Raw genomic sequence first — 64,862 nt, 5'->3', positions numbered from 1 at the left:
TAGATACGTTATAGTAATTTAACATTCTAGAGAGTTTATGTTTTTAAGGTAGTATAGATAGATAAAGAGAAAATTGACAAATAACCCCCTAACCTATTAGTCAATTCTCAACTACACACTAATACTTCACGGGAGTCATATTACCCCCTGAACCTTTTATTTTTGATATTTTATAACCCTTAAACGCTGATCTTTTGTCATTAACCAGATATATACACATGTTTGTATACACGCGTGGAACACTCCAATCACTTTTATTTTTCTTCATATTTCAGATCTAATGCCTAAACTCCTCCATCTTTATGATGGATTTCTTGACAAAAAAAAAAATCCAATGAACCCACTTCCTTTACTTTTCTCTTTAAGTTAGGATGAAATTTCTAATTTCACACTAACCAATAATATGTATGATTCAATTGTGTATCAATCTTTCTTCTACAACTCCAATGGTGTACATCCAGAAATTATTTTTCTTACTACTTCACTTTTTACCATTTCAAGAATTAATTTTGAAACATTCATTTTTGCTTAGCTTATTCTATTAGCAGAAGAAGACATAGTTATGGTGACCCAAGTGAGTAAAAATTGACAATTTTTTTAATCTTGAGGGGCAAATCTAGTGATGGAGAGGAGAAACGTATGTTCATGATTCTTCTTCTTAGAGGGAGGAGGAAAATAATGTGTGTACGTTTTCTGTGATTTTATATTTATGAGGCGAAGAGGGAAATAACTTATATTATGGACATCGACTAGGAGAAGAAATTTCAAACCTTATCGATGAATCTCGGTACTTTTTATAATTTTGATAGGGGAGAAAAATTTCGAACACTAAATTTGAAATCGGAGAGCATTAGAGAGGATTACGAACCTCCACAACATCAGACTTTCAAATGGAAGATACCATTGGAAGCTTTGAAATGGAAGATGATAAAACTCAAGCTTTGAAAATGGAGGAAAAGAGGACGAAGAAAGAAGATTTTTTTCAAGAAAATGGCCAAAAAATGCAAGCTACAACTAGCAGCTTTAATTTTAGGCTGGTTTCATCTTACATGTGGATTTAAAACGCAAATTATATGTTGTAGATAAGTTCTTACGCGCCTAAGGAAAGTGTATTCACCTTTTTGGACATGTCAGCTGATGTGAGGCCAAAAATACATATTTTTAATCGTTATTTGCCTCACATTTATTATTTATATCTGTCCTTTTTTGCATTAATTTTATGGATTTAGCTAAATAATGTATTTTATTTGTAGGAGTAAATTGGAGTAAAGTTAAAGAAGTTTGGAGCTAAAACGAATTAAAGATGAAAAATTATATAAGAAAATCAAACAGACAGCTTAAAGGATTAAATTGAATATAATAATATATAAAATTATATGCTGCAAAGTGCACATTCAACCGGAAACTTGAATGGAGAATATTACTGCTGCCACGTGGCAGCCAAGGAAGCCCCGCTAATTGTTGAGGCGGTTCAGCGTGAAATAGGAATTCAATTCCATTTGCGTTTGGATTTCCTTAATTTGTCTTGGATTCAATTATTTTAATTAGGATTTTCTGCATCTATAAATAGTCCATAGAAATAATTATTGGGGGGATCAATATAGAGTAAGGAGGAGGCACTTTTGAAGAGAAAGTCGTCAATACTTTTTAGGGTTCTTTTCTTCTTCTTCTTTTTCTTCTTCTTATTTTCTTAGAGATTAGTAGCTAAAGCCCTTGTTTTGGGGCTGTAGCTACGGATTCAATGTTGATTATTTAAGGTTTTCGAATTAATTCTTGGTTGTCATTATAAGTTACTTCTATATTCTTGTTTTAGTATTTTGTGTTTGATCACCATGAGATAAATATATTGTCTAATCTTAAAATCGAACGAGGAGGGATTAGATAGACCAGAGGATATAGAGAGCTCGGTCCACCCATTAGATTGAGGTGATTAGTGTTCAGGAGTGACGCCCAGACGAACACCTTTCTTGGTTATGAAATAGGATGAAATATAAATGCTCGCTAGTTAGTTTATCTATCCCCGCTCAACGATGTAGTTAGATGGCTAATTGGGGTAGGCGGCGAGAGGCGAACCACCCGGACCATACTATCAACCCTATAAACCAGTAACTTGACAACTGAAATTAATTCTAAGCCAAAAATATGATACATGAAATCCTATACATGCTGCAGCCTTGGGATTTTCCAACTATTGTAAGTAATTTTATTATTTTGTTCTTGCATTCTTCTTTTTTGGCTCTTTTGAATAAATAATTAGACTGGTATAATTTAGTAAATAGTTAATTAACAAGTCCCTTGGGAACGATAACTCGTTTCTTAAAGAATCTATATTACTTGCGCGACCACGTACACTTGCGTGTGCAATTGGAAGCAACATCAGCATTTAAGGGCTACTAAATATCAAAAATAAAAGGTTCAGGGGAGTAATATGACCCCCGTGAAGTATTGGTGTGTAGTTGGGAGTTGGCTAATAGGTTAGGGGGTCATTTGGCCATTTAAAGTCAATAAGGTTATCATGCTAATAGCACAAAAGTAATAAGGCCAACACCGCTGACAAAAGTTTGTCTATTTGTCTATCAAAACATGCAAGTATGAGTGCAACACTTCCAGATTCAGAGTGTTAGTACAAAATATTGTATAAGGTGAATTATAAGTGATCGAGTATAAGCTATTGAGTGACATAAATTTGTAGATTTATTTTCATGTCTTGTTTAAACATGATGTTTCGTTGATATGACATAATTTTGTGGATTGAGTCTAATATGACGAACACACATGGTGATAAATCATGCTGAAATGTTAGAAATATGTGGTTAATTTAACCAACTAGAAATGTTTAAATGTGAAATCATGTAACTAGAGTTGTCAAAATGGGTTTATCCCATGGGGCCAGCCCAACCCTACATGTTATTGGGGTAGGGTTGAGATAGGATTTTTCAAGCCTATTTAAAACTAGGGCTTATAAGCCCGACTCATATAAGCCCTTAACCCTTAAGGCTTGATTGGGGCCGGACCGGAGTAGGCCCATGGTCCAGAACTATTTATTTAAGGGTAACTTACAATAATCTCACTAGTCTAAGAGCTAATTACTTAAATGCACGCTATGTTGTAATTTACGAATCTTACCAGATTTTGGAATGTCTAGATACATGTATTCGGGATACATGGACTCAAAATAAGGTTAATTTGTTCTAGATACACTCTATCTATGTGGATTCACATGTATATAGGATACTTAGACAAATCTCGAACCCTCGCCTCCCTCCCATATGTTCGTCACTCTCATATTTCGCTCACGTATCTGAGATGCATCACAACATATACATGTATCTCGCGTATCTAGTATCCTAGATATATGTTAACCACACTAGTTTTTTTTCTAGTATTATTGAAACAACACAATTGTTTGCAATATTTGATTTGAAAATCTTACCATTTTCTTGATGTTATAGAATTTTAAGTTTGAAAAGAAAAAACAAAAGGCTAGCCCGCCCTAACCCCCGACCTTTCTAGGGTTAAGTTGGATTGACCATTTTTAGGCCATTTCAAATGAAGGGCCGACCCACCCTAGGCCATCAAATTACTTGGCCCGTGAGGCTTGGGTCGGGTGGGGCTGAGCCGACCCTTTTTGACAACTCTACATGTAGTTAGTTAAACGTGTGCAAGTAGGGGTGTTCACGGGTTGGTTTGGATCGATTATTGGTAAAAATCAAAACCAAACAAACTTAATCAGTTTTCAAATTATCAAAACCAAACCAAACCAAATATAATATACATTTATCGGTTTGGTGATTATCGGTTTCGGTTTGGTTTGGTTCGATTATTCGGTTATTAACCATACACAAAAATAAAAGAAACAATTCATTTAAAATGTGAAAAAAGTGACAACAATCCATTCCAAATGAAAAATAGTTAGAATGACTTAAATTACTAAACTTTCTATCACTAAATTTACTATCAATAAAGCTTTAAAATTCATTATATTGGCCTAGAAGGAAGAGACAATAACATTTTCAGTCCCACAAAGAATTGACATAGACACTCATATACATGAAATCAATAAGATAAATGTTTCATCTTGGACATTTTTTCTTTCAATAAGTAAATTATAAAGAAATTTTAATGAAAATATGTATAAGATCTTTAAAATTGTTTATAAAAATAATACATTAAGTATGTATATTAACAAAATATATGTATATAATTCATCGGTTCGGTTATTTCTTCGGTTTTTTTCCCGAATAAAATCATAACCAAATCAAATACTATCAGTTTTCAAATATCTAAAACCAAACCAAACCAAACCCAAATAAAATCGATTTTATTTTATCGGTTTGATTTAATTTTTCGGTTTGGATCGATTTTTATCCAAACCGTGAACACCCCTATGTGCAAGTAAAGATGTCAATATATGCATTAAGCCAAAGTTGATGGACCTCTTCTTAATTTCAATGACTTATAAGGTTGGCCTTGCAATAACCAACGATTGATACTCTACCTGTTACGCTACGTTTGTTTCACTGTTGTACAAGTGTTCGGTCAAGTCTCATAAACCATTAGAAGGGAGATGAAAACGGCGTTATATATGAAAAAAGTGAGGACGTTTTGAGCTTTTGCGCTTTCGTCTAGAATGGAACTCACAGATTCTGGAGAAAACTGACTGATTCATTAGCGTTATTAGAGGATGTTGGCAGGCTTTTTGTTAGATTAGTGACTAATAATTTAGGAATTTTTGGAATAATGGGTTCAGAGGGAGGAGGAGGACGATCGGAGAATGTGCAACAGAGTTCGCGGTTCGTTGCGACATGGATTGTAGGAGGGGCGGTGTTAGGGTTGTCTGTGCTTGGGTTGAGATTTGCTTTGCCGAAGAAGAAGAAGAGACCTATAAGGGTGTATATGGATGGTTGTTTTGATATGATGCATTATGGTCATTGTAATGCTCTTCGACAAGCTAGGGCTCTTGGTGACCAATTGGTTGTTGGAGTTGTTAGCGATGCGGAAATTATAGCGAATAAAGGCCCTCCTGTCACTCCTCTTCATGAGAGGTTTTTTGCGCTCTTCTTTGTTCTGACATTTCGGATTTGTACTTTTAAAAAAAAATTCAAATCGGTTTGGCTTTGTATCCACTTGAAATATCTTATCTTTATGTGCACTCAGTAGTGTGCTTTAGTTTTGTTGTTGCTTCGGTTAAGTGTTACTCTCTGTTTTAGCTTGTTTGATTGATTGGTTCTAGTAGGGGGGATCTTTCTTCCAAAACATTAAAGCATTTACTTTTCCTTGGAAATCTTCTCTACAGTCGGGAACTGGCGAAGATTGTTTTTTTGGGTTACAGAAACAAGGTCTATAGAGTGTATTTTGGGTGAGGATGGTTTTTTTGGGTTACTGAAAGAAGGTTTTATAGAGTGTTCAACTGTATAGAGTGTATTTTGGGTGAGGATGGTTTTTTTGGGTTACTGAAAGAAGGTTTTATAGAGTGTTGAACTGCCTAAAGAGGAGACCTCAGATCAGGGTGAAGTTTGGCTTGTTAGGATATCACGATTTGATTATCATGGCAAGGGTTTGGTTAAAAGAACGGAATTCCTCGGCTCAGAACACCACCATTTGCACCCGAACTTTACTAATCAACTGATGGCTTCATTTCATCATTTTGCTTGTTGTCTGATACCATTGCCCTTGAAAGAATCAAAGGAATTTAACAAATAAAATCATGGCAACTACCATTAGAGCTCTTTTGCTGTACTTGACTGTGATGATTATTATTGTTTTGTCTGTTGCTTGGGATAGATTTTTGATCAAAAGAATTGACTCAGTATCTTGCTTGTTGATTTGTCCTAGGATGATTATGGTTGGTGCTGTGAAGTGGGTGGATGAAGTCATCTCTGATGCCCCCTATGCCATTACTGAAGAATTTATGAGGAAACTATTTGATGAGTATAACATAGACTATATTATTCATGGGGATGACCCTTGTCTTCTTCCTGATGGAACTGATGCTTATGCCCTTGCTAAGAAGGTTGGTCGCTATAAGCAAATCAAGCGCACAGAAGGAGTTTCAAGCACTGATATTGTTGGTATGTATTGTTCTCTTGATTCTTTGGCAATGTAAACCTCCTCTTTCAAAACGAAGTTGGGCATTGGTTTGTGTTGGAATGGCTAGTTCTTTCTTTTCTTGGAGCTGCTGGGCAGCATCTTATCAGTGCCTTGCCTTGCTATTTATGCAAGTTAGATTACTGATGTGAAGATGTTTTGGCATTTGTTAATATTCAAAAGCTAAAATTTTCAATAATTAAATTGCTAGAGCGTATAGGTGCTAATACTGTTTGTGTAAATAGTATTTGTTTTATAAATTTGCCATGTAGGTCGAATGCTTCTTTGTGTGAGGGAGAGGACCACTGTTGACTCCCCCAGTCATGCCTCCTTGCAGAGACAATTTAGCCATGGTCACAGCCAAAAATCTGACGACGGTGGTGCTGGGAGCGATACACGCGTATCTCATTTTCTTCCTACGTCTCGTAGAATTGTACAATTTTCGAATTCGAAGGTCAGCCTCTTTCATATAATCTTTTTCTGTGGTAAATTCATTCCTCACAAAGCATGAAGCAAAACTTTTAAGGTTTTCTTGTTGCCTGATAAATTCGTCATAAAGTGATTGTTTTCATTAGTGTGTCGCCTCTTTTAAGTTTCCTTCCAAAAAAAAAGAAAAAAGGAGGAGTTTTGAGTTAACTATTTAGGAAAAGCAGGAGATTCTCAGATTCTGAAGACTAAACTGGCCCAAATTTTAGAACTCATCTTGTCTCGTGGTGATTTGGGACAAGGAGCAGATCACTAGAAAATTAAGCAGTGAGAGAATAATCATATTTTTCTGATTTTCTTATGTTAAATTTCTAAAAGACGTGCAAAACTGGGAGGCTTTGAAGTATTTTATATGTGGCTGCTGAATAGGTTAAGGGAAGAAAAACAAAAGGGGGAATCCATGGGGTTCTGACGTGATAAACATCTGAGAGTAGTACAACTTAGGGTTTTAGTTCTCCCCCCCCCCCCCCCCCCAAAAAAAAAAGAAGAAGAAGAAAAAGAATCAAGAAAAATGGATAATAAAGTTGGAATTATCTCTGGGAAATCAGGGTTCAATTTTTCCAGGGATATAGGATCCTTGCGAGGAGACTGATTCACTAGTTGATGTGATAAGATCCTTGTGAAGCAGTAGCATAAGCTTGGTTGGGTTTTCGATAGTGCTTTTGCACTGTTATGGTGCAACTTTAATATATCGTTACCAGTTTCAGAAAAAAAAGGAATGGAAGGCGATTTCTTTACATCTGTCTAGATATTGGTCGTGGGAGAAACTTAAGTGTAGTTCTCAGAGAATACCTAACACTGAAAGAAAAACACAAGATACAAAAACAGTAAATAACTAAGTGAAAGATATACTGATTCATTGAGTTTATATACGGGATGCTAAGCTTCAAATATCGTGGATTTTTTTTCTTTTGATAGGTGAACTGTAATTTTTATATGAAAACCATCAAATGGGAAATGATGGCAATCTGTTACAACCAAAATGTGGTAACATCACAAGTTGTGTAATGTGCTTAGTAAATCAACGGTGGCATCAGTATCATTTACATTTACAGCAGGAGATGTTGCATCAAAGCCTAAGCAGAAAAAGAAAGAAGCACCTGTTCTTAAGATTAATTACTTTGTCATTCTTGCTCTCAAAATTCCTAGCTTTTTTTCCTTCCAAATAACCACAAACTGCAGAAGGAAGAGTAAACCCGAGGTCAGAAGAAGTCCACTAATCAAACCCCTACTGCCTAGATGCATAAATTTGCACTTTTCAATTATAGGTAACTCCATCACTTTTTCAAGTTCAATTAGGATCTGTAAGTAGAGTTCAATTGGTGATCATCCAATTAAACAAATAAATTCCGCTGTAGCACTGGCAATTCCCATCTCAAGATCAAACCCAGGCAACTCCTTATAAAAAAATAAATAAAAAAAATTAAGCACAAGATTGAATAAATAACCCATGAAGCAAAAGCAGTTCATTGAAATAAATAAGATTCAGACCACTATATTCATGTCAATTTCCCCGTGACCTAGAACAAGGAGTTGAATGACTCATAGCATAAAAACAACACAAGTTTATCAAAATAAAAATTACAAAATCAAGAAGAAAGAAAAAGGAGAAAAACCCTGAAAACCTCTAGCTGTCCATTGAATATCCTCCAAAATTCTCGAACGTTTGATATAAACCTACCAATGAGCCCACTGTTTATAATTTTGCATCAAAAGAATTTTTTTTTACTGAAACTACCCTAAATAAAAAATCTTTCAGACAGCCCAGGGTGTGTCACGCCCCATCCAGTGTGCTGCACTGTAGTATTAGTTTTGCGTGTTTGTTTTTCTTGCTTCATTTTGGCATCTTAGCTTATTTCTTTGCTCCTTTTCCATATTTAACTTTATCTTTGGGCTTCATTTTGCACTAATTTGCTGCCGGAGCTTGCATATTCATCACACTTCACAATTATTAGCTTCCAACACCAGAGATTCACAAAATTAAGCCTTTAAATATTACAATCGACACATAATTAAGTCGAATGTGAGCAAATATGATAATTTTTTTTTGAATATATTCAATTTATCATTTAAGCATCAATGCCTGATCTGTCTTACATTAGCTTATGATCTTTTTAGGGAAATCAGTTGATATTTTAAAACATCGCCTCGGTTGTTTTCATCTTTTATTTCCATGTTGCTGCTAGGAAGTACATTTGTTGCTTATAAGTTATAATGTTTTCGAGCGTGTTTGTGTAGGGAGCTGGACCTGATGCTCGCATAGTCTATATTGATGGTGCCTTTGATCTTTTCCATGCTGGACATGTAGAGGTAAGCAATCTAGCTTTAGGACATTACAAAGATAAGGATGCTTGTATATCAAAGAATCATATAAAAAGGTAAACAAGTGTAGTCTCCTTTAGTAACTTTAGTTTATGATTGAAGTGATCCACAACATTCAACATGGTACTATAGTTAATAGTCGTTGCAATTTTCATGTTTTTAGTGAAAAATGAAATTGGGTGGGTGCAAAGAAATTCTCTTGAAGACCCAACCAAAGGAATAAATGTGTTCTTACATAATAGCTTTATCTTTTGGATATCCATTTTGAGTCATCTAATATGTACAAGACCATTGCTACAATAACATGTGGGAAATTCCAACCTTTTGCCTAATATTTTAAACTCACTTTCTTCGAGCTGTTTGAACAACTTTTGGAACTTTTTTCGGAACAACTTTTTGGGGGAAAAAGTTTATGCAAAAGAAATTTGCTTGGATAGTTTTATGCAAAAAGAAATGTGTTTGAACTATTGTAGTTTTTTTGAAGATTCGCAAGTGTTATGTGGGTAAAAGTAGAATGACTTTTCTTCGACAAATTGCTGATACCCATTCTTTGGACCACCTCTTTGAAGAACTCTTAGGAGATTTTCGCAAAACTTCAACATCTTTGAATAAGTTTTTTTGTGATCCCCAAAAGACTTTCTACAGAAAAATGTTATCTCTTTTCCCTGCTGTATTTCTTCTCAGTGCTTATTAGTCTCTTTTTATGTTACATCTAATGCATGCTCAGAGTGCAGCTTCATTTTCTCACTTCTCTGTTAATATTTTAGATACTAAGGCTTGCTCGAGGACTTGGAGACTTTCTACTAGTAGGCATTCATACTGATCAAACTGTAAGGTAATATGGTGTGCTTCTGCGCTCTCAATCTGCTTATCCACAGCCCTCACGTACTAAAATATTTTGTATTTGGAGATTCCGTTGTCCTGATAAAACCCTAACATAATAGTTGTAAAAACTCATCCTTTGTCTGAAATCAACATACTAATTTATTTACATGTGATTTTCTTGAAGGTTCTAGTATATGCCTAATAATTTTCTCTAACATGATAAACAAATATCGTAGCAATCTTGTTGGGAACTAAGAATGTCAAGTAGAGTACTAATATGATATTTGCTTATCATGTTAGAGAAAATTATGGATGACGATGAGACTTAAACAGCCTGCTATGATACATTGTCCAATTGTCACACATATTCCTTGAGAAGTGTTAGTAGGTAGAAAAGAAACACTTCCTTCTCAAAAAAAGATAGAAAAGGAACACTTTACGTACTCTTTTTGACAACTTAATAATTTTATGAAAAAATATTTGGTCACAAAATCACCGGTACAGAAGTACTCCAAAAACTAGAAAATTTCATGAGTGCACCAAAAGGAAATAAGGGATAAGAGGTTATTCTTCAAATCTGCAAACTTATCTCTACATTTTCAAAAGCTCTCCTATCTTTGTTTCTTCAAATGACTCACATAAGGGCTAGTTGAGCAACACTCCATGCTCTGCATCTTCCCCTCCGCCTACCACAATTCCAGCTGAACAATTAGCTCTTTCACTGTGCTTGGCATCACTCGAGTTACTCCAAAATAAGACATAATTTTGAGGCTACTCGGCAACAAAGAGGAGATGGTAAACGTCTTCACCCGAACATTTACACATGAAGCACCAACTAATGTATGTAACCTTCTCTTCCTAGGTTTTTTCGGCCGTCAATATCACCTCTCTTGTTGCTAGCCAGAAGCACTCTTTTCTTGGTACCTTAGGGTGCTGAATCGTTTTATGTGGAAATGCAACCTTCTCCAAGTCAGGAGCTTCTCGTAATATGACTTGACTGAAAAAACTCCATTGTTCCCTGCCCCCACCTCATACATCATGGTTGTCCTGTGATGTTCCTTGTTTGTGAAGCCAATCGACTAACTGGCGTGGGTTAGTTGCATGTCGACTGTCGAGTTAAAAAAAGAGTTCTTCGGAAATATGCTACAGTGCCATATTAGTTGTTTTCATTGTGGTTAAGAGTAAGGGAATATTATTCCAAGAATCCTGAAACCTTGAATAATAAATGCTCATTGTCTATTTTCTTGAGAATACATTTACTTTCTAATATGATGTTACCTTCTCAATTTTTTTTTAAAAAACATGTACTTTCTATATGATGGACTATGGTTTTAGAGCTGATGTCTCGAGGAAATAGAGACATATGCTTTATGTTACTATCTTTTGTGTTTATTTCTATCTTGTTGAAATTCATTTAGTCTAAAAGAATAAGGAGATGGGAGGAATATAACTGCAGATAGCTAATAGAAGAGGAAAAGAAGACAAGCTTGGGGATGTGGGGGGTGGGTGTGGTGGAGAGAGAGACCCAACAGTGAAGATTAGTTGATTTTTTTAATTTTTTTTTGAAATAGGCAACTTTGTATTATATCACAAAACAGTACATGGGTTGGACTGAAACCATACATACAGATGTCTCCTTTTCCACTGTTTTCAGTCTATATTGAGTCTAAAGCATCGATTACTGGTACAGTGTCATTGGAGTATAATTGATTTTTTTATTTTTATTTTTGCATTTTTATGAAAACTCTAAGATTGTACTTTCAAATAGGGACTCTGGATACTTTGATAGCTAGAAAATGCTGAATTAATTGTGCTTATCTACAGTCAGTAGTTGAGGTTTTTGTGGAGAAAATAGCTTGTTACCTGTCTGTTTCTTCTCCTCTTAGCATGTTTACTGTCTGGGAGCTCAATTTATCTTTGTCACAACGAAGTATGGTTAGTTAGTTGCAAGTTTAGTCAAAGATCTCATCTTCCATTCTGTACCGTCTTTTACAGTGCCAATAGAGGTGTACACCGTCCAATTATGAATCTTCATGAAAGGAGCCTAAGTGTTTTGGCTTGTCGCTATGCTGATGAAGTGATTATTGGTGCTCCAAGGGAGGTGTCAAAAGATATGGTAATCTCTACTCATATGAACACTTTTCTGAAAATCATTTGTAACATTCTTATTGCTATTAGTACTCGTCCACTCCAGTGATTTCCTACGATCTCTTTATTGACGGTGGTCCAAGCGCAAGGATGCTAAAAGCAGAGAGAAAAATTCACAACATTTTTATTATTACGTCTCTAATCTTTTTTTGAAGAGACGTAATAAAGATTAGAGACGTTATTACGTCTCTAATCTTTGGAGCTAAACAGTAATGACATTAATGAAATTATCATTAACACTTGCATGAACCTTCTGCATGTTATTTATGAATCCAAGATCACTTATGACTTCTCTTAATTTTCATGGAAATCAGATTGATGATATCTGCTATATTAGTTATCTTTTTCCAGATTATGGCTTAATGACTGATGGTGATATGACATGTTCTCTACGACTCTACGTAGTGGCGGTGTTTCTCTTGTAGTGTCTTACTTAGTGTTTTCTGACAGATATCAGATTAAACTCAGGTCGTATCTTTATTTCTGCATATAACAGCACCATGAACCCAAAATCATCGGCCTTAAGCTTTTCAGTTTTGACTTTCAGAAATATCCTCGTGTGGACCGAATCAGGCCCACACTCAAGCGCAGGCGTGTTGAAGACATGATTGAATTTCAAAAAATGTGTCCTTTCTAACAGCTTAAGCTTTTAGATTATATGGTCACACAATTGAACGTTAGCATTAGAGATGAACCTATCATTGTTGTGTTTCCTAATGTTGGGACCCTATGTTATTATCCACTCTCCAAATGTCCAGTCCTGAGCGTGAGGTAGAGAGTGTTATGAGTGTCCCACATTCGTTGAGAAAATGAGGAGTTGTCACCTTGATAGTCTTTGGCAAAAATATGAAGTGAAAAAAAGTAATGATATCCAAAAAGAAAAAGCTCCCAGGCACAATTCCCAAGTAATGACCTAGACCCATCCTAATCTCCCCCTTGCGGTGGTCCTTCTGATCACTGGGAATCACCATCCTCACCCCTTTCCTTCTCTTAAACCTTTCTCCACTCCAATGGAGGACTGTATTTACTTTGTGATAGGAGTAAATCTTTCGATCTCGAGAAAATCAAAGGAGCGAGCTGGTGGATGGTACGAATGGACTGAAAGAAGCAAAAACACCATCACAAGAACTTCTTTCAACAAGAAATCTATGATCTGGATCACTCAGGTCATGCGAGAAGCTTCAAATATGAAAGGAAATGTGGTTAGGAGGTGGAAGAAAATAGAGCCTCTCTCAGAAATCTACTGTGCAAGAAACTTCAACAAATACGATAGATACATTAGTTTGACAAACATAAGGGGTAGGAGAGGCCCGTTATCATCATTTCGGAGATGACTTTTAACTCAGGATAGGACAATATAGCGGACGAAATGGGGAGATTCCTTTCTAGTCATAGAATGGAGGAAAATAGAATAAAGCAGAGGCTAGTGGATAGTAATAACCCTTTTGCAGAGGCTGTGAGGAGCTTTAAATAGTCAAACAGGAAATGGGTTGGAGATAATGACCAACATTAATGAAGGAGGAGATCATTAGCATTAATGATACCTTAAATATCCAAAATGAAGTCCTACAAAGAAGCTTAGTTGGAAATTTCGAAGAAATGAATATGTTGATGCCAACGCCGTTGGAGGTGAGGAGATGGGCAAGTAAGATTTGGAGGCAAAATCATGGTCTGAATATTTATGAGACGGGGTCTGGAAAGTTCTTGTTCAAGTTTGCGACAAGAATCACAGCGGAACAGGTGATTGGAGGCAATTGGGTCTGAAACAACTCAAAAATCTGTCTGGATTGGTGGACTCCAACGATAGTGGCCACAAATTTGGAAGACTAGACCAAGCTCGACCTGGACTTGGGCCATAGGTCTTCCACTGCATCTCTGGTCGCAAACGACTTTCAAAGACATCGGAGACTTCTGTGGGAGTTGGATCATAACAGAGGAAGAGACACAACTAAGAAACCACCTTAAATGGGCGAGAAGCAGAGTTGAAGGCGGCAGGTTTTTCCTCTTATTTGCCATGTTTAACCTATGGAAAATAATTTTTGTTAGTATTTTCCTCCTCCAACCAGAGAGCCCTCGATTTTTGTCTCAGATTATTTCCTGGCTATTACCATCATTGTTTTTTTTTTGAACTTGGTAAGGTTGTATTATATCACAAAACAGTACATGGGTTGTACTGAAACCTTATATACAAAAGCCCCAAATTCTTATTGCTCTATGGCTAAATTGAGTCTAAAACATCAATTATAGAGACAATATCATTTGAGTATAACTGATTACACCAAAATCATAATAGTAAAATGCAGTTGAGCTTCACTTTCTGCACACTATTTTCTATGCTCTCAAAACACCTAGAGTTCCTCTCTTTCCATATTGCCCACCATATTGAAGCAGGGATAAGTCTCCATCTGCCATCATTGTTATTCCCCTTTTTCCTCTTTTTTCATTTTTACCTGTTTCAACTCCTTCTCCCATCTACACCTTTTAAGGCCCTTAGTTTGTTCATCAACTCTCTTGTTTCCATATCTATCTGCCCACATTCATCTTTGTTCTATACATCAAAATCTCCTTTCAATGACTTCATATTTTCTGCCAGACAAAATGTTCGCTTTCCAACTCCCTGAGATCTAATAGTTAATAGCTGCTCGACTCTGTCATCATATCCTTGGAGTCTGCAACTTTGAACCATATTGTCGAACCCAAAGGGTTTCTTGTGCAATCCTACATAATAAGACTGATCTAACGTTCTTCATAAAATAAATAACACTATGATATTAAGTTCGGAAAGTGGGATTTAATTCACGTTAGAAATCATTTCCTCTTATTGGGTGTAATCAAGAACTTGTTCGGCCTCAACTTTGATTTGATTCCTCTTTAGTTCACCTGCACTTTGCACCTCTCAAAGAAAGGCCAAGAAGATGGTTATTTTTGAGCTCCGAGAACTCCTCATAACTGTCGACACAATTCTGCACCTATTTTTTCCTGAAAATCTTATGGTGTTAAAATTCTCTCCTCCATACCCGTGGTATGTGCCACCATTGCACTTGACAACTCTTCCAGAAACCTCATTTGATTCTCCCCATTGGCTCTTACACTTCCTACCCCCAAATCTACTCCACCTGTATTTCCCTTAAATCTTGGCACTTATAAGTGCTTGCCTTTTCCCACATCCTCTTTTTCCAATTCATCTCATCCTACTGTAGTTAAGACCCTTCCAATATTCTCCCTTGCCAGAAGTATCTCATATCTTACTCATCTCTCTATTTACTCCTCACTATTTTATTTTTCCTCCGTTTCTTTTATGTGTCTTGAAAGCATATCAAGTTCGTTCCACATTCTATGAGACTTGCCTATTTGATTGTCGTTCTATTTGGTCATTCATCCGCTGAATATTCGTCGATGAATTTCTGGCATATTCTTCTTCTCCTTGCCTCTCTTCTACTCTCTTCCCTGGACTAATTTTCTTTTTTTGAGAAGGTAACGATTTGTGTTATAAACCAGTACTTATGTAGTACTGAAAACCCCTTTACAAAAAAGTATGAAAATCTAGGAACAGAAACAGCAAGCCTAGCATGATTCTAATACTTCTAGGATTGCTTCTGCATCTATAGGGAACTCTTTGTACACCAAAAACATAATAACACAATACAATCTGTTTTGATCATTTGTCGGGATCTGTATTTACTCTCATCTTTTTCTCTCTTTCCTTTCTTTCCTCCCTTTCTATGCATTTACTTCTTTTGCTCTTTTTTCCAATAGCAATAAGAATGTCTGTCACCTTGTCTTTGTTCCCCTTATATAAGAGACCCTGACAAATCTTCCAAAACTCCAATGGAATTTCCCCCTATCCATTCAGTTATCCTTCTTTCCTTATCAGTGTTGGCTTGAGGTTATAATTACATTCCTTCCTTCATTAGTTCTCTCACACTATGTGTCCTCCCCCTCACCCCTTCTCTTCTTCCTTGCACTAAGTTCATCATTGACTCCTTTCCCCTATATTCCATGATTTCTGCTTCTTTTTGGCATGGTCAGGGACTGATTTATAGGATTCCTTCTGTTGTACTGAGGTTCGCCCCCCCAAAGTTTGGTGCCACATTTTGAGCCAAAATGATTCTGAATCTGGGTCGAAGGTTATGTTGCTCAGAACTTTCAAAAGTTTCCTGTTTTTGAAATTGGTAAGTTTGTATTCCTTTGCATTAATGGCATGCTGGCTACCTCCAACAATTTACACATAATAGAAACTAATTACAGTAATCCTATGAAGTCAAACTAACTGAACTTCCTCTTTTATACAATGTTCTTTACACCAAAAACATAAAGGAGCGATGACCTTCCACTAATCTTCTGTATGGTGTTCTTTGCCTTCAAAAATCTTTTCATTTCTTTCCTAAAAAATGTTCCACCAAATACTTACATGCAGGTACTGTTTTTCACCAAATCTTCTGGCTCTTGCTACCTCCCTCCTAATCCAACAACTTAAAAGACAGCAGTATTCTCTGGCATAGACCAGTTCACTTTAACCAAATTGATGAATAACACCTACACTTGTGCTTTAACTGTACAAATTACAATGTAGGAAAAAGGTGGTTGATTGTCTCCAAAGCCTCCTTACATAATGAGAACCTTGAAGCAATGTAGATTTCCCTTTTTCTGTAGTGCTTTCAGACAAGCTCTTCTGACTACTAGCCAGATGAAGCTTTCACCTTAGTTGTGCCACTCTTTCATACAAGATTTCCAGATTCCTGTTAACCTCCGTATTACTTCACTTATCCCCCTATGTACACCCTATTTACTGAGAACAGTCCATCCCGGTGGTGTTTCCATATTAAATCCTAGGAAACCACTGATTATTGTCAACAGATCTGCTACCCTTGCTATTTCCCAATCATTTAACAACCTTCTGAAAGCTAAATTCCAGCCCTGAGGGGACCAAATCTCCCCTACTTTGACTTCAGGATTGGTGCATATTGAAAATAGTCCAGGAAATAAAGCCTGCAATGCCCCCTGTCCACTCCAGTTCTCCTTCCAAAATAAGATCTTGTCACCCCTGCCCACCTTGTAATTTGAATTTACCTTCAAAGGTCAAGGCTGACCAGAAAGCTCTAATGATCCTCCATACCCCCACGCCAAAAGTATCTGTAACAATATTTGTGCATCATTGTTTAGCTTGGCCCTGTTTATGTTGGATTAATTCTTTCCACAAAGTCTCGTTATATCTCCATAACCATTTCATAAGTAGACTTTTATTCTTTAACTTTCAGTTTTTGACCCCCAAACCTCCATACACTTTGCTTTGCTGAATTGATTCCCATTTCACCAAGTTAAATCCTTTGCGCACTTCATTTCCTTGCCACAGTAAATTCCTACTCAAACTGTCCAAACTCCAAAGTCTTGACCACCTTGCTAGGAATAGGAAATAAAGACATCACATATGTAAGCAAAGTGTCTAACATTGAGTTGATCATCTCTCTTCCTTTTTCTCTTTATGGTCATCTCTTTATACTTTGATTTCTTTGAAAGGCCCAATTCAAAATTCTTCTTGTGCACACATTTTGGTCCAGCATGATTTGGGTGTGGGATCCACACTGGATTTGGCGACTTTTTAATCTAACTTGGGTCCTTTGACTACACCCATAAACAAGAAGTATAGGTCGATTGGATATTTGATTTGATTTTGGGATTAAGTCATATAAGTATTCACATAAAGCACCAGAACTTGTGCTAGTATACGAGATAACTAATGAATAAAATATTAAGTGCTGACAAAAAAATTAATATTTACCTGTTATAACTTAAAAACTTCAATTAATTGTCGAAATATATACTTATGTATATTGTCATATACCTTTATTAATTGTATCTTAACACCCGTATTCATACTCCTATATTTCTGTTCTTTATATATAGGTGATGATGAACACGGTTTTTATATCCGTACCTGTGTTGGATGCCCACACCCATATCTGAGAACATAGGTCGAAGGTCATTGTTGTAGGTCACTGGTGGAAAATTTTTCTGGCCTTTCTCTAGTTTTCAAGCTATCGAAGGCTTTCACCTCACGTTAGTCTGGTTTTCCAGGCGTTGATGCATGTCGTTGGAAGTTCTTTTCCGGCCAAAATCCTTTTTCCGACAACTGAAGATCTTCCCTTGTCACTTGAGATTGTCGGTTCTGGATATTCACACCTTAACGCCTGAATTTTGGTCTGTTGATGTCACCGCTCACCATTAGCTTTGCCATCGACTATCTGCCTGTCCCAGTCTTGGTCAATCCTTTCCGGTGTTGGTAGGGCCTCGAAAGGTCTGTGTGGGACTGATTTTTTTGTCTTGTGAAAATAAAAGCTGGATGAAATGAAAAAATGAAAGATGAATAATTCCGTAGTTTTAAGATCTCTTTCTTGTTATGTGGATATGTCATAGTCTTAGAGGTCCTTTCATGTATATGTTTTGTTTGACCAAAAGGTTGGTTTTGTATATGTTAGGAAACAAAGATCTTTCAAACATATGTCATTGAGATTCTTTTCTTTTCATTGCCTTTGAAAGTGTAGTAGAATTAGTTGTCCTTAATGCTGAGGAATACACATTTACCAGTTTCAAAAAAAAAAAAGAATTAGTTTTGTCCTTGATAGATACTGGTCCTCTGTAGCAAAAAGTCAAGACTCTTAATATTCTTTGCCTATTTGGTTGGCTTAAATGGTATGGGAGGCCCTCAGATCCCACAGTTCTCAGTTCTCCCCTTGCTTCGTTTGTAATTTGCTTTGCTCAAAAGAGTTCAGATTCTAGTTGTTGTAATTATCCTAATAATGGGCTAACTTGCTCCACCTTGTTGGAAAACATATATAAAAGTTAGGTTCATCTTACTTCATCTCTTCTCCCCAAAAGGAAAATTATTACATTGTTGTCTGTTGACTGTCATACATATTTTTTTTTTCATAATTCATATTTGATTAGAGGAAATTTCACTACTTAGTGGTTTTGACTGGAAATCTTCATTTTGCATTGTTTCCATAGGATCTCTATTGATCAGAAAATTTCCTTTTGGAGATTAAGAAATTTAATGTTTTTACTTTTTACCTAAACTGTAATTAGAAACCAAATGATTTCCTCTCATTCTTGAGTTGATCTCATAGAGTATATCATGTTACTCCTCATTTATCGTGTACTGACTTTTTCTACAATTGGACACTTGTGCAGATAACAACATTTAATATCTCTTTAGTTGTTCATGGAACAGTAGCCGAGGACAACGATTTTCAGAAGGTACTCTATGGTTACATGTGGTCTTTTACGAGAATATTAGGCTGCAATGTCCTTTTGTTTGTTGACCATGATACTTTATATTGCAGGAGACGGGTAACCCATATGCTGTACCAATTAGCATGGGCATTTTTCAAGTATTGGATAGTCCTTTAGATATTACAACAAGCACAATAATAAGGAGAATTGTGTCAAATCATGAGGCTTACCAGGTTACTTCACCTCCAATATGTACTTGTTTAGTTTCTTTTACATTCATTTGAACAAGGATTTCTGAACATCATCTTTGGAAATTTTTGTAACAAGTACTAAATAGTGACACAAAGCAAAGGTGCAGCCTATGCGATAAAGCCGATAATGTAGAGCTAGACTGTAACTTAACTGCAAAATAATAAAAATCACTCAAGAATTCAATATAAGTATAATATTAAGCAAATCTTTCAATTATTAGATTAAAATTACAGCAGCAGAACAACAATGAAGCTAAAGAACAGAGAAAAAGTTGCAGCAGCAGAATGGGGAAAAAGACATAGCAGAACATACAAAATAATTACAGTGCGTCTAAGAATTGAAGAAAATAGAAAAGTAGAAGAGAAGAGTAACCCAGCCCCGGTAGTACAATAGAGTACGTAGCAGTAGAGGTAAAAGAGAAAAGAAGAAGCAAAGAACTTACCTTCAAGAGTTGAAGCATATGAAGAAGTCACAAGAACAACAATGAAATCATAATTCACAGCAGTCACATACTTCTACAATATTTTTAATAAACCCTAATATCGCTTAAGTTCACGCATCTCACTTTTATTGCTCAAGTCGCTTCTCTCTTTTCAACTAAAAGTGTATATCTTTCCCCATGGTCAAATGAAAAGCGAAAGGCCTGTGCTGCGTCTCGCTTCTAGTTGAAAGGCGATGAAGTGCATGCCTTTGACTCAGCCCCATACAATATAGCTTGTCTAACAACCTTAGTTGCTCAAACTCGGGTGCATGTGTCTGATATGGGTGTGGATCTAGAGGTCGATTCTTCATGATTTAAATTTTAAGATTTCGGGGGTATGAATCTAGATACGGGTGCGGGGATTGGCTAAAAATAATTCAAATATCTAAAATAGAGTTATTATGTCTGAATTATGAGACATTATACAAGGTATTTCAAGGAGAAATATCGATCAAGAAGGAAATCCGAGAAGAAGATAAAAGGAAAAGGACTAATAGAGAAATTTCTACATACAAGCTATTCCATTTTCTTCCATTTCACCTTAGTTTTTGTTTTTATTACAGAAATCATAATGATCTGTCCTGAATTTCTGTCAATTTTGGTCGAAGTACCCAAAATCAATTGATCAAATCTGGTACGAATCCCACACCCACACCCATGTCACGTTGACATGGGTGCGACACCGAAATGAAGAGTCAGAGCAACTTAGCTGACAATCACTTTATAAAACTTTCCTTTAAGTCTTGGTGGCACATTATTATCACACAAGGCAATGGATGCGTGCCTCCATTTCATCCACCCTGCCCCAATGCGATGAGTAACATCATCGTCAAATCTGTCCATATACTTGGATTATAGACCAAAGATTCTTAAAACCCTCTTGGGGATGACTTGTGCATCAACCTTCACCCATCGTAGACCCAACAAACACCAAAAATGTTGTCATTGCTGTTATGAAGCCTTCCAATGTAGGAATAGATAATCAATAGTTTCATTCTGAATGCCACAAAGTAAGCATCTGATACGTAATTGGTAACCTCTCTTTTGTAGAACATATTGTGTGAGACAAGCCCTTTTAGGGACAAGCAAGGTGAAGCATGCTACCTTGTAGGATGCAAGAGTTTTCCAAATTTGACTCCAAGGCCATTGAGTAATTTGGTTTTCATTGCTTAACAGTGCATAGTAGAAGGATCTAACAGAGAAAAGTCCTCTAGTTTGCATTTTCCAATTAAGGCAGTCGTCCTCGTTGGACTAGCCTTGAAAGGAATTAAGTATCTTGAGGAAATCAACGATTATTTTCAACTCCCAGTCATTGAAGTTTCTTCTTAATGTCAAGTCCGTGTTTTTTTTTTGTCTGACATTATATGATGGTGTCATCCTTCTGTAACTAGCTGTTTAGATGCTTGATGAAATTTAAAATCCTGCGAAATTCAAGTTTGATCATATCCTCCCTCAGCCATTATGCAATTCTGTCCATTTGTTTGAATGCTTATTTTGAGGCACTGGCCCTGTTTGCTTGGTTGAATCGGAACATGTATGTGATGGATCTAACTATGACTTATATCTGCAGAAACGAAATGAGAAGAAAGCAGCTAGTGAGAAGAGGTACTACGAGGGAAAAAGTTACGTCTCTGGTGATTAGTTGACATTACAGAATCAAGGTAGCAGTCTGTTTATGACGTTGTCAATTCTTCTTAACGGCAGAAGATCCTTAGGTTGTGTGTTTGGAGTTGATTTGGAGATAAATAAAGAATTGATAATATCTGATCTTATTATCTACAATATATGCATGTCTTTACTCATGTCACTACAGTTTGTTTTGGCATTGTAATGAATTTCATTAAGGGGTTCCCTCCCTCCCCTCTGTTCCATCACTCTTGGCCAAAAACACTACTTCTGCTCAATCTTGAAATTACTTTAATTCCTCGAATCTCGTGTTTTTCCATCAATACCATGAAAATGAATTGTCATTATGTTGTGTATTTGCAGATGATAAATTGGTGCGAGGCAAGAAAGCTGCTTCAGAAGATGCAACTTGTACACCCCCCACCCTCTTTATTTATTATTTTTATTTTTATGCCTTTTGTTCTTCAACCTTTTTAGGAGGCCCCTGCGTCAAACTGCACGTTAGTGCACATGACGTTCTCTAGTTAAACAGAAGTAATTCTTTGACCAAAAACATAAGAAGTAGATAGTGAGAAATAATGTATCATCATGACACATTTGAGGCTCCCGTACAGCAAGTGGACTACTTTCTCCATTAATATTATCATTACTAGTACTAGCATTTTTCTTTCGTTGTTTTTGTATGAACCATATGTATGTCATGCTAATGAAATGCGGAATTTGTACTTGTGAAGTTGTATATGCGTCCGTCCACAATACATCTGGTATTCTGGTTGTGCAAAGGAGGGCCCTTCAGGGTTGTACTATGAAAAATTTATGTTATGCCCTTATATTGATGAAAGTTCGTTTTTTTGGTGAAGCTTGTTAGAACTGATTGCAGATGCCCCCTACCCAGTTTGAAAACACTGAGATGAAAAACCAACTAGGAGAAGTTGGGTTGGCAGCTTCTTTTACTAATACATTGGCTACCATGTGAGCAATGAATTCTTTATGATAGTTGAAAGTTAAGTTTAAGAGAGAATTACATATAAATACAGTCCATACATATATACATTGGAACCAAGTGGTCTATATATAACTTGGTAAAGTTGTAAAAATAATAGGTTAAGATTCAACATCCAACTCCAAATAGGCTCTTCAACTTGGTATTCAGTTTCTTTTTAAAAATAATTCATGCTTTGAATCTTAATCAGTAATTGTGACTCAAACATTAGTTCAATAAACTAAATATATTTGGATGATGGAAAATAGATTTGTAAGGTAATCCATCATTGTTGAACAAACTTAAATAATTGTGTTTAAATTTCGATTATGATTATGTGAGAAATTTGGAGTGAGTGTTATTTAGACTTGTTGGAATAGTACAAGGAGATTGCTTACAAAATTTAAAGTTATTTGATGGAGATTTGGATTGGTACTTTTGATATATTTATCCTTACTATCCAACTTGGGCACATATTTGTTCATGAATTGTTAAGTCCCGTGTTCCAACTTTATCATCCCACTTGACATGTTGGGTTAAAAGGGAAGTGAGTTAGGTTAAATTCTAGGTCGAGTCAAATTTTATTGTGACGAGTTAAAATAAAGTGGGACAAATTAGATGATGTGGACCATTGAATGGATGACACATCTCCAAACTTGCTTTTTAAACATCACCTATTTTGAGCCGTTAATGAAGAGTGGCACAGATGGGCACTTTGATTCACGATGATGGCATAAATGAGTTCGATTATTAATGGATGACATAGATAAGTCTTTTTTAATAGCTTAATGACATATTTAAGCTTTTTTCCTTCTTTTTATGATATTTTGTTTAAACTTTAAAGATGAAAAAGAATCCCTTAATTTAAGGTAAACTAATAATTTGTTATATCATTAAATTTGGAATTATAATTATCTCTTCTAGTTCTTAAATGTTGTTATATATGGAAGAAAATAACTATTTTGCAATATTGAATAAATACAATATTATTTATGTAGTTAAGTTTTAAGAACAGTCTTACCACATAATAGGTATGAATATGAAATTTCAAATTCTATAGTTAAAAGTCTAGATATTTCACATGTGAAGTTTAAACCCCATAAAGATGATTATTTTTTTAAAAAAATAAATCAAAAAGTTATCAATAAACATTATTTCAAACTTTAAATTTTGTATTCAATAAAAAGGGTCAACAAAGTGAAAATACTTAAGCATATGGTACAAATTTAAAGAGGTTAAGAGAGAGGACAAATAGGAGGGGACAAGAGAAATAAATTTTCATGTTGTTAATTGTCTGGCAAGGAGGGCCACACCACGGTTAGTCGTTAAATTGTGAAACCACCAACGGTTTTGGTGAGAGAAAATGACAAAAATACCCCTCTTACGTACTAGGATAGATTTAAAATAGTCTCTTAAATATGCATGGTACAGTTTTGATTTTTTGAATTTGTTAAAAGTTAATACTATTGGTTAGATTGGAGGAAAATATTAAGGAGTAATTAAAAAGATATTAAAAAAAAAAAAAGAAGTTACACTTTATTAAGATCTATTAGACGCTAGAAATAAATAAATAAATAATACTGCAAAAACTATAAAAATTAGACTTTTAAATGTAAAGTTCCCACCTTTATTTCTATTATTGTTCACACCAAATCTAACTGATCAAGTTCGATAAATAGTTGATGGAGACTAAAAATATTTTATTTTGATGAGATTAAAAGATCAAGATTATTCATTACACACTTAAAAGACTATTTTGAATCTATCATCGAACATAAGAGCTACTTAATTATTGATGCAGTGATATTTATATTTTATGTTATTATGTTATAATGATTTTTCCTAAAATAATATAAATAAATAAAGAAACTTTCATAGAAAATGACATTATTATAGATAGTTTTCATTAGCGGATTATCCCTGAAATTCTGTTTTCTAACTTTTTAAAGAATTTTCATAAATTTAGTTGTTTTCATTTTAAATTACTCACAAATTCAAAAATAACTTTAATTAATTTTATGGCCAAACACAACTCTTTCCAAATATCATTTCACTTTAAAAATAAAAGCTATTTTTTTTAATCATAATGAAATATGATCAAACACTTACTATATTTTTACATGCGAATTTCAAAGCCCCATAAAATAATTGTTCATCAAATATAAGATCGAAAAGTAATAGATAAACATTATTTCTATTTTAAATTTTGTATTCAATTAAAAGGGCAATTAAGAGCATGAAGTGAGAATGCTTAAATAAGGGTAGGCATATGGTGCAAGTTTGAATAGGAAATTTTTCTTTAAAGAGAATATAAATTTTCTTGTTGTTAATTGTCTGGCAAACTGGAAGGACATAGTTTAAAGTGGGTGTTTGATTCTGAAAATAATTTATTTTATTTTATTTGGAATGGTTGAAGTTATAGTTGAAGTTGAAGTTGTTTTTGAAATATACAACTAATTTTCATAAGGTTACCTTCAATATACGAGATATTTCAAGTTAATAGAGTACCTTAATGTCTCATAAAATAATATTTGTGGTAACAAATCACTTATAAAAAATGTTATTGATGATAATGTTTTATGATCTGTTAAATTTGACCGTTTTCAGTTTATACCGTTGAATTTTATAAATAAAATAATGTCTAATAAGTTAATGTGATTTACATTTATTCTAGTTTGGAAAATTTTCAAAAAAACATACTCCTTTTAGTGAATTGGTTTAAATAATATTCTCTCTAGTTCATGATAATTGTATATATTTTGTAGGCTTTTTTTCATATTCAAAATAAGTTAATTGTTCCATATTCAAGAGATATTGCTCATATTTATGATTTTACTTCAAATTATTTGATTATAACTAGAACTCGAAAATCCTAACACACAGCTATAAGAGAGTAGCTTTCAAAACAAGCTCCCTAAGGTCACACATAAGATCCCAAGGAATCGCTTAGCTTCGTGAAAACCTTGTATTTCCGCCATGTGAAAAGACTTAGCTAATTGTGACTAAGAAACCACTTTCACTTTTTTTAAAATAACTAAAAAGCCAACATAAAAATAATGATTAAATTAATGTAAACGTGACTATAGCACACGGAAAATGGTAAAATATGATTTTTCTCGCTTTGGAGCTCATTTGAACCTGAAAATGTGTTCGTTTGCTCTTCGGGACCAACTCGCGCCATTAATAAGATCGTATCGGACGTCCATGAAAAATTTCGACCTTAAAACAAGTCGGAATCCTGTATCACCAAAAAATTATAAACTATAGCACACAAAAAACAGTAAAATCTAATTTTTTCAGCTTGAAGCTCGTTTGAACTTGAAAATGCGTTCATTTTCCCCTCGGAACCAACTCTCATAAATCTCCACGATATCGCATGTTAGAACGTTGGATTTTTACGGTGGGTGTTGGTAAATATTTTAGAGTGGGCATGGTTCCGTTCAGCACGCGCATACAGCTTTATTGAATTTTTTAGTATATGGAGAGACTGGTCCCTGACTGAGCGAGTATGTGTTGCACACTGCACCACTGTTTCTTTGGCCTTTATATCCCTTTTACAGCAGCACAAATACCCATCAAAGTTGGTATCACTATCTACTTCTCCTGCTAATTGCAAATACAGAGAGAGAAAGAAACTCCCCAACGTGCGCTGTAAAGAGCTCTTTTTGACTCTCTGTTTTAGTGTAGAAAAGGATAAAGTGTTGAATTTGGGAGGGAGAGGGGTGCTAATGTGAAGAATGAGACTAGACCTAAGAACAGATAAAGAAGCAGATGGGCAATTGTGGTACTAGGGAGGAATCTGCTGTTGTCTCCAATGCTCATCATCAAGGTTTCTTTCTTTTTTTCTCAGATCTGTTTCATTTTTACTAGTTATTTGACTAATTGGAGAAATACCCATATGCTACTTTTTGTGTTATGATCCTCTTTAGTGATTTTGTACTGAAAAGGTTCAATCTTGAACTGTAATTTGAACAACAATGTTTGAACTCAAATGGGGTTTTGATACTTTTTGTGTTATGATCCTCTTTAGTGATTTTGTGCTGAAAAGGTTCAATCTTGAACTGTAATTTGAACAACAATGTTTGAACTCAAATGGGGTTTTGATTATCTTTTGATTTTTGTGTTTTTTTTGATGGGCAGTCCAGCAGCAGCAGGGGTTATCGTTGGGAAGCAGGATAGGTATTGAGTCGAAGAAACATAGTCATAGTCGTTCTACATCAGATCTGAGTGATCCTTCGACTCCAAGAAACTTAGAGGATTTTAGAAAGAATGCTGTACTGTATACACATATAATTGCGTTTACTCTTTTTGAGCTGGAGACAATTACTAAAAGCTTCCGATCTGATTATATACTTGGTGAGGGTGGTTTTGGAACTGTTTACAAGGGCTACATTGATGAGAATGTTCGTGTTGGACTTAAGTCTTTACCGGTTGCTGTGAAAGTACTTAACAAAGAGGGGCTTCAAGGTCACCGTGAGTGGCTTACTGAGGTCAACTTTCTTGGCCAGCTTAGGCATCCTAATCTTGTCAAGTTGATTGGGTATTGCTGTGAGGATGACCATCGTTTGCTCGTTTATGAGTTCATGTTTAGAGGAAGCCTTGAAAATCATCTCTTCCGAAGTATGTGTCCTCTTGTTGTCCCTCTTGTTTTGTTGCATCATGCTGTGGTTAACTTGATGTTTTTTTATTTCTGCTATGCTTATCAAATAAGATGCCACATTTTTTAAATATTACTACGATAGCTTTAGGTGAGTGAGAATCTCAAGTACATGTTATATTTGCTTCGCCTGCTGCATATTGGCTTCTGCTGACTGACTGCAATGCTGACATAGTTGTTGTCTCATATGTACCTTCGCCTGTAATGTCATTGCTTTTGTCACCTTAGAATAAATTGCTTATAAATGGTTATATCGTGTCATAAGAAACTCCACGGATTATCAGATCAAAACTGGGATGAGATTTTCAACTCAAGGAACAGCTTTTAGCGAATTACCTCCCTCCCTCAAAATAAAAATAAAAATAATAATGGGTATGCTCATCTTCATCAGTCCATGTGTAAAACTGTCAAGTTTGAGCTCCATGATGCAGCAGGCCTAATTCACTAAAATTCATGCTGGAATGACAAAAGTGGAAACTTGTGTCCTTGTAGAGATACATTTGAGTCGGCCTGATTTTTTAGAGTTGTACCAATAGTTTCACCTGTTGCTAGTTGAGCTTTTTACCACTCAGAAAATGATGTAGCTCCTAAGAGATATTAGTAGTAGATGAACTTTGTAAACTTTGAGATCTTCATCTAAATTTTCAGGCATAGTTGTATATTATTGGAATCATATTACTAGCTTTACTAGTCTTCTATTTAATGTTACAGAAATGCTAGATACATCCATGCACCTAGTTGGAAAATCTTGTGTTTCTGCAAGAGAACAATATTTAGCTCTTCATCTAAATTTTCAGGCATAGTTGTATATTATTGGAATCATATTACTAGCTTTACTAGTCTTCTATTTAATGTTACAGAAATGCTAGATACATCCATGCACCTAGTTGGAAAATCTTGTGTTTCTGCAAGAGAACAATATTTAGCTCTATGAATAATACTGTAAAATAGGATAAGTGGTGCTAATGATTGTATATGCTCCTTTGGTTGGAGAACATGCTTGTCTTTTGTGATTGGTGCTTCGAATCACTGATACTTCAGCCTTAGTAACTAATCTTCTTGGCTTCAAGCTGATGAATCATGATATCAAATCCTTACTGTGTAAAAAGAAATAAGTGTTGGGTTTGCTAAGTTGTGGTATTTCTTGAGGCTTTCAGGGGCTACTGTGTCATTATCTTGGGCCACAAGAATGATGATTGCTCTTGGAGCAGCTAAAGGGCTTGCATTCCTTCATAATGCAGAAAGACCAGTTATCTATCGTGATTTCAAGACCTCGAATATATTATTGGATTCTGTAAGTCATGTTTCCAAGACATGTACTATGTAATTCACTTGATTTCCTCTGGTTTTACCTTTTCTTGTCTGACTTTGTCTTGATTGTAATAACACGAGATTGGTGTGAATTGCAGGATTATACGGCCAAACTATCTGATTTCGGGCTTGCAAAAGCAGGGCCACAAGGTGATGAGACCCATGTATCAACTCGTGTGATGGGTACCTATGGTTATGCAGCTCCGGAATATGTTATGACTGGTATGTACCCTGCTCCCCCTCTCTCCCTCTCCCCCAAAAAAGGTCTTGACTGGTCTGTTATCATGCATTTGTTTGATTCTTTAATTCCAATTTAAAACTACAATACCCTAAACAATCCAAAGTCGGGAAAAAGAAAAAAGTAAGAGTTGATACAATACTCAATCTGTCTCCTGTATAGTTTTAAGCCAACTTTGGAGGCAAAATTGAGGATCATTGTAGAAGTATCTGTTTGATGTTTGGCGTACCTGATACAAGTTGTAATATGTTTTGGACACAGGACACCTTACTGCAAGAAGCGACGTGTACAGTTTTGGTGTAGTACTCCTAGAACTATTGACGGGAAGGAAGTCTGTTGACAAGACCAGACCGAGCAAGGAACAGAATCTAGTTGACTGGGCTCGGCCAAAACTTAACGATAAGAGAAAAATGCTGCAGATTATAGACCCTAGATTAGATAACCAATACTCAGTGAGGGCAGCTCAAAAGGCTTGCAGTTTGGCATACTATTGCCTGAGCCAAAACCCCAAAGCAAGACCCTTGATGAGTGACGTGGTTGAAACTTTGGAGCCACTACAATCCAGCGGTGGCAGTACAAATGAAGCCTCATCAACTGGAACTGCTGCTCGATTTGCCATAGGAAGGGTCCCAGATTACAGAACACATCACCGTTATGGTAGCTCTCTTGGTACTGCAGCTGGTTGTCGGTCTCCCAACCCAAACTGTTCCCCAGGTGGCCCTGCAGCATGCCGTGTTAGATAAGGAACACGACATAACTGAATGTAGCTTTGGGTGTACTGCTGTTCTATACTTTTGGATGTAAATTGCAGGAGAAAGTATAGTCTTTTAAGCTTGTTGTGGTTCTTAAATGGGCAAATCTGTACCAGGTGAAGAGCAATTTGCTGGCACAGCTTTTGCTTCTTCCCTTTTTTTCCCTCCATTGTTGCCTCATCGAAGAATTGAATGTGTGTTTGGGTAAGTAATAGTACTAGTTTGATTTTGCGTTTATCTATACATATAAATCATTCAACGATGAAAGTAGAGGTGGATGCGTAAATCCACATTTGTGAAAACTGACTATGCAGGTGTAATAAACACCTCGTTCGACATTGTTCCTCTGTAAGTTTCCCAGTTCTAAGTTTTGGCTCAAAATATCAATGACTGGTTCAACAACTTGAAGTTAGTTTCAGGCGAGTACCATATCATTTTTTCCATTTTTAATACCCCAAAAATTCCCGAGGGCCTGATGTACAGTTAAAGATAATTTGTTTTCTCTTCGTTTCCTCTAGTGCATATATGAATGAGTGTGAACTTGTTAAATTCAAATTTCAAATGAAGGGGAGTCTTCGAGTAATTGATAAAGTTGCTGCCATGTGATTGAGGGAGGTCATGGGTTTAAGCCCCTTTCCCAAATGTTGTATTTTGAAATCAAACACTTATTTTATATTATGAGAATCCTACATATAAATAAGGGAAAACTATGGATCCATTAGGCAAAATATTTATCCAAATTAGATTCAATCCAATATATTTATCCTGATTGAACTCACGATCCAAATTATTTACTTGACTGCCTCCTTATTTTATTCACTGAACAGTTATTTTTTCATCTTTGATACCATCGGAGTATATATATATATACTCTAATAGTATCCATATACTCTTATGGTATCATTATATTCTGATAGTGTCCAGTAGTAAACACACAAATAATTAAAAACAGGGTACGAAAGTAAAGAACTAGCCCCTTGTAAACATTTCCCCTTTTTAGCTAATAGTAGCTCTACTTTTGTTTCTTTTAATTTTATCATTTTGATTGGTTTTTTGTGACATTACGTAATATAATATATCCAAATGTTATATTCATTAAAACAATATAATACAATAAAATATAACACAATAAAATATAATACAAATTTACCATACATTATGAAATACACCCTCTCGTTCCTATTTAATTGTTAAATATTTCCTAATTTGATTTCTTTTTTTACTTGTCATTTTTGGCAAATCAAGAAAGGATAATTTTTTTTCTTCCTATTATACTCTCAATTTATTAACATTGAGTTAATGTCTTTAAAAAATGTAGTGGAGAAATATGTTTAAGAGTCTTTTTGGTATTACTGCTAAAAACTGCTTATTTTTAGAATCATTTAAAAAAAATAGTTTTCTAGAAAGGTTCTTTTCAAAAAAAGCATGTGTGTTTGGCAAATTTATTTGAAAAGTGCTTTTGATAAACAATTTGTGTTTGACTAATTTTTCTTTAAAAAATGCTTTTGAGAGTCAAATTACGAAAAAGGCAAATATCAATGTGCTTTTAATATTAAGATTATTTTACAGAGAGAAACTATTTCAAACATCTAATATATAAACTTTAATTATTTAAAATGTACATATTCAAATTTTCAATTAGTATTAGTGAATTTTTTTGAAAAAAGGAATCTTTTTGTTATTTGTTACCTTTTTTTTGGATTCAATCTTAGCTATTATCCTTTTTTTTTTTTGTTATAATAACTCTAAAGTTTTTTTTTAAAATTCAAATTAAAATAAAATAATACGTAAATTAAGAAAAGAAAATTTGTTATTTGTTATTTTTTTTTGGGAGAGTCTAAATCTTTAATTGTTTTTTTTTTTCTCTTTTTTTAATCCTACAAAAATATCATTGTTAATTTTATTTCTAATTATGTAAAATAATATAAAATATAATATATAAATATTAATATAAAACATAAATAAATAAAAATTATTATATAAAAATAAACAATAAAATTCTTGAATAAAAATCAACCAAACTTATGAGATATGTTAATTAATTAATAAAGGATATATTGATAAATATGTACATATGTAAGAGATATTTTAGTTTTGAAAAAATAATTTTTTATTTCTACTTCGCTTTTGAAAAAACAGAAATTTTTAGATGGTTTCCAACCACATAAAAACTGCTTCTGCTTCCATATAAAATTAGTTTTAAGAATTTGCCAAACACTTAATTTCTCGAAATAAGTATTTTTTTTTCTTAAAAGAACACTTATGGCCTCCCAATAGCACCGCCAAACAGACTCTAAGACTATCAATTAATAGAGATACAATGATAAACTCTTGTGGCCTAGGTTGGTGACCTTCATTGCACTTTGGAGGGGTGCCCGCCTAAAGTCTCCCCAAGTGGTCGAGCCTACGTCATAAATACAAAAATAATATTAATTATTATTTTCTTAACAGGTGTATCAAATAAAAATTTGACGGAATGGACGAAGAGTAATACGTAACAATGATAAATAGAGTGAACTAGTCAACATTATTTATAGGAGGCGGTAGCATTTGTAGCAATTTGAAATTCAAAACAAAGAGGGGGAAACCTTCTCTGTCTGCTTTACGCTCCCCTTTCTCTTTCACTTTCCTTAAGATCTGCCAAATCAATCAACAAGATTCATCATCAATGGAGAAATACGAGAAATTGGAGAAGGTAGGTGAAGGAACCTATGGAAAAGTGTACAAAGCAAAGGACAAGGCTACTGGACAACTGGTGGCTTTGAAGAAGACTCGACTGGAAATGGATGAAGAAGGGATACCACCTACTGCTCTCAGAGAGATCTCACTTCTTCAGATGCTGTCTCATTCTCTCTACATCGTCCGTTTGCTTTGTGTTGAGCACATTGACAAAAATGGGAAACCGATTCTTTATCTTGTTTTTGAGTATTTGGATACTGATCTTAAGAAATTCATTGATTCTCATCGGAAAGGACCTAATGCTAGGGCTCTTCCTACTGCCCTCATCCAGGTTTATGCAAAACCCCTCTTTCTTTTTCTGTGTTTGTGCTCACCCATGTGTTTGATATTGATGTTTGCGTATTTGTGGCAGAGTTTCTTGTATCAATTGTGCAAAGGGGTTGCTCACTGCCATAGCCATGGAGTTCTCCACAGGTCTAACTTAGCCATGATTAGTTTAGTGTAAATTCTGGACAATTTACTCAGTGTTAATCGACCCTTTTATTTATGTTATGCTCAGAGATTTGAAGCCGCAGAATCTTCTAGTGGATAAAGAGAAGGGAATACTTAAGATTGCTGATCTGGGTCTTGGAAGGGCGTTTACTGTTCCTATGAAGAGCTACACCCATGAGGTTGATTGTTTTTTTAATTTCTTCATACTGGAATTGCCATATAAAATCATCAGAATGATATAGAAAGTTAAGATTGTTGCTTGTGGAATAACTCATTTGCGTTTGGTCAGATTGTTACTCTATGGTACAGAGCTCCTGAAGTTTTGTTGGGATCTACTCATTACTCAACTGCTGTTGATATGTGGTCTGTGGGATGTATTTTTGGTAAGTTTGTTTGAGTTGATCATATTGTTTATGCTGCTAGGCCAAATTACTGGTTTGATTCTTTTGGGTTCCTTAAGTTAGAAATGTTTGCTAATTCTTTACAGTATTCATGTTGTCTGTTGCTTTGAATTATACCAAAGTTTTAGCCTTTTCTTCCATTCACTAGTTATAGCACACATCGTTTGATATGTTTATGATCTGATAATTTGACAATACTGTTTGTAGTTGATTTGAAATTCAGTTGAGACATAATTTTGTTCTAATATTAAGTAGAACATATTAGTTCTGTAGGATGATGGTGTAAAATGTCATAGCTCGGTTTGAACTCTTCACAAGAAGATGGATTTGGGCAGTTTATGTTCTTTTAGTATCACATTTGGATAAAATGTTGGAGGACTTTGGGTTGCTTTTAACATAGCTTAGGTATTAAAAGAGCTTTTGGATCTCAGTGGTGTTCCTTAGAAAATTGGTACATCTGCTAGGGTGGCTGAAAAGCACCAGGATGGATATACTAGGAAATGTTCGCATTGTTAGTAAAGGTTCATGTGAGGCGCGTTTAAGCTCTTAAATCATGAGAAGCTTAGGCTTGGGATCTTCTTGAGTGCAGTGATCACGGCTATAAGGGTATAGACATGGGCTCCTTTTGAAGTGGATGGCACTGAACAATAATATAACTGGAAAAAAGACAAACTTTTAACTGTTTAAAAGTGTTGTGAATACATTTCTTACTTATTATAAACACAACGAAATTTTGAGATTTAAATTGCATATCCGCATCTATATCAAAAAACTTTAGATTGGCTTTTGGACTTAATTTACATATTTTCACTTTGTATGTTCCACTTGTTGTATTTTTTTTTATCTAATTTCTTTGTTCATGTAGTTATTGATTGATGCTTATAGTCATTACTAACAAGAGATCACACCCATGCGTTAATTGTGTTTTGCACTTAAAGCTCTGGCAGACCTTAGAAGTTGTAACATGCTTGTTCGCTGCTTGTTGCCTTTGACAACATAGGATACATCTCTAGAAGTTCTTCTAACAACTTTAGTTTAACCTAAATCTGATCAATGGAGATCTTTACCCATCAATATTTTTTTTGTTGTAAAAGCTAAGTAATGTTTCAGTATAAATTCTTGTAAAGCACTTCCATGGAAATTGGAAATGAATTCTAATTGGACCAAGCAGTTAAGGCCAAGCAGAAATCACCAATTGTGGGTAATTATCAATTTTTGGGTATGGGTTAACGTTGACAAAGACATGGACACAAGAAAGAAAATCCTTTTAGCTCCTCTAGGGATTGGCCAAGAGGTCGAAAACAAACTATATTTCCTGGTTAAATATATTCACTTTTAGGTAGGTTGTTTTAATGTGTCTTCTCAATGTGATGTAGCCGAGATGGTTCGAAGGCAAGCCTTGTTTCCTGGTGACTCTGAGTTTCAGCAATTGCTTCACATATTCAGGTATGTCTATAGTTGCAAAGTTCTTTGCATGTTCCTGCTTGTCATTTTTATGTGGGTTTGGTAGGGAGAAGGTGTTTATCAACAACATTTATTATTTATATTTAACATTAGCTTCTGCTTTGTGTAATTGCTCTTCAGTTAAGTAGCAAACACCTCAGGCTTGGGTTACTGAGTACTGATGACTATTGTGGCAAATTTATTGGATTTTCAGTTATGTTTTCCACATGATTTTGAGGTATTACTTAGTGTTTAGGATGATATCTAATGACCTCCAACTACCTCGTTGATGATAGTCTATCTTTCTAAATCTTTTCAGGCTCAAGAATTGAGTTGTTTAGGACATCCTTATGGATATATGGCTTTTCCCTGATGAAATGAAAATCGGATTCATGTTAACATGAGAAAGATTCATGATTCTTATCTGGAAAGATATGTTGGCCATAAAGGCAGCTTTTGGAAAGGGATATCACAAGTAGAACTACTGATAGGTTAAAACGTTTGACATTTGAGGTTTTAAATCTGAAATTTTGAAGGGCAGCATCAAGTTTCTAGCACCAAAACCAATAAACTCTTAAGGAACTGAAGTTTATTATTACAACCAACTATTTTCTTTTGATAAATTTGGCTAGGCAGACAAATTGATTATCATAACTCATAAGATATGCTTGGAAATTGGTGAAGGTTGTTAGGAACTCCAACTGATAAGCAGTGGCCTGGAGTCAGTTCACTCCGCGACTGGCATGTTTATCCACAATGGGAACCTCAGAACTTAGCCTCTGCTGTTCCAGCTTTGGGACCTGATGGTGTGGACCTCCTAACGGTAAATCTCCATCTCATCTTTATATTCATGTAATACTTTCAATTTCTTTATTTCTCGTTCTACTGCTTTTTTGTTAGAGCTAAGTAAATAATGCTGTTATATGTGCTTGGTCATTGTAGAAAATGCTCAAATTTGATCCGGCAGATAGGATTTCTGCAAAAGCTGCACTTGAACATCCATACTTTGACAGCTTGGACAAGTCTCAATTCTGAGGATGCTTCTACTCCTGCAGATCACCTATAATGATCACTTGCATCACTTGTTTTAGTACGTTCTCAGTCCTTTTAACGAGGATATCATCGTCTTGGTGATTTGAAATTTGCCATGTTAATCTTGTCACTTTCATGTTTCTCTGTATTGTTCTCTTCTAATGTATTTCTAAAAGATCAGCTGTAAGAAGGCCTGTTTTACGGCCAAGTTTAATGTAGTTATTACAATGTTTTGAGGAAAAAAAAAGGTTTATGTTCTCGAGTGATGATTAAGGGTGTGTTTGGTATGGAGGAAAATGTTTTCCAAATCAATTATTTTCCTCAAATTTAAGGAAAATGATGTCCCTTAAAACAAAAAAAGCATTTTTCAAAATCATTTTGAACCTCACACCTCAACTTTCCATCCTAACTTAACTCTCAGGTATCGATTCTCAATACTAATTCTAGATCTCACTCCTGGTTCTCAATTTGAAACTCGCCTCTCGACCTTGATTTGAGACCCAACTCTTGAGTTTCAAGTTGAGTCGGGATCAAATCTCTAGAGAATTAGAGATCGAATTATAGGTTGAGTGTTGCGGTTGGGTCTCAAGTCAAGGTCTCGGGTAGAGGTTGGGTCGGTTGGCTGGACAGGGTCTTAGTAGAGGTCAGAGTTGGGGTTAGGGTTGAGATCAGGCGCAATGGGATTGGGGTCAAGTCAAAGGTCAGGGTCGAAATAGGGTCTTGTATGGGGTCAGGTCTCGAGGTTAGAGTTCGAGGTAGGGTGTCAGGGTTGGATCTCGAGTCAGGTGTCGTTGTTGGGTCAAACGCCAGGGTTGAGTGTTCGGTCTTGTTCGGGGTTAGAATTTTGGGTCGGATCTAGAGTTGGGAGTTGGGGTCAGATCTCGAGATTGAGACAGGGTTGAGTGTCGGGTCTCGTTCAGTTGTCGGTGTCAGATCTCGGGTTGGGTTGGGTCAGGGTTGGCTTTTAGGCTAGGGTCGGGCCAGGGTTGGCTCTTAGGCTAGGGTCGGGTTAGGATTGGCTCTCGAGTCAGGGTTGAGTGTCGGGTCAGAGTCGTGTGTCGGGATCAGATCTCGGGTTGGAGTCGTTTTCGGGTTGAAGTTGTGTTCGATTATCGAATCGGGTCTCGAGGTCGAGATTGAGTCTCGAGTCGGATGTTGGGGTTAGGGTGGGGTGGGGTGGGGTCTTAGGATCGTGTCTTGATTTGGGTCATGGTTAGGATCAGGTTCCAGTTCAAATGTTGAGTCATATATAGGCTTTTAAGGTTAGGTGTCAGATTGATTATTGAGGTTGATTTTCAAGTCAGAAACTAATTTCCTAAAGAGTATTTTCTATTTTCTAGCAAAAAATAATAGATAATTTCTAAAACTAATTTTCCACTCACCAATGATACACTAGAAAATATTTTCGATTTTTTTTCCACTCATCAATCAAACATGAGAACATTTTCTTTTGTACCAAACACACCCTAAATGGATCATAGCTTCTAACATTCTATATTCTGCATTGAATATGCAAGGAAATAAAATATTGGTGGAATCGTGTGGGAGACCCTTATACGTGTTACGATTAGTCATCTGGCCTTTTCTATGAAGTTTCAATCAAATACTTTTATGTGTTCAAAACTAATATTTTAAACATAAACCTCTCTATCACTATCACTATCACTATCACTATCGCTATCACTGTCTGTTTCTCACTTGCTCTAACATGGTTCTAACATCATATCCAAAAACATAACATTTACGCTTAAATGATGAGTTTTTATGGCCACACAAATATTATAATCTATTTTAATTATAATTTTGAAAAATCTTATAGCCACAACTATTTTTCAATGTCTAAGATAATCCGTCTCTAAATGAATATGATCACATAGAGTGAGATTAAGGTGTTGGGAGAAATAACAAGGCATCATGTGGAAATTAAAAATTACAAAAACTATACTAAAAGAAGCAGAGAATTTTGATATCGTTTTAATCGATCTATATATGAAACAATTTTAATATTAAAATTTAAAGCTATAGAAAAAATAACATCTCTATAATTAAACTTCTCTAAACAACTATATTGTATGCTATTATATTTTATATGATAAGTATTATTTTTTATTTATAGAAGTCGAAAACTTCTCCAAGAAAATGGTGTATATATATATAGAAAGAGTCCTTTTTCTACAAAATAAACCTATTTCACCAAATTAACTGCAGTAAAAACATTATGATATAGAACCCAAATAAAATAGAAAATTCAAGACAAACATTAAGATGAGGGAAAACTAGTAAAGGAAGTATGAAAGGAATTATAGAAAACATCATTGAGGCCCAAAGGGTGGTCGTTAAGTGGTATATACTCTTTCATCCTTAATTAGAGGTATTGAGTTCGTAGCGTGAATCTAAATTTAGTCGGATTTTAATACAAATACGGAACACCAGATGAAAAATCAACAACAACAAAAAATATCATTGAGATGTAAGGAAAAATTATCACTCCTAATGCAAAAGGAGTTATAGCTCACCTAACCCCCTAGGCCATAGAGTTACACCTTACAAAAACTAGCTAGTATCACATGTATACCTAGTGCACCAACTATATGGAGTAGTTTGTAGTAGTAACTTCTCCCCTACATACATAAAAATCGACTGAATTAACATCCAGCCACTCTATTAATATCATTTTTAATTAGTTTAATTGACTAGCTAGACGTGTGAAGGGTTAATTTGCAGAAATATCATATCTAACTCATCAATATACTAAAGTTGTTTCATAAATTAAAATATTTATTATTTCATAGGGAAAATTCTTTTTTTTTTGAAAAATGTTTTCTTTAAGAAATCACTTTGATGGATATTTTCTAGTGTTTGATTGACTATAAAAGTAAGCATATGGTAATTGTTTACCCTTATATAGGTGGTTGAATTTGTAGACTACGATGGCATAAGAATACGTAAATTGAAATAACTAATTAATAGTACATGATTAAGATAGTTTAACTTGTTATTTAATTAATGTAAACAAGGCTAATAACAAGTAACAAATTAATAAAGTGAACTCAAATAATTGAGTAAGAGAAGGGGAATAACTTGAGATCTGGTGCCAAAAACTAGTTTGTTACATGCCAATTAGTTCATTTCATTAATTCCAATTTGTATATGCTTGTATTTTAGCTAAGTGAAGCAGTCACGTGACTAAGCATGGGTGTGAAACTGAAACCATTAGGAAATGTTGTTAGAAGAGTTAGTTATAACTAACTCTCGGAAATAGTCCAGCTACATATAGTTCATCTTTCATTGTAATGGGTATCAATTTGGAGATCAATAAGAAAATTCTCTCTTCTCTCTCTTCAATCAGTTTTCTCTTTCTTTGAAGGGAATCGAGCACAACTGTTCAAGGGTAATTCAATACTTTTCCCTTTAGGCTTACTCATCTTAATTCTGTTTGTATCATTGGTATCAGAGCTCAGAAATCCTTTGACCTGCAACAATGGACGATCACAACACTCGTATGCAAGAATTACGACGGGAGGTTGATATGCTGAAGGGTTCTATGGAAGGAGTTGTTAGTTCTGTGACAAAATTGCAACAATCGATGGATACGAAGGTGGCGCAGGCCATGAAAGATATTAAACGACTGCTGACAGAGAATGTGAACCCTAGAAATGGAGATGGAGAAGATCGGAGAGCACATGATGTTAACAAGGACAAAGGGGTTCCAATTCTCAATCACAATTGTCCAGTGGATAACAGGAATTATCAGGTTGACCTTCCTCATTTTGATGGAACTGGGCTAAAAGATTGGCTCTATAGGTGCGAGCAGTTCTTCGATGTAGATGAAACTTCTCCAGATGCAAAGGTGAAGATCGTCTCCTGCAAATTGGATGGAAAAGCTTTGCAGTGGCATCAATCGTATATGAAGCAGAGATTGACCAGATGATGGCCTAGCTGGGATGATTACGTGAGGTGTTTGTATGCCAGATTTGGAACTGAGCTGTATGATGATCCTATGAGAGACTTCAAGGATCTCAGGCAAGTCAATTTTGTACAAGCTTATGTTGATATCTTTGATGAACTACTCACTAGAGTAGAACTTTCAGAAGACTATGTTGTTAGCTGTTTTGTGAGGGGTCTTAAACCAGAAATTGGCCTACCTGTTAAGATGTTGGGACCTAGATCTCTAGCTAAAGCAGTTAGTTTAGCTAGAATGCAGGAGCAAACACTTCTTGTTCAGCAACAAGTTTTTTCATAGCCTTATAATCCCAAAACTACTCCTAGATTTGACACCACTAATCCCATTTTTTCTTATGGATCTACCTAGGATCTACCTAGCAATCCAACAGAGTTCATCAGAATACCCAAAAATTCCCTCTACCCTCTCTAACAACTCCAAGCCAAACCTAAAAAATGTCAAAATGTTAACACCTGCGGAAATGGACGAAAGGAGGAGTAATGGCCTGTGTTTCAATTGTGATGAAAAGTATGTGTATGGGCATGTATGTAAGAAGAAAAGACATTTGTTTTCTATGGAAGTAGAGGAAGACAATGCAGGTATTGTGGAATTAGAGCAAGAAGTCTTTGTAGACCCTGCTGAATTTTTGACTATGATAGGTCAAGGTTTAGAGACTGATGATCAGGGGGCTATTCTACCACATGTCTCAGTTTATGCTATGAATGGGTTGCATGATTTTAGGACTATGAGGGTTACAGTATCTGTTAAAGGCAAGGCTGTACAAGTCCTAATTGATACATGAAGCACTCACAATTTTCTTGATCTAAATACTGCTAAGAGGTTGGGATGTCTTTTAACTGCTATATCCCCATTTCCTGTTTCTGTGGCTGATGGGAAAAAGATGCATTGCAATTATGTATGTAAGAAATTGGTTTGGAAAATGCAATGAGTATCATTTGATTCTGACATGCTAGTGCTACCTATTGGAGAATGTAATATGGTTCTTGGGGTTCAATGGCTGATTACTTTGGGGGACATAATGTGGAATTTCAAACAACTTAAGATGAAGTTCAGTATCATGGGTCACAAAGTGTCTTTGAGGGGTATCAAACCACCTGCGGCTAAGGTGGTTCAACAGAGTGGTATGGCTAAGTTGTTAGCTAAACCAGCAGAACTATGTATGATCTCTGTAGGTATGTATTTGGGAGAGGAATGCAGTGAGGAACCAAGTCGTTTGTTCTCTATTAGCAGCTGTGGTACCACAGGGAAGGACAGTACAAACATGCAAGAGTTGCTATAGGATTTTTCTGACCTATTTAAGGTACCAACAGAACTACCACCCTCTAGGAATCATGATCACAAGATTGTATTGAAAGATGGCACATCTCCAATCAATATTAGACCTTACAGATATCCTGCAATTCAGAAGGATGAGATTGAGAAGCTGGTAAACGAGATGTTAGATTCAGGTGTCATAAGGCCTAGCACCAGTCCATATTCTTCACTTATAGTCATGGTAAAGAAGAAAGATGGTTCATGGAGAATGTGTGTCGATTACAGAGAATTGAATAATCATACAGTAAAAGATAGTTTCCTATTCCCTTAATTGAAGAGTTATTAGATGAGCTACATGGTGCAAAGTATTTTTCCAAGTTGGATTTAAGATCCGGCTACCATCAGATTAGGATGTTTGAGCCTGACATTCCAAAAACTACCTTTAGGACCTATCAAGGTCACTATGAATTCATGGTCATGCCTTTTGGCCTAACCAATGCTCCCTCTACATTTCAAAGCTTGATGAATCAGATCTTTCTTGCTCATCTCAGGAGATTTATCTTGGTATTCTTTGATGATATCCTTGTCTACAGCTCTAACTGGACTGATCACCTTTCTCACTTGAGAGAAACTTTCAGTATACTTAGAGCAAATGTATTATATGTGAAGCATAGTAAGTGTGCTTTTGGGGTCCAACATATTGACTATCTAGGTCATGTCATTTCTCAAGAAGGGGTTGCTATGGATGGGGACAAGGTAGAAGCTGTGGTGCACTGGCCTCAACCTACTACTTTGAAGGGTTTGAGAGGATTTCTAGGACTTGCAGGAAACTACAGGAGATTTATTCAAGGCTTTGGGATTATAGCAAGACCTTTGAATGATTTGCTGAAAAAAGGGTACTTCAAATGGAATGAGGCTGCTTCTCAAGCCTTTGACCAACTAAAAATAGCTGTTACATCAGCACCTGTCTTAGCTTTACCAGATTTTTCCAAAGAATTCATAGTAGAGACAGATGCATCTGGAGGAGGCATTGGTGTTGTTCTTGCACAGGGTCACAGACCTGTAGCTTTCTTCAGTCAAGGACTGTCTGCAACGAATCAAGCCTTATCAGCATATGAACGAGAATTGTTAGCACTGGTAGCTGCTGTTCAAAAGTGGAGGCCTTATCTTTTGGGAAGGCAATTTATTATAAAGACTGATCACCAACCCCTCAAATATTTGCTAGAACAACGAATTACCACTCCTAGCCAACATAAATGGCTGGTTAAACTACTTGGTTATGACTATATAATTTCCTGTAAGAAGGGCAATGACAATATTGTTGCAGATGCTCTCTCTAGAAGAGAGGAACCCATTAAGCTTTGTAGCATTTCTGGGGTCCAAGCTCAATTACTTGAAGATGTGAAGAATTCATGGTTGCAGGATCCTGTATTACAGAAGCTAATTACTTCTATACAGACTACAGGTGATCCTAAACCTTCTTATAGGTATCATGCTGGTATTCTCAGTAGAAAGGGTAAGATGATGGTAGGTTCTGTGGCTGCAGTACGAAAAGATTTGATAGCACTGTACCATGATAGCTCTGGTGGGGGTCATTCTAGTATGACAACTACCTTGCAAAGGCTTCGACAAGATTTTTATTGGAAGAAGATGAAGCAGGACGTTTATGCCTATGTTAGATGTTGTGATGTTTGTCAGAGGTGCACGGGTGAGAATGTTGCATACCCTGGCCTTCTTCAACCTCTTCCAATCCCTGACAAAGTATGACAAGATATCTCTATGGATTTTATAGAAGGCCTTCCAAGGGTGGCTGGACATGAGGTGATTTTTGTGGTAGTTGACAGATTGAGTAAGGCAGCTCACTTTATGGCACTTAAACACCCTTATTCTGCTGTGGATGTGGCTCAGTCTTTCATGAATGGGGTGTTCAAACTCCATGGCATGCCAAAAACCATCGTTTCAGATAGAGATCCAATTTTTACAAGCAAATTTTGGAAGGAATTATTCAAACTACAGAAAGTCACATTGCTTACTTCTTCTGCATACCATCCACAAACAGATGGACAGACTGAAGTTGTAAACAGATGCCTTGAGTGTTATCTGAGATGTATGACGTTTGAGAAGCCTGGCATTGGCTGAATGGTGGTACAATACCACATTCCACTCTGCTATTAACATAACCCCTTATTCTGTAGTTTATGGCCAATCACCCCCTCCTCTCTTACCTTATATGCCTTTTGACTCACAACTGCATTTGGTAGATAGGAGTCTACAAGCCAGAGAGGCCATTTTAAGATGCCTAAAAGCTCATTTGGCCAGAGCCCAGAGTAGAATGAAGTCTCATGCTGATAAAGGAAGAACTGATAGGTCTTATGTAGTGGGAGATTGGGTTTACATCAAGTTACTTCCTTACAGACAGACCTCTCTTAAATCCCATGCTTTCCAAAAACTTTCAGCCAAGTTTTTTGGTCCTTTCCAAATCCTTGCAAGGGTGGGTCCAGTTGCTTACACCTTCCAGTTACCCCCTGACTCTAAAATTCATCCTACCTTACATATTTCTCAACTCAAAAAAGAAGTTAGGATCCCATATTGTTTCTGCTACTCTCCCTGAAGTTCATGTTGATGCTGGTCACATACTTCTCACTTCACAGGCCATTCTTGATAGGAGGATTGTCAAGAAGCACAGCAGACCTGCTACTCAATTGTTAATCAAGTGGTTCAATGCAGCAGAAGAGGACAACACCTGGGAAGATTTTCAGTCTTTCACTCAGCAGTTTCCACATTTTAATCCTTGAGGACAAGGATTAGTTGAAGGGGGGGGGGGGGGGAGTATTGTTACATGCCAATTAGTTCATTTCATTAATTTCAATTTGTATATGCTTGTGTTTTAGCTAAGTGAAGCAGTCACATGACTAAGCATGGGTGTGAAACTGAAACCATTAGGAAAGGTTTTAGAAGAGTTAGTTATAACTAACTCTAGGAAATAGTCCAGCTACATATAGTTGATCTTTCATTGTAATGGGTATCAATTTAGAGATCAATAAGAAAATTCTCTCTTCTATCAGTTTTCTCTTTCTTTGAAGGGAATCGAGCACAACTGTTCAAGGGTAATTCAATACTTTTCCCTTTAGGCTTACTCATCTTAATTCTGTTTGTATCATAGTTATATCAAGGACAATTTAAGAAATTATTAAGAACAATAGTGTATTGCTGGTGAATGAATAAATATTGTTAGATGTCGAACGATGACTGAATAACTGAAGGACTATTTATTACTTAACCCTATGGAGCAACTTCCATAAAACTCGGCCTCACTCCTCTCAAAAAAGTATTTTTTCTGCTGAAAACATATTGTCAACAACTAAAGTTTACAAAACAATGAAAACGGTAAAAATTAGTTTTTCCGCCTAACTTAAAGCTCAAATAGAAGAGAATATAAAGTCAAACCTCTCTAAAATAATTATTCTATTAATAAATTCTCTAAGATAATTTTTTTTCGGTTCTGATTTGAACCAGTGGAAAAAATCACCAATTTTAATAAGATAATATTTTCAGAAGACCCCTATGTAAATATATGATTCTATTAAAATTATAAATTAACAGTTTTTTAAAGTTACAAAAATATCTAAGACAATTTAGTGAAATATGATTCTAGTATTTTTGGTTAAAATTTAAATCTTGTTGAATCTAATCTCTAATTTTCTTATTGCATTCAAAAGTTTCGGTGTTGTCTTCTCGAACTACACCAAAAAATTGTGAAGAGTTCTAGACACGATAAGTGTTTCTTTATGCGTAACTGATTCCAAATGTATTGTATTGTCTTCAACTTCATCATCAACATTGTTTTCTTCGATGATAACCATAATTTCTTCTAAGGTCTGGACCTTTGAACATGAATCATTTTTACTTGGTTAATTTATGAGAATATTGATATCCATTTTATTGCGGTAACCGAGATTATTAATCATGACCTCAAATTCATGAATGCCATTTTCAAAAGAGGATTCATTTAAATTCCTTAGGTTTCATCTCCTAAACGATGTAATTAAAATTGCATTCTTTAAATTAATAAATATTAATTATCGATAAAAACTAATTTTATCAAGAAAGATATTTTAGGAAAAAGAAAACGAAAGGCAACATGGGGACACATTCTTCCTCTCAATGTGCTTGTCTTTGTCATAAAGGACCAGACAGAAATTGCAAATCAAATGTGACAAATTCTAGAAAAGTTAAGAGTATGAAATTAAAAAAAGCTAAAAGCATTAATTGTTACGCGTTCTTCTTAGCTCTGAATAATTAATTACTCGATTTCTTGGTCCTAAATAAATGTAACCTTTATGGTGTGACATAAATTTGTAAGAAAGTTAGTTAATGACATTATTAAAAGATAATTTGGCAATATTACGCTTTACTTCTTCACAAAGTCTTCTTTAAAGCTATAGATAGTTGAAAATTCCATTAAAGAGAAGGATAAGTTTTAATAATTAAATAAATTAATACATTTTTAAACTTTGAAAAATCCATTTATTTTGGATCGTAGAAAAAGTGTCAGAAATTAATTTAGTTTGGACGGGATGGATTAGTACTCCTTCCTAACTTAGTCCTTATTGATTTAATACATCCTTAATAAATTTTTAATTAGAAGTGTATTTTTTAAATTAACCTTATTAATAATCCTTTGGAACTCTAAATTTGACTACAACTACTTTATATACTCCCTCCGTTCCATATTATAAGTCACCTCTTTCGAAAAATAGTTAGACTACAATATATGTCATTATATAAAATTTATGCATAAATTACCATATTTTTCCCATTATACCCTTGATTGATTAATTAATTAATCTTGAAAATATATTTACTTTGACTAATCTAGGAAATCTACAAGTAATTAATTTCATTGGGAGAGTACTTCATTCATTAATTAACTACTTTCTTTATTCACTACTTATTCTATAAAATCTGATTTTGAAAAATAATATCAACAAACAAATTTAAAATAAAAGATGAAAAAAAATTCAAAAATAATCTTGAAAGTTGAAGCTTCAACAAATTTTATCAAGGAAGATGGCATTTTAAAAAGTTCAAAGGATGTAAAAATAGAAGACTCAACCGAAACATGTGAAGGCCAAATTGAGAAAAATCAAGATCCAAATAAAGGAGTTATGCACCATTTAAATCAAAAAACAAATGATTTGTCGAACTAAAACTAAAATTCATTTGTCGTCTAATTTCATTATCAATAACATCAGATTTAGCAGGAAAATTTAGATCAATTTGAAGTAATGGAATTTGAATATTTTGTGATGTAGTCATGTTTGCTTTAAGAATTTATATATAAAAATATTTTAAAAAAAACATTTTACACAAAATATATATATATGAAAATTGAGGTGGGAAAAACTTGATTTTTAAATTTTTTTGGATCAATTGGTGAAAAATTTTGGCTCCAAAAAGTAAAATTTAAATAGTCATCCAAATGCATTTATATTTTTGAAATCTAACATTTCATTATTTATTACAAAGTTGTCATAAGCAAACATTAAATAAGGGCATAAGGGTAAAATTACCTTATTTCTTAATGCAAGTGCAAATGGAAAATGTGACTTATAATATGGGACGGAGGGAGTAGTTATTTAGGTACTCTCTCCCAATTTATATGACTTACTTTCATTTTTACTCAAACCTAAAATAATGACATATTTATATATTTAGTAATAATTCAACTTAAAAATATCCATTTAACCTCTAATGAAATGATTCATGGTCGCGTCATACTAACATCTATAATTTATTTTAATTAAACTAATTTACACCATAATTTTTTAATTTTTTTTTCTTAAACTTCGTATCAAATCAAATTATATCATACAGATCAAGATTGAGGGAGTATTAAAATTCTCATTATTTGCTACAATAAACAAGTAAAATGAAACAAGCAATAAGTAGCTAGACTCTAACCTACTTTTCTAGAGCCTCAAGTAATAAATATAAACAAATACTCCCTCTGTCCCTAATTACACACACTTTTCCTTTTTTAGTTGTCTCTAATTACTTGTCCATTTTGACAAGTCAAGAAAGTACAATTTTTTTTCACCTATTATACTTTCAATTAATTACTTTGAAAAAAGTAGAATTTTTTGAAAACCTTAAGCTTTTAATTCATACACTTCATAATTAATAGGGATAAAATGATAAACTCACTATGTCAATAGTTATTTTCTTAATAGGTGTGCAAATTCAAAAGTGGATAAATAATTAGGGACAAATGGAATATATACTACACAACCTATTATCTCATCCATACAAAATGCTAGAACCTATCATTCATTTATTTTGGATTAGATGGAGTAGTACTACCTCCTTTTCATATTATATTTAACTCCTACCGCGATATATTTTACTAAACTAACCTTATTAATGATAGAATTTTAAATTTGACTATAATTACTTTATATAGTTATTTAATACTAAAGGTAATATGAAAAAAAAAAAAAGAGGGTTATCCCTTGTCTCAATTTATATGACTCATTTTTCTTTTTAGTTTGTTTAAAAAAGAATGACATATTTTTATATTTAGTAGTAATTCAATTTTAAAATATCTATTTAACCTAAGGATTTATAACCATATAAATATCGTCTATAACTTATTTTAGACCACAAATTTTAAAAATCTCTTTTTTTTCTTAACTTCCGTACCAATTAGTCAAACTATATCATATACAAATAGAGACGGAGAGAGTATTAAAACTCTCTTTATTTGCTACAATAAACAAGTAAAATGAAATATCTATTTTTTGTATAAAGCCAAGTAAAACGAAACGATCAATAAGTAGCTAGACTCTAACCTACTTTTCTAGAGCCTCAAGTTATAAATATAACACTAATATATACTACACAATCCATCATCTCATCCATACAAAATGATAGAACGTACCAATAGTAGTAGGAGAATTATAGAAATGGAAATGGAATCATCATCAAATCTAGGAGAAAATAGATCATATAATGTTGAGGATTGTAAGTACACACGAAGACACAAGAGAAAAAAGAAAATATGTATGTTTATTTTATGTGCCTATATGCTTTTCACTATAACCTCTACTATCTTGAATTTCACTGTTTTTAGGCCCAAGCGCCCTACCATCAACCTCAATTCCATCACTCTCGAGGATCTGGCCGTGTCTGTCGACTCGGCCAGGTTCAAGGTCAACCTCAACATCACCATGAATGGAAGCGTCTCTATTGAGAACCACAACAGGTAGAGACAGATTTATGATTTGAATTTGTTAGTCTTAATATATATACTACTTTGTTGTTTAATTTCATCACACACATGAACAAAGAAGTTTTTTTTTATACGTTTTGAAACTTTAAATTTTAACGGCTACTCTCTCCATTTATTTTTACTTATTCTGTTTGAAAAATTAAGATATATATTACCATTTTGTATCTATTTTACACTTATTGTTAATTTCTAATTATTTTCTATTCATTTAGTAATGGCTGACTTATAATAATTAGAGGTAATATAATAAAATTATTATTTATTTATAGCCTTTTAAGATATGTATCAAGTTAAATAGGTACAAGTAATATGGCCGAGAGAGTACTTAATAAATTATGACTTTTGTCTTTGCAATAATTCAGTAAACATATTTAACCTTGAATTAACTTAAATATGCATTTTAGATTCCTTTACATAATTATATGGATAAATTACTTGAATTGGTATCTTTTAATAAATAATTACTAATTTTAACGATACTTATTATTTATTATCATTTATAGCAATATATAACATTACTATGATAAATATGTAATATGTATTAAAAGTGAATTATGTATGCAATATATATGTATTATAACTGTTTTAAAATATATTATGCTTGTTTGGTAAGAAATTGACACAGTGTATTATAAATGTATTAAAGTGTGTGATAAATATAATTGTTCATCAATAAAACTTGTATTATATGTGTTTTATAGATTGTTCTCTGTAATATGTATTATAAATGTATTAAAAATGATCAAGTAAAAAAAAATATTATTACTATAAATGATAAATTTTTTCTTAATATAGCATATTTACGTATGTTTCCCATTATTATATTATATCTAAGTTGTTGTTCAAACTATATTATCTTCGAAATATATGAAGTAACAGTCCAGTTGAGCACCATACTCGATTAATTAAATGGTTTAACAATCAATACTTTGATTTGAATTGATAGAAATTAAAAATTGCATATCAGCACAATAATTACCATTTTTCACTAGATTACTACATAATTACCATATGATTTGAAAATAAACGATACAATCGAACCAACTTCTAACACTCTAGGTCCATTTCTGTCAACAGGGTCAGTTTTCAATACGAAGACATCAATCCTTATATCGAGTATGGGGGCCAAGAAATAGGAGATGTTCACATCCCGGCGGGGAAAATCGGGGCACGGACCACGACAACGATGAACTTCACGTTGATAATTATGGCGAATCAGATATCGTCGAATCCTAATTTGTTTTCAGACGTAGTTGAAAAGGGGATGTTACAATTAACTCTTTACATGAAACTGAAGGGCAAAGTAAAACTAAATGTGTTGTTTAAAATCAAGATCAAAGCTTCCTCCAAATGCGATTTGTACTTGGATATCCGCAACGGAACTCTAGCTAACCAATCTTGTCACTCTAAGATTAAGTTATAACTTATAGGCAGAGGCGTATCTAAAGGGGGTTCACCGGGTTCACGTGAATTCATGGTCCCCTCCCGAGATTATATATAATAGTGTTATATTTTAAAAAACTATTGAAATATAGATGTGTGAACCCACACTCGAAGTATCACATAACACGATTATGACTGGGTGCACCTCTCTCCGAGAGGTTAGAAATTTGAATTTTATATTTATCTTGTTTTATTTTTCTTTCTAAAATTAGATAACACTTCTCTAAGTGGTAATTGATAGCACTTTTAGCATTTTAATTAATTTAATATATATATTAATTTTAGACCTATAATTTTAAAATTTTAATGATTTTTAGTAGTAAGAACCTAAATGTCGAACCGATCAAATTTATATCATATATCAACTTTTTTTATAATAGTGCACCCATCATGTCAAAATTCTGGATACACCTCTGCTTATAGGTTGAACGTATTGAGACAGATTTAGAATTTGAAATTTATAAGTTTTACATTTTAACATTGTAATGAATTCTTTATTTTTATTAAATGAATACATGAGTTGGGTTGAAGCTATAAAAATTGAATTTAGGACTCAAATAATATATAAATATACTTGAGGTCCGTATTTTATTTCAAATTTTGAATATGTCAATATCATCAACACCAATAAAAAAGAATGCAACATCACAAATAACATAGGAAGATAGTCCCTTTCGTTCTATTTTAACTATCGTGCTTATTAAAAGTAGTTGATTCAACATAATTATTATTTTAAAAAATTAAAATATAAGTAATTATTCATTTTCATCTTTATTACTTTGAATATATACGAAAATAGATTAATATGATAATATTAAACTGAATAATAAAAATAAGTTAATTAAATTATTATTTTTTAAAACATGTAAAAATAATGATCAATAAAATGAATCAAAAGGAGTAAAATTAATGAATAATGAAATGTCAAATGATTCTTAGAAAAGCATATGCTTATTCTTTTGTCACTGGTGCACGCCGTCGAAGAATTCAAAGGTAATTACATTGATAAGGTCAATCGCTGACTAACTCCTTTCTTATTTTTCAAAAGTTGGGAAAGAAAAAAAATACAACTTCTAGGAGACTACGACTATAAGCCACCCCTCACCCACCTCGTTATGGTAAGAAAAATAATGTCGATTTATTTTTACTTTTCATATTTGAACTCAACACATTATTAAAAGAAATATTAATTAACATAACTATTTTATCACACTATTTCTATTAATTAAGTATTAGGTCATGCATTATAACAAAAATAACTTTTAACAATAATAAATATGTACATTAACAAAGAGTGTTATAGTAATTATCGGATATATGCTATACTATTACTATATGCACATTAACAAAGAGTGAAAAGTTTTTCACTATATACTAATACTTGTCATATTTGAATTACATTAAAAGAGATTGAATCTTACGGTCGTATATTAAAAGATATGTTAAATATATCAAAATGTCTTTTGATTTTATGGTTTAAACATGTCATGTGAAAAGTTGAAGTTAAACAACAATAACATACTCAATGAAATCCCACTAAATGGGGTCCGAGGAGGGTAAAATGTATGCAGACCTTACCACTACCTCAAGGAGGTAGAGAAATCGTTTCCAAAATTAAAGACACTCAACTCAAGTGCATCGAACCCAAGTAAAAAACGAAAAAAACATAACCATTAGTAAGAAAAGTAGGGTACAATTTAAAAGAAAGAAAGAAACAATAACAATAAAAAAGAAATAATAACAATCTAAAAGAAAGAAAGAAACAATAACAATAAAAAAAACAGTGTGGTAATCAAAAACACAGTACACAACATACAACAAGAACTACAAAGGTACGGTTAGTACTATGACATGCACTAACAAGACAAAACCAGCGCACGACATGCCAACCATTCACCTCAACTAACCTTCTACGGTATACCCTAGTACGTAACCTCCACTCCTTCCTATCTAAAGTCATGTCCTCAGAAATATGAAGTTGTGCCATGTCCTATCTAATCACCTCTCCTCAATACTTCTCCGGCCTACCTCTACCCCTCTAGATACCCCCTACAACCAACCTCTCACACCTCTTCACTAGGGCGTCAACACACCTTCTTTGCACATGCCCAAACCATCTCAACCTCACTTCCCTCATCTTGTCATCACAGAGGCCACTCCTACCTTCTCTCGGATAACCTCATTCCTAATCTTGTCACTCCTAGTATATATATCCACACATCCATCTCAACATCCCCATCTCCACAACATTTATCTTCTGAACATATGAGTTCTTGACTAGCCAACATTCCACTCCATACAACAAGGACAGTCTAACCACCACTCTATAAAACTTACCTTTAAGTTTAGGGGTACCTTCTTATCACACAAGACTCTAGAGGCAAGCCTCCATTTCATCCATGCCGCCCAAATGCGATGTGTGACATCATCATCAATTTGTTATTTGTTCGATTTTCAATTTTATGATTTTGGTTAAACCGATTGATCACACACTAAATTATTATAAATCATTATTTTACTCCTAATTAGATAATCGTGAATTTAATATTTTACCAACCTTATTTCCTAAAATTTAGTATTACTTTCGGCCTTAGGCAACATGAACTAGCCGTTGTTCCTCTATATTACGACACCTTCTCTATTCTCGATACAAACTAGTGTTGCCGTCTCTCTTCTCAATTTTATAGATTTGATTGTGACAAAGAAAAACAACTAATCTACCCTTCAGGGTGGCCCAATAATTTGGGCTTGGGACTTCTATGTTGGAGGTCTCAAGTTCGAAACCCATTGCCAGCGAAAGCAAGGGGTTTGCCTTCTGGGTTGAGCTCGTCGCACCGGGCTTGCCTAGTGCGTGTTACCTCTCCTATGTGGTTTGCGAGCTATTGCATAAGAGCATAAATTTCACCCTGTGCGCACCCAATGGATAGTGACTGCGAATTTTTCTTGTCATAAAAAAAGAAAGAAAAACAACTAATCTTATTTTCGCAATTTATTTAGTTTTTAGAAGGAATTTGATCAATTCTATGTTAAACAAAAATGATCAATGCAAAAATTTGTGTAGTACTTCTACTTTTGTTACTAGTTTAATTTTATGAACATCATGCATACATGATATTATATGAGCATTTTCTTATTGATTAAACTGAAAATAAATTGTTAAAGATTAAAACAATAATAAATATCTTATTAATAGGATTGTCAATTTAACATATTCAGAGACAAATCGATTAAAATAACATCCAACATGAGGTACTATTTGTGCCATGTTCGCTATTAATACGCGTAACACATGGGACAAGTCAAATGCGCGGGCATCTTTAATTAATTATGGGTTGCCTACTCCCATTTTTAATTTTAATGCCCCGCCCACCCATCATTTTCTTCTGTCAAATTCCAACTTCCCATATCTCCACACTGTTACTACTTCTGCAAGCTAACTACTATATTTACTCACATTTTCTTCATGTCCATTACCTCGTCTAAGTTCTAACTAGTTTACTTTCATTTTTTCTGAAAATCTGAAGAAATACGACACTAATTTCAATCGATTCGATCGTGTAAAACAAGTCCGATGGGATCAGTGCAAGATGAGAATAAGGATGAATTTAAACAAAGTCTTACCCGGGGAAAACTCAAGCCTTCTTCCTCATCGTCGTTCCGTCTCCGTAGCCCGAGCCTGAATTCCATTCGTCTTCGTCGGATCTTCGATGTGTTCGATAGAAACCACGATTGTTTGATCAGCGTTGAAGAACTCAGCCAAGCACTTAACCTGCTTGGATTAGACGCCGATCTATCAGAAATTGAATCCATGGTGAAATTACACATCAAACCAGAAAACACAGGTCTTAGATTCGAAGATTTCGAAGCTTTGCATCGATCTCTGAACGACGTTTTCTTCGGGTCAACATGTGAAGGTAAGCTTGGGTTGAATCCGGATCCGACACAGGATGAATCGGATCTGAAAGAAGCGTTTGATGTTTTCGATGAGAACGGCGATGGATTCATATCGGCGAAGGAATTGCAGGTGGTGCTAGAGAAATTGGGATTGCCGGAAGGAAGTGAAATTGATAGAGTGGAGATGATGATTTCGTCAGTTGATCAGGATCATGATGGTCGCGTTGATTTCTTCGAGTTCAAGGATATGATGCGTACTGTTATTGTTCCTTCATGATTTTTAGTTTCTCTTGTAATACGACATTCCCGGCGCCGGAAAGTGACGTCACTTCCCGGGCCGGTTATTTTTACTTGCCTTTTGTATTGGTTCAGCTGTTTTGTGTTATATTTGTATCAAACATACTCATCGTATAATGTGAAAAATTATGCATATTTTGCTATGATATGAAAATAAAAAATAAAAAAAATTCTTACTCCTGCTAAAAAATTGTGAAAGTGAGAAGGGCCAAATTGAGTTTTATGGACTTTCGTTTCTCAACTAGCATAAGTGAAATATTACCTAAATTAAATAAGTAGTTAAGTCACAATAAAATTTTTATGAGTTTTGAATTTTATAGTAATAATTTTAAGGGCAAATTACAGAAATCACATACTTTTAAGGTAAAATTATAATTTATTCCTTAAAAGTTTATAATTACAGAAATCCCTCAAACGGATACAATAATATAAGCGTTGATACATTAATCTGATGCGCGAGATACATTAATCGTTAAGTAAAATACATTACATTTTATACATGATACACTAATCTGATGTACATTTTATACGTGATACACTAATCTGATGCGCGAAAATGAAGGACTTTGAATATTTGTAAAATTTATAGAGGATAATGGTAATAAGTAAATTAAAATGTGAGATTTCTGTAAATTTTTTCTAATGTTAAATGCTAATGATTGAATTCTGAATTTGATATTTGTACATATTATTTAACTATTGTACATAAAAGTTTGTGTGTTCTATACTTCATTTTGAATTATTTTGCTTTCAACTAGTTAAAACCACAAAAAATAGTTTCTTTAGGTAGTCCTATAGATTAATTAAGAATTTAGATAAACTATAGTGATTTGCTAAAATAAGATAAGAACTTATATAATATTTTTGAACTCTTTAGCATGTTGGGATTGAAACCCAAGATCTAAGATGAATTTTAGATCAAAACCTAGAATTAGAAAATCATTGATTTGACTTAACAATTGATATTAAAATTAATCCAATTTTGAGTATTGAATTGAATTCTAGTAACTTATGGGTAACAGTAACTCGTTCATGTAATCAAATTTCAGATATCAAACCATTGGCCCCAAGGTTTGCCTACCCGTTGAAATAAAAGTGAGATTTTCAGTTTTAATTCGCTTGTTTTCCCTTCAAGGCATGACATACATGTTTTTTTTCTTGGTTTCTCATTTGGTATCGGAAGCTCGTATTGAAGCTCCGACTAAATCTAAATCGTGCATTGCAAGATCCATTTGAGGGTGGCACTCCCAACATAATTTTCTCTATACCTAGAGCTTGAATTTGAAACCTTTGGTTAAGGGTGAAACAATTCAACCACCACACCATAACTCAGGTTGGTAGGACATACGTGTTGCTTGCTTGCTTGTATGCATTTAAACCGTTTAAGTAGACTAGTTCAATTTTGAAGTATCTAGATTAGACCATGAGGTCCTAACCTGTGTTTATGTACTAGCTATTTGATGCCTCTAGCATAACAGTCTATTATATTGTCTTTAGGCATCGTGATGTAATTATATTCCATCTCAACTGATGATGTAATTTCTAGACAGGTTTAGTTTGCATATTCATAATGATACCATGAGTGTGTTAGGGCGTCTATAGGAATATTAAGGTATTCAACGAGTTACGTACCTTGTAATTCGCAGCGGAAGTCGTTGATTTGCTTCTTTGACAGGATTGCACTCAAATCTGTCTTTGAATCACTGGGAAACAAAGATTTATTCACAAACTAGAAGTCTTCTTCTGTGTACTGATTGATTCGTCTCAGAAACTCAATTCTTGTTTTTTACTGATCGCTTATTTTCGGTTTTCTGTTTCACACGTTTTCCTCTCTTTACTTGCATCTTTTTTCAGTTTTTACATCCCTTAGGAAAACACTCCTACTAGGAGTCTTTTAAGGAGAGGTTGAACAATTACTTTGTAACTGTTCTGCCTTATCCTTTAAAAGGATTTATCCAATTAATTATTAATTAATTAATTTGGATAAGACATGAAACAGATTGGGTCGGGTCAGGTCGGTTCACATGGGCGATCCACGACCCAAAACTTACATCTTTCACTTCGCACATGGTGGACAAGACCCAAGTCAACATTACATCAATCAAACACACAATTCATACAACAAATAGTTTGTGTGACCTGTGAGCATTAAGAGCTTACCTTTAAGGTTTTACAAGCCGTACATAAGAATTCAATGACATGCAGAAAGAATTCACTATTATTTTAAGAACACTATTACTCACAATACCCCAAACTTCATTCACTACTTCAGTAGTTACTTATTTGATCCCTCATCCTCTCAAGGATATTAACTAGAGTTCATATTTAACTTTATATACACAATTACACTCAAGTGTAATAGCCGGCTTATGTATACACGTTGAATTGTTCATTTATTCATCTTCCCTTTCTACTCGAACCTATCTGTTTCATATCAACTGCTTTCCTATACATGTATTGCATTGCTGAATCGCTCATGGCTATTAGTAACATGCTAAAGTAGCAACACCGATTTGAAACTTCAAGAAACAACAAAAGGTCAAAGGATATTTCAATGAAAAAGTCATTTTAACTTTTCTGGGTCTCACACAATGAAGAAGCAAGGAATACTCTTTCATTGACCCATTGATCGCTTGACACACGTGGTATGAAACAAGTTTACATCTTAGATTGGTGTATGTGTCTCATTCTTTCGATTATTCAACATCGTACAGACCTTGGTCTAAACATCTCCAGATGTTTAACCCTAGTTTCTCTCTTCAGTGATCCTTAAACTCATTTTCGTAGAGAAACTTTTGTCTGGATCACAAAACAAGTCATAAAATGGTGGTGAAACTCATCTCTTCACGTTCCCCGACGTAAGAGGCGATTGCTCGTGTGAGAGAGCCAATCTCACGACTTGTTCGACACTCTTTATTTCTTTATAAAATATCACATGCATACTACATTTGAACATAAATTCAATAGTTTTATATAGAAGAGGATATATATTTTACAATACTGCAACATCATCATATTCTACGCAAACCTAGAGCCTTAACATGTTTTTTCAAACAATTCTCTAGAGATAGCCTTCTTAAAAGGATCAACTATCATTTCACGTGTAGGAATGTATTGCAAAGTTATTTCTCCACTTGCCACTACGTCTCTCACAAAGTTATACTTGATGTCGATGTGTTTGGTCTTGCTTTGATACTTAGGATCCTTTGTGTATGCGATAACCGCTTGACTATCATAATAGAGAATCATGGGAACCTTAGAATTCTTTGCAATACTCAAATGCTCAAAGAATCTCTTTAACCAAACAACTTCTTGTACTGCAGACGCACAAGCCACAAATTCAGATTCCATGGTTGAAAGAGCTGTGCAAGTTTGCTTTTTTACTTTTCCATGAAATAGCACTACCATTTAGCAACCACAAATTCAGATTCCATGGTTGAAAGAGCTGTGCAAGTTTGCTTTTTACTTTTCCATGAAATAACACCACCATTTAGTAAGAAAGCATAACTGGATGTTGATTTTCTATCATCCCGGTCACCAGCCCAATCTGCATCTGTATAACCTCTTATGAATAAATCAGATCCACTATAACACAGTGTATGATTTGCAGTTCCCTTCAGGTATCGGAATATTCTCTTTACTGCTTTCCAATGATCTCTTCTAGAATTGGATTGATACCTGCTAACTAGACTTACGGCATAACAAATGTCTGGGCGAGTACACATTATAACATATATCAAACTCCCGATAACACTAGAATAAGGAACTCGAGACATGTCTTCCTTTTCTTTTTCAGTCTTTGGACACATTTCAAAGCTTAAAGTTTCACCCCTTGCTACAGGAGTATCCATGGATTTGCAACTATTCATTCGAAAACGTTTCAATATTGTCTTTATATAAGTTTCTTGAGGTAAACTCAAAAATTTCTTGGAAAAATCTCTTTGGATCTTAACACCCAATATATAGTCTGCTTCACCCATATCTTTCATATCAAACGATTTTAAAAGCCATGACTTGACAGTTTTCACATACTCCAAATTATTTCCAGCTAATAAAATATCATCTACGTAAAGAGAAAGAACTACAAAATTTCCATTGGACTTTTTCACATAGATGCAATAGTCTTTATCGATCATGGTGAAATCAAATGACATCACCTTTTTATGAAATCTTAGATACCACTGTCTTGAAGATTGCTTTAGGCCATAAATTGATCTTCTCAATTTACATACTTTCTTTTCTTGACCTTTAACAATGAAACCTACTGGTTGTTCCATGTAGATTTCCTCGTTTAATTCTCTATTGAGAAAAGCGGTCTTCACATCCATTTGGTGTAATTCTAGATCTAAACGTGCAACAATAGCTAAAAGAAATCGTATAAAAGTAAACTTCACAACTGGAGAAAAACTTTCCTCATAGTCTATTCCAACTTCTTGAGTAAACCTTTTGCCACCAATCGTGCTTTGTCTTTCTATTGATCCATCCGATTTACGTTTAACTTTAAGAATCCATTTATTTCCAATAGTTTTACGTACCTTAGGAAAGTCAACTAGATCCCAGACTTTTGTTGGTTTTCATGGACTCTAATTCTTCTTTCATCGCTTTTAACCATTCTTACCTTTCAGGGCTCGATAAGGCCTCTATTACAGAATTTGGTACATTTAATGTTGTAGGAGATACCAAGAAAACATAATTCTCAATCTCATAAGATCGTTTAGGTACACCTTTTCTTGTACTCTTACGAATTTGAAGTTCAGTTTCCTCGATAGGATTTTGATTCATAACTCCCACTTGAATCAGGAATCATTTCTTGATCCTTACATAATCCTCTATCTCATAAGATCATTTAGGTACATCTTTTCTTGTACTCTTACGAATTTGAAGTTCAGTTTCCTCTATAGGATTTTGGGATTCATAACTCCCATTTGGACCAGGAATCATTTCTTGATCCATTGAATTATCAAGTATGTTTGACAACATTATCTGATCTTCTGAATTCAACATTTTGTACAGAGGTTCGGCTTCATTTATTTCACCCTTGGGAGAATCATTTTCTAAAAATCTAACACTTGTGATACAATTTTAGTAATACTTCCATCCTCCAGTTCATCGATGAATACATACCCTTTGGAGCATTCAAAGTATCTTTTAAAGATACATTTCTTTCTTTTTGGACTTAGTTTACCAACCTCACGGTCGTAAATCATTCATGTTTATTTTATGACTGGTCCAAAATTCATAAGGAGTGGAGACACTGATTTAGAAGACACTTTGTTCAATATATAAGTCGTAGTCAATAATGCATCTCTCCAGAAAAAGGTAGACAAATTTGTCTGCGTCATCATTGATCTTGTCATGTCTAACAATGTCCTATTCCTTCTTTCAGCTACACCATTTTGTTGAGGTGTATAAGGAGTAGTTAACTGTCAAATAATACCCTTTTCAGTATTTAATCCTTCAAATTGTTTTGACAAATCATCACGTCCTCGATTGGTTCTTAAAGCTTTTATGTTTTTATCTAATTGATTTCAACTTCATTCATATATATTTTAAAGCACTCAAGTGCTTCAGATTTATGAGAAATCAAATAGAGATAGTCAAAGCGCGTGAAAATGTCAATAAAAATGTAATGAAGTATGCAACACCAGACCTTGCCTTTACTTTCATTGGACCACAAATTTCAGAATGAATTTATTGAAGTGGGAATTCAACTCTCTTAGCCTTCCCAAATGGACGCGTAATCTTTCTAGCAAGACAATTTTTACAAGTTGACATTTTAACTTTGGTGAAAAAACATAAATGTCTTTCTTTTGCCAACCTATTTATTCGATTTTGCCTTATGTGACCTAATCTAGCATGCCATGTAATAACATCAACATCATTGTTACTTGAATAACATGCCATTACACAACAGTCAACATAATAGTCATAAGTTGACGGATTACAATCTAATACGATAAAACGGTCATAACGAAGTCCAAAACCATATAAAACATTATCTAGAGTTATTCTAACACCATTACGACTAAAAAAACAAATCAAAACCAACGTCTAAAAGAACAGACACTAGGTTTCGTCGAATCTCTGGAGTATATAGGACGTCATGCAACATCAAGGAACGGCCACCACGCAAGTCCACTTTGCAAGTGCCTATACCTTTGACTTTAAGCCTAACATTATTTCCTACGTAGATCCACCTTGATTTAGATGAAACTCGACGAAACTCCACAAACACCTCTCTATCTCGACTCACGTGGTTGGTGGATCCTGAGTCTACAATCCATATAGGATAAAATTCAGCTTGTAAAGAAGTGCTCGAAACCATATGTTGCACTTTGAGATACGTTTCAAATGCTATATTTTCGCCTCATTGCATTCACGAGTGAAATGCCCCAACATTCGACAATTATAGCACTTCATTTTGCTCTTGTTTCTTTTCTTGAAAAATCATTTTCCTTTCTTGAAATTTGGATTTTTCTTTTTCTTAGAAGGTCTTTCTTCAGCCTCTTTATTTTTCCCATTTATTCTTACGCTTGAAGCCTGAAGATTTTGTACCACTTGTTTCTGCCACAAAGGCATTTAGAAGCAGCTTTTAGCAGCACCAAGGTGCTCATCTTCAAGTTCAACATGGTTTGCAATCATCACAAAAGTTTTGATGCCCTGATTAAGGGTCAATTTAACCTTCAAGTTTTCCCAATTATTGGGAAGAGATCGAATTACTGCATGAACTTGTTGGTCATCTTAAAAAAAAACATGACCAACACTCTTGAGTTGAGTTACCATGTTTGACATCATCCTAAGGTGTTGTGCATTATTACCTTCTTTTGGTTGATTCAATACATGGTTTATACCTCCCAGATCATGTTTTCTCTTCCAGCATATACCATATATTACGACTCCAGATGTCGTAATTATTACCATTAAGTTTTTCACCTTTGTTTAAGTCAGTAATGATACTTTTGATACCATGTCTGTTATTAACATATCTTTAGGCAAGAATTTTAACAATTATGCATGTGACATACACATTCAAGCAAATCAATTCTCATAATGATGCCATATTTGAATGTAAAATCGAAAAGACATGTATGCATCCAATCATCATCTACAAACTAAATATTTAACCAAAATTTGAAATCAACTTCTTAATGTGTACACTTATTTATTTTAGACTATAACCTCACAGATTTGTATGTCTAACAATTAAACACCATATTATATTGCGCAATAGAATAATCATTCACTTATTCAATAAAATAAAACTTAAATATTCATATCAAAGCATAATAAAAGATGTTCATTTCATACTTTAATAAAAATTAAAATAATAAATAAAACTAATCTGATAAAAAAATGGAGTATGTGGATACACTTTGGGTGTAGCTTTACCCACTTAACTCCTATTTTTACATAGTACTTCCATAATTCTTCGTCATCCCAATTTCGATTCTAACTTAATTAAGTTCATTCTTCCAGAATTCTGGCAAGGAATCATACAAAATAGCATATCCTTCACTATCTATAATTTGAGGGTGACTTTCATAAAGTTTCTGATCAAATTTCACGACAAAGTTCTGGAGAAATTCTATTAAGCATCCATGGGATCCATCTTCAAAGAATTAAACTCTCTTAGATCTTTTTCTATTTGTCTCTGAATGACCCTTCATTTTCTTAACATACTTTGAGAACTCCCACTTGGAGTAATTTGAGCATGTTCCCATTCAGCCATATCTGAAATGGGAATAAAATAAAATATGATTAATACCATTTAATGTGACAACATATGTCACAAATTTCTCATAATGTCAAGCAATTGTTTAAGGGACATAAGGACTATTCGAATACTCAAGAATAGTAAGATCCTAAAAGAGGACATATAAAAATAATAAAAAATTTCAAAAAAAACGTTCTTTTTTCAGCCATTTGTTGAAAAAATTCATATCTTGCTCGTTTTAAGTCGGTTTCCTTATTATAATATGTTTTCGAAAAGCCTAAAATGAGCAAATAAAAATAAACAAGTCCACCCAAAAACTGCACAGCGAATTTTCAGATTGCTCTAGACAGATGCAGTTTTTCGGAAAACAGAAAAAAAAATCTAAGTTTTTAAATAATTCGTATCTTACTCGTTATAATTCCGTTTTTCCATTATAATATGTTTTGGGAAAGCTAAGCACAAGCAGATTATGGAAAAAATAATTTCGACCCAAACATCGTACATTCTATTTTTAGATCGCTATTAAACAGAAACAATATTAAAAATAGAATTTCTTTCTTAGTAGAACAAGAAATCCTATCTATTTTATGATTGAAAGTCAAATAGGATTCTGAATCCTATTTCACATAAAATTAATCCACATTTAAGCGTCATGAAAATTAACATCATTCAATTTTTTAATTTACTGATTTTAAAAGACATAAAATCTATTTTATTTCTTATAAACATGGACAATGAATTCTCAAGTACGCAACACATGATGGGATCATAAACAATGGCTCTGATACCATTGTAGGTATACTAAGGTATTCAACAACGAGTTATGTACCTTGTAATTCGCAGCGGAAGTCGTTGATCTGCTTCTTTGACAGGATTGCACTCAAGTCCGTCTTTGAATCACTGGAAAACAAAGATCTATTTACAAACTAGAAGTCTTCTTCTGTGTACTGATTGATTCATCTCAGAAACTCAATTCTTTGTTTCTTACTGATTGCTTATTTTCGGTTTTCTGTTTCACACGTTTTCCTCTCTTTACTTACACCTTTTTCCAGTTTTTACATCCCTTAGGAAAACACTCCCACTAGGAGTCTTTTAAGGAGAGGTTGAACAGTTACTGTTCTGCCTTGTCCTTTAAAAGGATTTATCCAATTAATTATTAATTAATTAATTTGGATAAGACATGAAACATATTGGGTCGGGTCGGGTCGGGTCGGTCCACATGGACGATCCACGACCCAAAACTTACAACGTCCAAATTGATCTTGAAAAGAATTTAACTAAAACTCATGCCTCTTGACCTCCTACAAATTAAACTGTACCGATTTTACGATAAACAAATACATGACATACAATTTCAACATAATCAAGGCACCTTCCTCCTTCCAATTAGGGGTGTTCACGGTTTGGATAAAAACCGATCCAAATCGAAAAATCAAACCAAATCGATAAAATAAAATCGATTTTATTTGGGTTTGGTTTGGTTTGGTTTTAGATTTTTTAAAACCGATAGTATTTGGTTTGATTATGATTTTATTCGAAAAAATCCGAAGAAATAACCGAACCGATGAATTATATACATATATTTTATTAATATACATACTTAATATATTATTTTTATAAACAATTTTAAAGATCTTATACATATTTTCATTAAAATTTCTTTATAATTTACTTATTGAAAGCAAAAATGCCAAGATGAAACATTTATCTTATTGATTTCATGTATATGAGTGTCTATGTCAATTCTTTGTGGGACTGAAAATGTTATTGTCTCTTCCTTCTAGGCCAATATAGTGAATTTTAAAGCTTTATTGATAGTAAATTTAGTGATTGAAAGTTTAGTAATTTAAGTCATTCTAACTATTTTTCGTTTTGAATGGATTGTTGTCACTTTTTTCACATTTTAAAAGAATTGTTTCTTTTATTTTTGTGTATGGTTAATAATTGAATAACCGAACCAAACCAAACCGAAATCGATAATCACCAAACCGATAAATGTATATTATATTTGGTTTGGTTTGATTTTGATAATTTTAAAACCGATTAAGTTGGTTTGGTTTTGACCAATAACCGATCCAAACCAACCCGTGAACACCCCTACTTCCAATGTATGAGTTATTCAACACATAGACACGTACACATAAAAGGTACTAATAAAAAAATATAATAAGTTAAAAGTTTTATGTCCATTATATATGGTAGGTAGTAGCTAGAAGGCCATTGTCAAGAGGAAAAGAATGCGATGAATCTGGAGTTGTTGCTTCATTATGGAGCATCCTCCCATTTATATAGCAAGGAAAAAAGGAAATTTAAATTTGATTATTATAACAAATAAAGTATTGTAATTAGTCTAATTATACAATTTTAATTTTTCTTCCTGTTGTCCACAAAATTCCACTGCTTTTCTGACAATAAATCCACAAAGTTTAACAAGTAATTTAAACTAATAACTTCACAGAAATGATATTGTAATACGTTCTAGATGGTCAAATGCCTGCTCTCGTCTTAACGAGTCCCCATAAATAGACCCTTTTCAACTTTGAAAAATTATACACAAATGCAAACTTTTTTTTAAAAAAACCCAATATAATACTCTTGATATGATCGAGTTAAAATTTTTACTAAATGAGTTCAAAATATGAAGAAGTAAACATACGAAAAAAATCAAAGGAAATTCAACATCTACTATATATAAATAAAAAATAATTTAAAACATGTATAAACAATATGAAATTGTTTGGTACCTAGCTAGTTTGAAGGTGAGTTATGCATGTATTTAATTCTGCATAAGTAAAGCCATTTTTGGTAATTCATTCGCACTTTAGTTATTCATGTATAAATTTAATACGGTATTTAATTTGCAATTTAAAAACATGCACAACCAATACATGTATAAATTATGAGGAAAAATATGTATTGTTTTATGTAAGATATAAAAGATGAAATAACTAATACATGAATAATTAAACTCGGCATAAAATAGTACATAAATTCCTTCATAAATAATTCTTACATTAACTCTAACCAGTTGCCAAACGACCCCTATAATTTTCTGTCGAACATGATTCACCCTACGTAGCTCCACCCCTAATCATATTATAAACTACTCCATAGTAACTATATATAGATATTTTCTAACAATAACAATACACACATAAATATAATGTACGTAGTTAATACTCATCCAAATATATCCCATGTGAGATAAAGAGAATCAAAAAGAAAATGCTATATATTTGTTACTATTAACAAACTAGGCTACTTTATATTCCTTTATACACCTAATTAATCGATCCGTCGGTGATCATTTTACATGTACCCACATGCTAGCAACTCACTAATATAATTTCATCAAACTATACTATAGTACTATATCTTTTTTGGTACCATCCAAATATTCCAATTCGTCCACATCTCCAACGATATGTCTCCAACCAAAACAATTTATTCCCCTATTTTCCAATTTTTGATTTCGAGTTGGTAAGCTCCTTTCACTTTTCCCGATTTTGTAATTTGTGCGACCAAACAGTATGTTAGATCAAAGAAGAAGTTTCTCATTCA

General features: G+C 34.1%; 4 protein-coding genes across 4 annotated transcripts; all 4 read left to right on the top strand.

Annotated features, from left to right (window-relative positions):
• Positions 1-4,434: 4,434 nt before the first annotated feature.
• LOC125840038 (ethanolamine-phosphate cytidylyltransferase) lies at positions 4,435-22,239 on the top strand. The gene is made up of 10 exons (XM_049519023.1): positions 4,435-5,045; positions 5,836-6,071; positions 6,360-6,541; positions 8,812-8,883; positions 9,663-9,730; positions 11,716-11,836; positions 19,057-19,122; positions 19,209-19,331; positions 21,402-21,492; positions 21,821-22,239. Exons 1-9 carry the CDS (start codon positions 4,741-4,743, stop codon positions 21,471-21,473), a joined length of 1,245 nt encoding a protein of 414 aa, XP_049374980.1. The 5' UTR covers positions 4,435-4,740; the 3' UTR covers positions 21,474-21,492; positions 21,821-22,239.
• A 3,718-nt stretch (positions 22,240-25,957) lies between these two features.
• Positions 25,958-29,634, top strand: LOC125840036 (probable serine/threonine-protein kinase PBL8). The gene is made up of 5 exons (XM_049519021.1): positions 25,958-26,268; positions 26,580-27,059; positions 28,254-28,390; positions 28,506-28,629; positions 28,907-29,634. The coding sequence occupies exons 1-5, from the start codon at positions 26,211-26,213 to the stop codon at positions 29,386-29,388; spliced, it is 1,281 nt and encodes a 426-aa protein (XP_049374978.1). The 5' UTR covers positions 25,958-26,210; the 3' UTR covers positions 29,389-29,634.
• Positions 29,635-31,951: 2,317 nt separating this feature from the next.
• Positions 31,952-35,460, top strand: LOC125840043 (cell division control protein 2 homolog C). The gene is made up of 7 exons (XM_049519027.1): positions 31,952-32,407; positions 32,489-32,550; positions 32,636-32,747; positions 32,858-32,951; positions 34,346-34,415; positions 35,097-35,235; positions 35,355-35,460. The coding sequence occupies exons 1-7, from the start codon at positions 32,066-32,068 to the stop codon at positions 35,445-35,447; spliced, it is 912 nt and encodes a 303-aa protein (XP_049374984.1). The 5' UTR covers positions 31,952-32,065; the 3' UTR covers positions 35,448-35,460.
• A 17,240-nt stretch (positions 35,461-52,700) lies between these two features.
• LOC125840049 (calcium-binding protein CAST) lies at positions 52,701-53,578 on the top strand. Its single transcript, XM_049519034.1, has one exon. The coding sequence runs from the start codon at positions 52,968-52,970 to the stop codon at positions 53,565-53,567; it is 600 nt and encodes a 199-aa protein (XP_049374991.1). The 5' UTR covers positions 52,701-52,967; the 3' UTR covers positions 53,568-53,578.
• The last annotated feature ends 11,284 nt before the right edge of the window (positions 53,579-64,862 follow it).

This window comes from Solanum verrucosum, unplaced genomic scaffold (genome assembly GCF_900185275.1).
Source record: "Solanum verrucosum unplaced genomic scaffold, falcon-dt-bn FXZP01000177.1, whole genome shotgun sequence".
NCBI lineage: Eukaryota > Viridiplantae > Streptophyta > Magnoliopsida > Solanales > Solanaceae > Solanum > Solanum verrucosum.
Note: the sequence above shows the minus strand (reverse complement) of the source record. Positions and strands in the feature narration are given on the sequence as shown.

Bases quoted from the DNA above. Each gene is read 5' to 3' on its own strand.
- LOC125840038 (XM_049519023.1), top strand. From the start codon at position 4,741: ATGGGTTCAGAGGGAGGAGGAGGACGATCGGAGAATGTGCAACAGAGT. The intron at 6,072-6,359 runs GTATGTATTGTT...TTTGCCATGTAG, and splicing joins TTCAAGCACTGATATTGTTG to GTCGAATGCTTCTTTGTGTG. The intron at 6,542-8,811 runs GTCAGCCTCTTT...GTGTTTGTGTAG, and splicing joins TACAATTTTCGAATTCGAAG to GGAGCTGGACCTGATGCTCG.
- LOC125840036 (XM_049519021.1), top strand. From the start codon at position 26,211: ATGGGCAATTGTGGTACTAGGGAGGAATCTGCTGTTGTCTCCAATGCT. The intron at 27,060-28,253 runs GTATGTGTCCTC...TGAGGCTTTCAG, and splicing joins TGAAAATCATCTCTTCCGAA to GGGCTACTGTGTCATTATCT. The intron at 28,391-28,505 runs GTAAGTCATGTT...TGTGAATTGCAG, and splicing joins CGAATATATTATTGGATTCT to GATTATACGGCCAAACTATC.
- LOC125840043 (XM_049519027.1), top strand. From the start codon at position 32,066: ATGGAGAAATACGAGAAATTGGAGAAGGTAGGTGAAGGAACCTATGGA. The intron at 32,551-32,635 runs GTCTAACTTAGC...TGTTATGCTCAG, and splicing joins AGCCATGGAGTTCTCCACAG to AGATTTGAAGCCGCAGAATC. The intron at 32,952-34,345 runs GTAAGTTTGTTT...AATGTGATGTAG, and splicing joins GTCTGTGGGATGTATTTTTG to CCGAGATGGTTCGAAGGCAA.
- LOC125840049 (XM_049519034.1), top strand. From the start codon at position 52,968: ATGGGATCAGTGCAAGATGAGAATAAGGATGAATTTAAACAAAGTCTT.